Source organism: Malania oleifera, chromosome 4 (assembly GCF_029873635.1).
Source record: "Malania oleifera isolate guangnan ecotype guangnan chromosome 4, ASM2987363v1, whole genome shotgun sequence".
NCBI classification, from domain to species: Eukaryota; Viridiplantae; Streptophyta; class Magnoliopsida; order Santalales; family Ximeniaceae; genus Malania; species Malania oleifera.
This window is the reverse complement of record NC_080420.1, coordinates 107,718,373-107,790,461: the sequence shown is the minus strand read 5'-3', so window position 1 is coordinate 107,790,461 and position 72,089 is coordinate 107,718,373. Positions and strand designations below refer to the sequence as shown.

The window sequence follows — 72,089 nt, the reverse complement described above, 5'->3', positions numbered from 1 at the left end:
TACATAATCAGCTGTGTAAGAATCATATTTTCGTGTACACAAAAATTTGTATTACAAATTTGTTGTATTCCAGGCACAGGCCCGAAGAGGAAGACTAACCTTGTTGAACAGTCCCGGACTGGCTTAGACCCAGTTAGGAAAGTTAGGTGCGCAATCCTGATAGGGCGTGTTGGTTGAGGTCAGCCCCTTGAATTGACCTGATTGTAACCGGTGCCGCTCCACCCGTTAAGTGAGCATTAGTGGAATCCTTGGGCTTGCAAGCTAGAAGTGGGGACGTAAACACAGTTGGCCGAACCCCAATAACATATCGTGTGTCTATTTTTTTTTCCGAACTTTATATTTACCGCACGTGTATGTTATATTGTGAATGTCGCGCATGATTTAATTTTCACACATTTTATTTATCTGCGCATTTGGAATTTTATAGCCAGACCCTAAGTTGTGAATATACTCTTGTTAGATTTTCTAAACCTAGGAATTAATTTTAAAATTCCAATTCACCCTCCCCCCCCCCCCCCTATTGGGAATACACCAAAGCTAACAATATATATAAGGGCCTACAGTTAAAAGGTCTAAGAGATATTTTTGCAAGACAAGTGAGAAATTTTTATATGTTTTACATGTTAACATTCACAATCAAGATTCAATACAAAAGAGAGAGAGAAGCCGCATGCAGGCCAACCTTCATTTTGTATTGCAAAAACCTTAATGCAAAGACAAAATACATAATAATATAAACCTAAACCTAATATATGTACATAGACTATAATGCCCCTAGTGAAATATATATTATCTAACATACCTCCTCAAACTCACAATGGCGCACCAAGAAGCATCAAGAGTTTGCCGAATAGAAACTAGAAACGACTAATAGTGTGGGACTTTGTGAAGAAGTCAGCTAACTGCATGGCAGAGCAAATGAATTGGAGAAAGATAGTACCAAGGCAAAGATGATGATATGTGAGATGACAATCAATTTCAATATGTTTAGTGCATTTATGAAAGACAGAGTTATGAGCAATCTGAATAGCACTAGTGTTGTCACAATACATAGGAGTGGGTTCAGCAAGTAAGACACCCATGTCAGCAAGTAACCAACGCAACCAAACTATTTTATCAGTAGTTGAAGTCATGGCACGATACTCAACCTCAGTAGAGGAACGAGAAACTACAGATTGCTTCTTGCTTTTCCAAGAAATGAGAGAGTCGCTTAGAAAAACACAAAAACCAGTTGTGGACTTATTGTCTATAGGATCTCCAGCCCAATCAGCATTAGAAGAAGCATGAATTTCTAAAGTAGATGTAGAAGGGAGCAATTTACTTTGATACATTGTCTCACGGATATAACGCAAGATACGGAGAATGGAAACCCAATGGATCATAGTGGGAGAGGAGACAAACTGACTGACAATATGAACTGCATATGTAATATCAGGTTGAGTGATGGAGAGATAAACCAAACTGCCAACAATAGTATGGTATAGAGTTGGATCCACCAATGGAACCCCATCAGAAGAAGTATAATAAGCATTGAGTTCAAAAGAAGTGGCAACAGTTCGAGTATCAGTAAGACGGACTCTTTGAATTACATTTCTTGCATATTTAGACTGAGAGAGAAGATAACCTTTAGGAGAATAGGCTACCTTATGCCAAGAAAGTATCGCAGGGGTCCCAAATCTTTCATTTCAAAGTAGTGGTAAAGCTCTGATTTCAACTGTGCAATCCCGTATGTATCACTTCCAGTTAAAATCATATCATCTACATAAAGAAGGAGAACAATACACCCAGCAAAAGTAGAACGAGTAAACAAGGCAGAATCATGATCACTTAAGCGGAAGCCAAAAGAACAAAGCACATCAGAAAACTTCTCAAGCCAAGCCCTCATAGCCTGTTTGAGACCATACAAAGCTTTTCTCAGTCTAAAAACCTCCCCTAGATGATGAGGAATACCAGGGGGTGGAGACATATAAACTTCCTCTTTGAGATCCCCATTTAGGAAGGCATTCTTGATATCTAACTGTGAGAGGTTCCATTCATGAATAGAAGCTACTACAATCAAAGTATGTATAGATGTCATCTTAGAACCTGGTGCAAATGTCTCCTCATAATCAAAACCAACTTGTTGAGTAAACCCTTTTGCAACAAACCGGGCTTTATATCTTTCAACAGAACCATCAAACTTAATTTTGATTTTGTAGACCCAGCGACATCCCACTACCGTTTTACCAGGAGGAAGAGGTACCAACTCCCACGTGCTGGTCTTATCCAGAATAGCAAGTTCTTCATTCATATTCTGTTGCCAAAGAGGGTCAAAAGCTACCTCCTTATAGGAAGCATGCTCACAGTGGGAATGAAGAGAAACTAAAAAAGTAGCAAAACTAGAAGAATAACAAGAATTTGACATAAGAACATATGAATCAAGATGATAAGGGGGCTTACAAAGTCACGTTGGATAACGAGAAAATGCAAGGTCCACATGATCGGAAGATGAAGAGGAGTCCGCCAAGGAGGATGGGGAGATTGTACCTATAGAAGAAAGTGAAGGACAAGTAGAAGAAATGGGAGCAACTGGAGAAGAATCTGAATCAATATCACAAGTCAATGGATCAATATTTACAATGTCAGACTCATTTAAGATGCTAGAAACTTTTGGAATAGAGAAGAAAGGATTATGTTCAAGAAAAGTAACAAGAAGAGAGACATAAAGCTTTTGTATTTCTGAATCATAATTGTAACGACCTCAAAAATTTTAATATAAAATGTAACATAATAAATAGAAAAGTCAACCCGAACTCATGGGTAATGGAGACACCTGTCAATCACAGCGGAAACCTAAGCAGCAGTAAATATAAATCACATTTTCAAAACCATAGAATACATAATACCAGACTTTACTACATCACCAAAATACTGTATTTATATACAACCTCCAAAACATCAAAATAACCCTAGGATTATACAACAAAAATCTCTTGATCCTAGAACAACGCTTACTCTTCTAGTAGGGAAGCTCAACACACTCAACGATGGCCTTGACCCGCCGATCTCTCTGGGTTTCCTGAAAATCATTTAATGTTCGGGGTAAGACACTTTTCAGTAAGGGAAAATAAACTAAATACAACTGTGTGGCAACATGAATATTTATTGCAGTTATGCATACTTAGTACATTTCATATATCTAAAAACATACATCATAACATGGTGGAATAATCATATACTTTTATAATTTCTAATAATTCATACTGATCATGAAACGTCTGTTATAGCTAATAATGCTGAAAACACACCCAAGACGAATAACTAGCTGATGTCATGTATTACCCCCCATGACGGGTTGTGCAGTCCGAAGGCGAGACTCGACAATGGCTGGCCGACCACTGCTGAGTCAAAAATGTCTGTAAGTACTATGGGCCCACCACACCCTGGTTCGAACCATCAAGTGGACGTCTACACTCTACTAAAAGCCAGACTGACTATCCATCTCCCACCCCCTCGTGGGGTGGTTAGCACTAGTCTGATCATAGATATCTGATCTATAAGCTACGGTACCATGCTCCTGAACTGAACTAAACTAACATTCGGGTTTTGATAATATATAATACATGATTATATAGCATCTTTCATAATTTCATAAGTACGGCCTCGCGCCGAAATCATTTCATAAATACGGTCTCGCGCAGAACATTTCATAAATACAGTCTCGCGCCGAACATTTCATAAATAAGGCCTCGTGTTGAATATTTCATAAATACGACCTCGCGCCGAACATTTCATAAATATGGCCTCGTGCCGAACATTTCATATATACACCATTCTGAAAATAAATCAATTATCTTGTATTTTCAACATCATTTGTACTGGATCATTTCATATTCCTGAAAACATACTTCATTCGTAACAAAGTCATATCGTAATATATTTCACGTAAAGTAATATTCATGCCACACATTTGCTGTATAAAATCATACTTCATATTCTAAAATCATAATTTCTAGCATCTCATACATATATACATTTTAGCATAATAGTAGTATTTTTCCAAATGTGCATTTCCTTTGTAATATACATATATAATACATGCTTTCCTGAAAATAAATTTACTCATACATAATATTAATTTTGCATGGAAAATAACTGTTTTAGTTTATTCCCTTACCTGACTACTGAGAAAGCCCTTATAAATCCTGATCTCACACCCATAGGGTTTCCTAATCAATACCCTGAAAATGAAAACTCTCAGTTCTAAACTTCAGTATTTTCACGTGTATGTCATTTCCTATAACTACCGTAAGACCAAATTTGGCATAAAAAACCTTACCTCAACTGAGGGACGATTTCCAACTTGCTTTCACCAATGATCCGCTCTAGCAGATTTGGAGAGAACTTCCCCAGGAGCGTCGTGGTGACTTTAGATCATCGAATCGGCGGAAATCCGGACCGAAATCGAAGAGAGAAGAGAGAGAAATCGTAGGGAGAGAGAGAAAGTGAGACATTTTCTTAATTTTCACGTTTAATTCCGGATTTCTACTATTTATAGGGTCAAATTCGTCGACGAGACACGTCACCTCGTCGATGAGTCCTATAGAAAGTTCATCAATGAACCTGCTCCCTCGTCGACAAATTTCAGACTTCTAGAAATTCTCTCTCAGTATCTTCTTGTCGACGAATCTTGTCTTTGTTGACGAGGCCCTCTTATACCCTCGTTGACGAATCCCCTATGTTCGTTGACGAGGCCCTAATAATTTCCCTTGGTTATTCCTTCCTATTTATTTAAATTACATTATTACTATTCGGGTCGTCACAATAACAACAATATCCTTTTTTTCCATCACCATAACCAAGAAACACACACATAGAAAATCGTGAAGACAACTTAGAACATTCATTATGAGGATGAAGGACAAAGTATGTGCAACAAAATAATCGCAAGTGAAAATACTCTAGAGCCTTTCCGTACAATTTCTCATAAGGAGAGACTCCCAAATTAAGAGCAGTTGGAATTCTGTTAATCAAATATGTGGCAGTAAGAATTACTTCTCCCTACAAAACTTTGGGAACATTACCAGAAAGGGGAAGGGATCGAGCTATCTCAATGATGTGTCTATGTTTTCTTTCAGCTACACCATTTTGCTCAGGAGTGTCCGTGCATGATGATTGATGTATGGTGCCATCAGAGGTGAGTAGGGTGGAACTCTCAATAGAATTATATTCTCCCCCCAAATCACACCTGAAACACTTAATACCAGTTAAATGTTAAGTTTGAACCGAAGCATGAAACATTGTATAGATGCTAATGAAATCAGAACGTTTCTTCATGAGACATCAAAGTAAAACGAGTGTAATCATCAATGAAAGAAACATAATATCGGGACCCTCCCTTTGAGCCAGTGGGAGTTGGTCCCTTGACATCAGAATGAATTAGATCAAAGGGTGAAAGAGACACTGATGCACTTTTATTAAAGGGCAAGATAGAGAATTTTGCAAGTTTACAACCACTACGATAAAAAAGATCATAAGAAGAAAAATTTCCTAAAACACATGTTGAAGCCAAAAATCTTAGTCGAGAACTAGAAATATGTCCACGGCGCGAATGCCATAAATAAAAACTAGAAGAATTTGAACTCAAATGAAAAGAAGACAAATCAATACTAGAACAAGCAAATTCTTTGATTTGAAGCTCTTCTAACACATATAGTTCCCCCTTCCTACGGCCTGTCCCAATCAACTTCTTGGAATATGGATCCTACACAAAACATGTGTTGACTCTATGAGTCTAATCCCATTTTGATTATGACAAAACCAATGTTTCTCACCTGTGCACTGAGCTTCTGGAATAGATCTATCCTTAGCATGCACTGCTGGTAGGAACTCAAGCAATCCATACGGACTATAAAGATCAAGCTTCATTTATGGCATCTAAAGAATCGAAAGAATGAAGACCTATTTTCTATTGTATTTGCATTCTTTTTTAATTGGTCTATAATAATTTATATGGTCTGTAATAATGCATCTGCATGCATGATAGGATTTAATGCTCAACTAGACCATAGGGAATCGAATAACCTCAATCGACCGACGCCGAATTTTTTTGGTGTCCTCATAGACCTTAGAAAGACCTTAGGTCCCTACACAAATGCACAAAATAGTCCCCATATCACATAGATTATTAGGGGAAATAATTGAATTGAAAATTGGACTTAATAAGCAAAATTGTGAGAGGTCGGGCGGCCGAACCCATGGAGTTCAAAACTCCTCGAGCGCTCGAACCGCTGAAAAGTCAGCGTGTTGACTTGGTTTCGGGCGATAAAACCAAAAATGAATGTATCAACCTCGGGCGACCGAACGTCAATCCTGACATTTTCCCAACAACTTGGCAGCTCGAACTCCCACGTTCATTTTACCCTCGGGGGATCGAAAGTTCAAGTTCGAGTTACCGAACTTTACACCGAGCGACCAAATTGCGGACCTTTCAGAAATCGCCTTGGTTTAGCAAACTGAACCTTGATTCAGGCACCCAAACTTCAAAATGAAAATTTTTTCCACTGTGTCTATTCGGGCGACTGAACCGTGGCTCGGGCACCCGAAACTCTTGGGTTGGTTTTTTTTTTTTAACCGAGATAAAAAGGGTTAAAATATTAAACTCATTTACAAATATTTTTAATAATGTCCGTTGAGTCCCCAAAGGTCATAATTTTGCCCTTGCCTATATATATCTTCTCATTTGTAAAATTAAATTTTGATTAGCAAGATCATTAAGGAAAAACTTTCTCAAAATTTTCAAATCCCTTTTAGCTCATACTATTTCCATACACTCTCTATTTTGCTATTCCCTTGAAAGATTAAGTTCCCAAGAGTGTCATTGAGTGTTTTACATTGCTAAAACTCTCATTGTTTGTTGATTAATTATTTTCATTGAGAGTTCTTAGTTAGGATTTTTCCTCGATTTAAACAATAAATCTTTGAGCAGGAATACTCTTATAGCTAGTGAGTCTTTGCATCTTGATTGCAAGACTCATCAAGCTTGTGGATTTTAATTTGCAAAAATATTATTTTACACAAGCTTGCATATTATCTTTGATATTGTTTTTGCCAACTTCAATCCAAAATATCTATTGTTCTTTACACTTAGAATATCCTTGAGATATTTTATTTGGATTGTGTTAAACTCCCTTTGATCATTTGTGTGTTGAATATCTTATCTTGAATCAAAGGTTGAACTCTCACATATACATACAGTCACACATCTTAAAGAGTTTACATATTGAATCTCACATGAGCATTAAATACATATCATCTGTGAGTGTATATTTGTTTGTACTGTATTTTGGTACATATCGGCTTAACTGGGAAGCATAATCACTGTACCCTGTTATTTTCAGAAAAATACTGTTGTACTCCTGGTGTGACCTGAGGGGGTGGTAATCCATTCTGGTAAGGATTGTCTGTAAAGGTTGAGGTCAGTCTTGTGCTAATTGACGTGGTTGTTAAGGTGCCGCTCCACCCGTTAAGTGAGCCTTATAGTGTAATCCTTGTGCAGGTGTGCCAAGGCGAAGACGTAGGCAGGATTGACCGAATCCCAATATCATATTCAGTGTCACTTTTACATTTCATGTGTTATATTTTATTGTGTGCTTGATTTAATTTCCTTACTGAATATACTGCGTATCTAATAGACACGCATTGAGTTGAGAAATACTGAAATTGCATTGTAAGCTTTGAATATTGGTAAATATTTTCTTATCTGCAATTTCATATATACTTAAAATGTCCCTAGGTTGTATAATATTACTGTTAGATTGATTGGCCTAGGAAATAATTTTTAAATACCAATTCACCCCCCTCTTGGGATTGCCCCCAAAGTTAACAATTGGTATCAAAGTCTCGTTACTTAAACTGAACAGTTAATTAGTAAAAATATCATGATGGCTCATTTTGGTGCATCCCCTTCATGTGAGTGAAGATTAGGCACGAACCCTCCAGTATTTAGTGGCGAAAATTTCGCTGAATGGAAATTTAGGATGACCATATTTGTTAAAGCTTTAAATTGGAGGTTCTGGGAGTTTAATGCACAAGGAGATAGTATTCCAGTCAAAATCATTGATGCTGTTGATGTTCCTAAATCTAAATTTGAGTTGAATGATAATGAAAGGAACTTAGTGCAAATAAATTTTGATGCCTTGAACACCTTGCTGCATGCTTTAGATTCTAATGTTCTTTGTGAGGTTATGGCATGTAATAGTGCTAAGGAGATATGAGGGGAACTTGAAAGGAGATATGGAGCAACTACGCAGGAAAAGTTGATTACTCCTTGTGATTCAAGCTTTATGGATCTTGAAGGAGGTAGACCATGCTTCATAGCTCTAATCGACGATGAGGTAAACCCATCTCGTTCTATTTTATTAGATAAATCTAGTAATGATTCATGTGATGAATTGAATGATGCATTTGATACTGAATCATATGACAGTTATGATAGTGAGAGCATGCCAACTTATGAGGAATTGCAAGTTGAATATGTTAGAACTCATTAGTCTCTTGTTAGAACACTTAAACACTACAATGTTTTGAAAAACCAGAATGAGACATCATTGAAAGAACTTGAATCACAAATTCTTGTTAATAAAGAAAAGGATTTGGAAAACAAGAATGCTATGTTGCAAAAAGAGCTTAAAGATGTAAGATCCCAACTTACAATTGAAAATGAAAAGGAACTTCATATCCTTGATCTTGAAAATAAAGCAAACAATATGACTAAAGAATTTATGAAACTTCAGAATGTTTGCAAAGGTCTAGAGAACTTGAAAATTCAAGATCCAGAAAATAAAATAGAAGATCAATCTAAGATTATCTATACATTCACTAGAGGTAAAGAAAATTTTGACAAACTTTTAGGTTCACAAAAAATGACCTTAGACAAAGAAGGTATAGGTTATAATGGGATTGAAAATAAGAAAAGAAAGAACCTATACATGGGGTACTTTGTAAGAGCATCAAAGCACTATGTTAGTACCTCCTCCAGTCCTTATACTCACACCACATGCATCTTATGTAAAAAGAAGGGGCACACAAAATTTGATTGCACGTTTAAAAGGAAAGGTGTAAAATGCAAACAAGTTTGGAGAGTCAAAGTACTACCTTGTCATATCCCATCAAGACTCAAAGATAGAAAAATGGAATGGGTTGTAAAGAAAGGAAACTCATTAGAACTTAAGGAGGAACGAATTCCAACTGGAGTCACATAAATGCTTTTCGTATGTTCTAGGCTTTAGGGGAGTGATGTCTGTTAGCCGATGAAGTGGTCTATTCCTAAAATGTCAAATTTTAACATATTTGTCATGCCCCAAACCCCGAAATGGGACCCAGGGGTGAAAATATAACCTAACATGTCCCTGTATCATACAAATCATCACAGATACAGTACAAATGATGAGGGTCCGACCCCGTGGGGTTTCCAAACGCCCTAAACACTTCCAAACACAATCATATACGCAGTGGAAAAATCATATATACATATGTAGTACCATACCAGAATCTATACAAGAGCAGACACAATGCTCTTTCAAAATGTACAAACGGGTGCCCAACACATCCCAAAATGGCAACCCACCAAAATTACAGTCGTAGCACTTATCCAGCACTAAACGCAGTACACCGGCCACTACGTTCCCTACACCAGGACGCTAATTCTAGTTACTCGAAGGACCTGTAAAAATGTACGTACAATAGGGGTGAGACACCTCGTAGTAAGGAAGAACACAGGTTATATCGGTGTGTGGCATTTGAGTGTTATCATGATGCAACATACACGCAGTTGAATGCAATCCAGTACTAATTTACACAGTGCATACACACACGCATACACATGATCAGCAATCCTAGTGTCATCACACCCTTCGGCCCGAAGCCAATCCTTGACAATCCGGCGTTGGCCCGTAGCTAACCCGCAAAGCACGGCGCCACTGGTACATGGCTAGTCCCCGATTCCCATGGCATCGTACATGCACTAATTGGTGGATCCAGACCCGTCGCCCTGATTAGTCGATATAGGCTCACGCCCTTGGATAAAGAGCCGGACACTCTTGCCTACGTGGTAGACGATAAACACACGCCCTCGGATATGGAGCCGGACACTCTCAGTACCTGGAACAATTTTGGAACCCCATTCCTAATAGCATTTCAACATATTACACACATATGCATGCTCATATAATCAAACAAACCACACCCATTTGGTAATTTAAATCATGGTTTTCCAAACAAATGCAATTTAAACAAGTCAAGGCACGACCATTCAAATGACGCAGTATAAATTAACATATACATAGGTTTTCATCAAAACCAGGGATGCAACCCGTTGCCCCCTTTTCCCAAAACTGTAATAATAAAAAACTCATAGTTTTCTCCGTTATATCCCCCCAAATGAGTAGCCAAAACACACACAGGACCGTGGACCATAGTTCCACCGAGTTCGATTTCAAAAATAACCAATATAAACATAATTCCCCTTACCTTTTCCCCGAATATCAAATCCTGAACTCCAAGGCTCCTAAATAGAGAACCGTGTTCCAAAACCTACAAATCACAATACATAATATGCTCACAAGACCATAACCTACAAAACTACTAGATCAGAAATGAAAACTGAGCCTTACCTCGATTTTACACCGAAAACCCAAAAACTCCGAAACGGAATTCCAATTCGTAGAACTTGTAGAGTCTCCTTCCATGATCCTCGTGGTAACTTCAGATTTCTGATTCCATCAACGATCGGTGAAGAAATCTAGAGAGAGAGAGTAGGGAGAGGTTTAGAGAGAGAGAGAGAGAGAGAGAGAGAGAGAAATCTAAGTTTCTTAGTTGTTAAGCAATGAACTTTCTATTTATAGTACCTTTGACTCGGGGGAATTCTTCAACGAAATGGTGCCTTCGTCGACTATTCTTTCACTGACTTCATCGACGAATCAGTAGCCTCGTCGACGAATCTGGCATCTTTGATTTTTTCGAGACTCCTCAGCTTCTCCTCGTCGACGAGTCTCTAAATTTCGTTGACGAGAAGAACAAAGGCTTCGTCGACGAATTTCTGACTTCGTCGATGAATCTGCCAAATTCCTAATTTGCCCCTCTCTTATTCATTTAACCCATTTATCATGGTTCGGGTTCTTACAATATTCATTCCACCTTTGATATACTAAGATCATTTGAAAATCAAGCCAATTTGCAAATCTAAGTATATAACCAATCTGAACTTAATGCATATATTCTTTGGTTAAAATATGAAATCATTGACTTTAGCTTAATAAAAATCCACTTCCAAATGGACAAAAGTATCCCTGCTTGGTATCAAATTTTTAATGCTTAATTCATGCTTGAATATACAAATCTTAAGTTAAGCATATCTTGTCCATTGCACATATTTGTGTTTTAGGGAATCCATCTCGATATATATTAGTTAAACCTAAACTCATTTTTGAATATAAAAGCCTTAACCTTAGTTTAGTCATCACTCTAGGCTTAAGTATTAATGATCATTAGTCCCTATTCTAACTAGTGCTTACTTAAAGACATCCTACCATAATCAAAATTAGAGGCAACCACTAAGGGATTCTAGTTCCACTAATTAACTAAAATATTCCCTTTTGTACTTAAAATACAAAAATCCTCTAGTTTTGGTCCACCATCCCATCCATAGGAAATCTTTACTAACCACGATCACATTCGATAAAGTTTTCATCCTATTCCATGGTTCATATCCTTACTCAAAATAGTGATCATACTCAAAGGATACTTTTCAATCACCAAAGAGCTACAGTCAAAATTCATATACTTTATAATGCTCTTGGCCAAAATGGTCAAGACATAATCCTTAACTTGCCTATATTAAATAATGTCATGCTTTTCAAAAATACTCTCTCTAACTTAATAAAGATTTAATCTTTAAGAGTATTTATTCTTCTTTCCTTCGTAAGCTCTTAAACATTAAATCAAATCCATTAGAGCTTCATTTCCTTAGTGATTAGTTGAATGTCTAAGTTGGTTGCACTAGCTCTCAATCTAGATGAATGCATAAAATTTAAGTAGACCTATGCACGCACATACAGTTTAAATTGAAAGTCATTCCAACTTGGTGCCTCTCACACGCATTAAGATTCATAAGAGAAGAGGCATTGTAGGCTCATAACTTTAAAAGAAATATTTATTGTAACTTTTTGGTCCTCTAAGCCTATTTATCCAAAGTCAAGCATATATCATTAAAAATCTAGATCTCTTGGCCAAATGATTTGAAAAATAAGAAAAAGACATTAAATGAGTTGAGTGCATAATTGAGGGGGAGCATTTATCTTTCATATCTATATATATTAAAATTCTCTCCATTTTTATTTATGCTTATATGTTTGTATGCTCTTATGAGAACAACTCTGCACTAATCTCATAACTATCCATTGTTAGTTACTGTTCATGTCATATGTTGGATAGTTCATTTCTTTTATGAGTTGTTAATTGAACTATTGGAAAGCATGCTTATGTTGAAAGCCTCCTGCATGGCAGATGCAATGATATAATTTGCATGCAAGTTGTGGATATTAGGTTGTTGCTTACTTTATATAATTTATCTGTTGAAAACAACCCATTATCAAGTATAGGTTTTATGGGAAAATGTCTTATATACAAATGACATGCTGCCGAATTTCGTAAGGATTTTTCCATATAAAACCTCATGTTAAAGATGATTATGATAAAATTAATGTTAAAATATTTTTGAAAGGATGAGTGAAAACTAATTGAAAATTAAATTTCATCCTTTCATAATCATCAGATAGTTAAAAGAGCTAAGCTCCATTCCTAGAGAAAGAGCTTAAAGATCTTATATCCATTACTATCGTTTATTGAAATATTGAGGCTTTTCAGAAAAAACATTGAACATCATGTCCATTGCTTGAAGGTCTATGAATAGATATGGATTGTTCTAGGTTATGAGTATTAGTTCATGTCTTAATATATTTTCTAAGATGCATCTGTGGCCTATAGGGATGACCATACTAATTATAATATAGTTGATAAATCATCAGTGTGGTCAGGTTAAAGGATTTGAAATGAATGGCTTATACTGTAGGCAAAATGAAATGAATCTTGATTTATGTAAGCAACTCGTTTCAATTAAGCCATATCTTCAAATTGTTAGGGGAACAACTTAACTTAAAATTCTCCGACTCTGAAATTCCTTAACAATTCTAACACTTACATTCATGTTCTTAATATATATTGATTTGTGTGCTTTATACTGATCATGAATGTTGTATGTATTTGAATGATAGCATGCACTGTTTTGGAGTATATTGAATATCTTGCATGCATTAATAATGAGATATTCTTATAATCATTCAGGTCTTTGAGTTATTTTTGGGAATTGCTTTATTTTCAAACGGCATGCTGCCGAAAATTAAAAATTTTTCCCAAAATTGAATTTTATATTTGAATATCTTGTGTTTACTTTTCTACCTTAGCCCTTTCTTACTGATGTCAAAAAGGGGGAGAAATGTCTAATGCAAAACTAGGAAAGCTAAATGCATCAAAATACATATCAGAATTGAGCTTTATTGACAATTAAAATTGAATGCAAAATTTGTGTTAGTTGGTCTTCATTTGTCATATGTCTGTAAATCAAATTTAAATTCTATGCATATACTTAGGGGGAGCCTATTGGCCTTACCCACTTTTGCAAATTGTTTTTATCATCATCAAAAAGAGGGAGAATGTTGACTTTATGAGTCTGATTCCGTTTTGATTATGACAAAATCAATGTTTCTCACCTGTGCACTGAGCTTCTTGAACAGGTCTATCCTTAGCATGCACTATTGGTAGGAACTCAAGCAAGTCATATGGACTATGAAGATCAAGCTTCATTTATGGCGTCTGAAGAATCAAAAGAATGAAGACCTATTCTCTATTATATTTGCATTCTTTTTTAATTGGTCTGTAATAATTCATATGGTCTGTGATAATGCATCTACATGCATGATAGGATTTAATGCTCAACAAGACCATAGGGAACCGAATGACCTCGGTTAACCGACGTTGGATTTTTTCGGTGTCCTCGTAGACCTTAGAAAGACCTTAGGTCCCTACACAAATGCACAAAATAGTTCCTATATCACATATATTATCAAGGGAAATAATTGAATTGAAAATTGGACTTAATAGGCAAAATTGTGAGAGGTCAGGCGATCGAACCTAAGGAGTTCAAAACTACTTGGGCACCTGAACCGTTGAAAGTCAGCAAGTTGACTTGATTTCGGGCGACTGAACCAAAAATGAATGTATCACCCTCGGGCGACCGAACGTCAATACTGACTTTTTCCCAACAACTCAGCAGCCCAAACTCCCACGTTCATTTTACCCTCGGGCGACCGAAAGTTCAAGTTCGGGTTACCGACCTTTACACCGAGTGATCGAATCGCAGACCTTTTGGCAATCACCTTAGTTCAGCAAACCAAACCTTGATTTGGGCACCCGAACTTCAAAATGAACTTTTTTCCACTGTGTCTGTTTAAGCGACCCAACCGTGGCTCGGGCACCGAAAACTCTCGGGTTGGTTTTATTTTTTAGCCGAGATAAAAAGGGTTAAACAAGGTTAAAATATTAAACTCATTTAAAATCTTTTTAATAATGCCCATTGAATCCCCAACAGTCATAATTTTGCCCTCGCCTATATATATATCTTCTCATTTGAAAAATTAAATTTTGATTAGCAAGATCATTAAGGAAAAACTCTCTCAAATTTTTCAAATCCCTTTTAGCTCATACTATTTCCATACACTCTCTATTTTGCTATTCTCTTAATAGATCAAGTTCCCAAGAGTGTCATTGAGTGTTTTACATTACTAAAACTCTCCTTGTTTGTTGATTAATTATTTTCATTAAGAGTTCTTAGTTAGGGTTTTCCCCCGATTTAAATAATAAATCTTTGAGCAGGAATACCCTTATAGTTAGTGAGTCTTTGCATCTTGATTACAAGACTCATCAAGCTTGTGGATTTTGATTTGCAAAATTATTGTTTTATCCAAGTTTACATATTATCTTTGATATTGTTTTTACCATCTTCAATTCAAAATATCTATTGTGCTTTATACTTAGAATATCCTTGAGATATTTGATTTGGATTGTGTTAAACTTCCTTTGATCATTTGTGTGTTGAATATCTTATCTTGAATCAAAGGTTGAACTCTCACATATACATACACTCACACATCTTAGAGAGCTTACATATTTCTCACCTGAGCATTAAATCCATATCATCTGTGAGTGCATATTTGTTTGTGCTGTATTTTGGTACATATATGCTTGACTAAGAAGCATAATCACTATACCCTATTATATTGAGAAAAATACTGTTGTATTCCTGGTGCGGCCTAAGGGGGCAGTAATCCAGTTCGGTAAGGATTGTCTATAAAGGTTGAGGTCAACCCTCTGCTAATTGACCTGGTTGTTTAGGTTCCGCTCCACCTGTTAAGTGAGCCTTATAGTGTAATCCTTATACGGGTGTGCTAAGGTGGAGACGTAGGTAGGATTGGCCGAACCCCGATATCATATTCGGTGTCACTTTTACATTTCCTGCATTGTATTCTACTGTGTGCTTGATTTAATTTCCTTACTGAATATACTGCGTATCTAATAGACACAGAATTGCATTGAGTTGAGAAATATTGAAATTGCGTTATATGCTTTGAATATTGGTAAATATTTCATATATGCAATTTCATATATACTTAGACTGCCCTTCGGTTTTGTAATACTACTGCTAGACTGATTGACTTAAGAAGGAATTTTTAAATACCAATTCACTTCCCTATTGGGATTGCACCAAAGCTAACAACATGAGGTTGGAGTAAAAGAAACACAATATCCAGAATCGCATAGTTAACTAATAGAAATCAAATTCAATGAAAGTTGGGGGATACAATAAACATCAGAAAGACACAAACAAGATGAAATGATGGAACCAGTACGTACCAATGGCATTGGGGTACCATTGGCAGCTAAAACAGATGAAGGTGTCAAGGTAGAAGATATTAATATAAAATGAGAGATGTTATTTGAAATATGATGAGAAGCACCCGAATCAAATACCTAAGTAAACGGAGATATACCTGGAGTGGATGAGGAGGACAAATCTATGGAGGGAGAAACAAATATGACATTAGGCCTTGATGTAAAAAGAAGTTTCTGCAATTATTCTGCAATAATAGATAATATACACATGGTAGGAGTGGTTACAATGTGATAATGTTTAGGATTTAAAGTCTGTTGTTGTCCTTTACTTAATAATAATGGACATTGAGCCTTCCAATGACCCTTTTGCTTGCAATAACTACACTCATCAATGCCAACTTTCTGACATCGATGTTAACCATTGGAAGATTGTTTAGATGAGACAGCCAAAATAGACTGAGTAGAAATTGGGAGAAGACCTTTTGTAACTTAAAATGCACTTTCGTTGCAATTAATTTCAAACTAATAAACGAAACAATACTGCACTTACTGATTTCAAACAGCAAACACTTATTGATTTCAAGCAACACGAAGTTGTGAAGGCGATGACGGTGATCGAAGGCCACAAAGGCTTCACGGACTTCCGATTCTCGGAAACCCACTAAAGTTCAGGAGCTCCACGTCTACGAGATCAATGAGCGCGACCGTGGAAGTCCTACTTATCTCCGATTAAGCCAGAAATACGTCGATTCCCTCGACGATCTCGTTCCTTTCAGCAACAAAATCTACAGCGGAGACTTGCAGAAGCGGGTGGGGATCATGGTGGGCTTATGCATGCTGATCCAACACATGCCAGAGAAGAAATGCCAAAAAAAAAAACCCAATTTCAGATCTCTCTACCCGATTCATACGACTCGGTGATTTGAACCGGCGTAGTCCTCTGATTATACCGATACCCTTTACAATTAGAACGTCGGTGGTCTGGCCAGTGCCGAGCATAATGACGGAGGTGGTGAAGGGCTTGGTATAGGAGGCATCGGCGCTGATGATCGTGAGCTTGTGGTTCGTGATGGTAAAGAATAGTTCTTGGTCTTGCCGGAGTCCACCGGGAGGATGACGGTATCTAATTTCAGAAGCGACACCGGGGCTGCTTCAGCTGTGCGTGGACGCCAAGGGTGAAGGTTGAAGGAGACGACTGAGTGGCTGTGACGGCGGCAGTGGCCCAATGACGCACGCAGAAACTACTCGCGACGGTGGCTGCAACTCAATGAAGGAGATTGAGCCTGCTCTGATACCATGTTAACATTCACAATCAAGATTCAATACAAAAGAGAGAGAAGGAAATTGAAAAGAGGGAGAGAGAGAGAAGCCACACATAGGTTGGCCTTCATTCTGTATTACAGAACCTGAATGCAGAGGCAAAATACATAATAATATAAACCTAAACCTAAAATATGTACATGGACTAAAATGCCCCTTGTGAAATATATATTATCTAAAATTACAGCCTTTCAAATGCAGTTTTGAAGTTATAATATTAAATGTTTATTGGTACGAAATTATGATGCATTAAAACTCATTTTTGCCACACACTAATATAATCTTACTTACTAAGTGTCGTCTCACCAAATTATTTTCCCACCTTACAAATAGCTTCGAGGAGTATACTGGAGTCAGGCATAGCAAGCACGTGAGTGGGATTAGAGAAAACAATTTAGAACAAATACTAGTATAGTATCAGCCAAAGATGTTTTTATATATTTTTTAAAGAATGTTAAATTTGTTATTTGAGATATTTTTGAAACACAGTTAAATAGTACTCTAGTATAAAGGTATTTGAGTGTTTATTTACCTCCACTGTTTATATTTATTACGTATTTATAGAAGTTGCACCCTTGACCCCATCAAGTTCGAGGCGTGATAATACGTGTTGCAATTAGAATTCGCAACAACTAATAACGATGCAGAGTATGAAGCACTATTGGCAGGGTTGCGAATCTCTATGTCTCTTTTAAAGTTAGAAAGCTCCAGGTTTTGAGTGACTCCCAACTGGTGGTTGAACAAGTGAAAGGTGATTTCAAAGCTAGAGAACCAAAAATAAAAAGTTATCTAGTAAAAGTTTTAGAATATATCAAAAAAAATTATGAATTCAAAATTGAGCACATTCCCTGGATAGAAAATGCCAAAGCTAACGCACTGGAAAAACTGGATTTAACCTCGAAGCCAGTTTGGGAGAATGCGGTCTATGTGGAATGCATAGGGAGACCAACCTATAAGGAAATACCATAAGCACAATAGAAAAAGAAGAAGATTGGAGGACAACTCTGGTGAAATATCTTCAAAATGGTTGTGGTAGGCTCGCCAAGACTTGAGTCCCTAACGACCAAAAATAATATTTGTAAAACCTGACTAATCTCAAGTTCAGTAGAAAGTGGGGGAAGTCGAGTGTTGATCCTTAGGGACTTAAAGCGCAGTTATTTAACCACTTCTAGATTAGTTTATTATAGCCTTGTGTAAAAGAAAGGTAAAAAGATGGTATTTTGCACAATGTGTTCTATCAACAACTTGAAAGCATGTAAATGAAAGCATGTAAATTTAACTTGACTCTAATCTTACAAAGCAGTGCTTAATCATGAATAAGACCTAGGATGTCGTGTGTGTAATCTAAGTTCAATGAGTTTACCACATTAAACTAACTGGAACCCAGCTAAACAGTCCAAGGAGTCATTCGATGGCATAGAGTAGTAAGGGTACACCAACCATCCGAAGCACAGTCAAGAACCGGAGTATACTCTATCACAACGATCACGAGAACCTTTGTGGGAGATTGTAGCCCAATACGTGTACTTGACTGAAGCTGTAGAAGTGTTATCCTGTCTACCAGGTATTCATCACAATCAAGCTATAAAGGAAAGCAGTTAAAGGAAAGCAGATAAATGAAAGCAGTAAAGAGAAAGCATGTGAAAGATCACACCATTGTATTCAAATCGTCTATCACTAACGACTGGAGGTACAAATGAATGGTCGTGTAATATGCACGAAGAGCACATAAATGTCATCGGTTGTCATAGGCTGTTGAACACTTCATGCAAAGACTGAAAACAGGAATCGAAATCTAATATACTCCTACTCTAACTTGGCTCTCAATGACGTCTTAGGTCTCTTACTAACCTAAGAGAGGCCAAAGGGGAACCCAGAGCCCATGTTTGTAGCGAATATTTATAGGCTCTAGGGTTTACAAAGTTTGTTTCATAGTTTAGGAAAGTATGCAGCATATCTCGCGTAGAAGATCGTCGTCGACGACCAAGTCGCTCCCATGCTCCTCTTGTGTGCGCCCCAGTCAAGTCTCGCGGGTAATCAGGAATTCGAATCTTCAATGTCTTCGACTAAGTCGCACGTTAGGGTCTTGCTGGTCTAGTTGATGGTCGAGACTTGCAGGATCTCGATCTTCAAGAAATCTCATGAACTCAACGTAGTCACCCCTCAAGGTCTTTTGGTCGACCACTTGGTCGATGCTCTCGGTATTCTTGGCTCAGAAGAGTTCAGCATCTCGCTTTAGTCGCCCTTGAGGGTTACATGGTTGATCACTTGGTCGATCCTTGCAACATTTCGATCTCAATCTGAACTTCAGAGTCTGCAATGGAAGACTAGGTCGCCCCTGGTGTTGCTAGTTGCACCACTTGGTCGAGCAATCCTTCTTTTCCTTTGATCATATCGAGCTTCAGGAGTTTGACTGAGCATCTAATTTGAGCTTTGCATGTACCCAACTTCTCCTTTAGCTTCTCGTAGGCCTAACTCCTCGGTTTTATAACCTGTTTTTTCCTGAAAAGACCAATAAATTTTGCATAACTCCGAATAATGATAACACTAGGTAAATACATAATAAAACAAGGATAAACAAGGGTAAATGAGGGTCTGAAATCATGCATTTTAGGGAGTCATCAGGTTGTTTACTTGATGATAGGAGAGAGTCATTGGAACTATGGAGGAAGGTGACAAGGTATGCAATAATAGGCAAAGAATTATATCGACGATCTCTAATGCTGCCCTATTTACGATGCTTGGGCATTAAGGAAGCATAGTATATACTGAGAGAGATCCATGAAGGGGTTTGTGGCAACCATCTAGCTGAAGAGTGTGAGAAGTAAAAGGAGATCAGATGGCGGCTCGCAATTACTATGTGATGGTTCTAAAAGGAAAAAAATAAGGGCTGGAGGACCTAACTATAGACAATCTGAAGGTGAAGGGAGAGTACTCCCAGATCAACACACTAGATGATGAGTTAATTAGCATTCGAATAAAAGACGACCAAGAAAAGTGCATCCAGATCGAAAACCAACTGCCAGATTTGCTGAAGACAACCCTAGTAAGATTATTGGGTGAATATGCTGATATCATCATCTGGTCTGCTGATGATATGCTGGGGATTGATCCTGCGGTCATTCTTAATCACTTCTTTTCTACTGTTACAATCCCAAGTCTTCCACAAGTTTCTAACTTACGCATTGAAGTGATCCCTGGAATACACCTTGGATCCTCCAAATCATTCTCATTTGATTATTTTCAAGTGGTCGCGGTCAAAAGACGATTCACAAAAGTCATTCAATTTTTGGCAGCAACAATATATATATAATATGTGTGAATTAACACACAATATGCAAATATACAAATACAATAATATGCATATATAGTTCAATATTTATGAATTAGCACCCAAAATTAAACCTTCATATTTTTAAAATATTATAATATAATGATTTTATTAAAATTATGGAAACACAAAAAAATTAAAAATAAAATTACAAATTCACAGAGAAAATCTAGAACTAAAATTTTTAATTTATTTTAAAATTAAAATTTCAATTGAAAATTTCTCTTTTATACAATTTATGCTTTTATTATGCACATATAATTTAGAAATTTATGTTGTTTAAAAAACACAGTCTCAAAAGAGATTCCTATGAAAACACAATAATTCTTGCTAATAAATATAATAACAAAGTAAAGATTGTGATTCTTGATTTTTAAGTTAAATACATTACTTATTATAAAATTATGATTCTTTTTTAGTTATTAATAATAGTGAAATTTTACAATAGAAATTAATGAAATAGTTTCTGATTTACTATGATGTATTATTGTTAATAATAAAAAAAAGACTGATAAATAAGGATCACAAAATTTGAATAATAAATACAATAAAACAAAGATTTCGAGAGTTGAACATGCAGACAAAATTTCAGCCACTAAAAACAAACTTCTTTTTTTTTTTTTATAATTTTTTTTCATTGTAGTTGAGTAAAAATCAATACAGCAGGACTTCAATATTAAAAATTTGCGTATACAAATTTTTAATAAAACAATTAAAATTATAAAATAAAATTGAACTTAAAAGCACTCTTAATTTCTAGAAACTTGAAAGTTTAATAAAATAACCAAAATTTATTTTAAGCATTCATCTACAATAGGAATGCTCTTTTAGTACTAAAAATGAGTTAAAATTTTAATTATTATGTAAAATAATAGTTAATCTTTATTTTCATTCTAATGTCTTTTAATTTGTATTGTTTTGTACTTTTAATGATTCTAATCAGGTTTACTAGTTACTTAAACATGAGTGATGATGTGTTCAGCCGAAATCTTTTTTTTTTTTTTTTTTTAATATTTTCAATTTCACTTCCGTATTTTTTTTTCCCATATTTTGGATTTCAATTTTAGACTTTGAATTAAAATATATAAGCTCAGATAATATGTAATACAAAATTATATAAAATTCCCTCCAAATCTCAATTTATATATTAAAATTGATGCTTCCAAACACTACTATATTCACATTGTCGTCGTCCAAAAACTTAGCCAGCTTTATGAATTGCTTGTGTCCAGAACATCCAACAGCATTCAAATGGAGGCGATCTGGCATTTCAATTTTATTTTTTTTTTGCTCTTTTTTTTTTCCCCCTGTTGACAGCATTAAAAATATAAAAGGCAAGGACAATAAAACAAGGTAAAAAGCTAGGAAGTGTGTAATCGAGCTTCTCAGCAATTAAACAACCGGCAGAAGTCCCAGTGCAGGCTGCAGCATAAGAGGACTAATACAAGCAATGGTTGTATTAGTCAAAGAGCCTTCAGAAAAAGAAAAATGAAAGACGGGAGAACGCAAGAGGGAAGGATCATCAAAATTCAAATTGCATAATGAAATGTCTAGGTAATCACAAATGGGAATATTTTTATTTCCAAAAAATTAATTTTTTAGTATTTGCTACATACCATAAACACAAACCCACCTACCTAACTTTTTTTTTTCTAAAGAAAAAAAAAAAATCTACAAAGCTTTCGACATCATATACCTAATTTGGCTCAAGAAATTTCCAATACTCCACTTTTTTTTCTGAGTGAACCCCACAATATACTGATGCATCCCGACATGAGCTAACAACTTCAGTGTCCAGCGAATCCTCGAATGTAAAGTCCTGCAACTCATCTACACAGTTCAAAATTTATATGACCTCCTGTCCGACTAGAACAACTGCAAAGTGCAAGCTTCTCGGCAAACTTCAAAGATGCCATCGCCTCGGCAACTTAGTGATTTTCCAGATTTACAAAGGGCACAATAAATAGCTTTATCATGAGAAGCACCCAGAATAATAAATTGTTTCCAATTACTTTACACAAGCATGAGATGATCACCACAACTATAGGCCTCAAGACACTCGAACCCTGCAAATATCTTGAAACTCAGGTCATTGCTATCAACATAAAACTAATATTACATTGGAATGTGTAAAGATATCTTGCTCTAAAAACACAAGTGATTTTGTAAATAGGCAACATCAAATCAGCAAACTTCCAATTCAATCTGAAACAGCAGTGTTTGGAAAAAAAATATTGAATTTTGAAACCTTCACTTTGTTACCCTCTTTAACAAACATAAAACACCCATGATCCAATCCTGACAAGCGAAGACCTATATATTGCCGCGATATGAACATCAATTTCTAGCTTACCCAACACTACGAACAACATAAAAATAAAATGTAGATTCCTGGTTGAATAATATTATATGAAACCATCCTGTTTTTTATCTTCCTTGAAAAAATATAAAACATTCTTTGTAATCTAGAAATCAATGTACTCGTTTCAGAGAATTAACCATGATTCTCCATTGAAAGGAATTTCAAAAAGCTCCTCAAAATCAAACACAACTAAGCCAGGCCAACAAAGGTTGCGTATCAGTTTAAGTTGCACTCACCTCATCCAGACATCACCTGCTTTGCACCACTCTGTAATTGAGGATCAGGTCCTCAGGTTTCTTCCACACATAAGCCCGGACTGTGGCTAAGCTCATGTCAGGAGATAAGACCTGGAAAATGAAAATAAATGAAGTTCCAAAACCTCATGTCAACAAATAAGTTCTGCAAGAGAAAGACCTAGTGAAAAGAACAGCGAGAGAACAGAAGGATATTAACTAAAATCTCCAATCAAACTGCCCCTACCCCCGCAGTTGGGGGGGGGGGGGGGGGGGAAGAAGAGAAGAAGGAAACACACACACACACACGCACACAAATGAAAAAATAAATTGAATCATAAATAAACACTGACTGGTTTTCCAAAGGAAGCCCTGTTTTAAAAGCTTATCACTGGACAGAACAACTAAAAACCTATGTTGTGACAGGTCCCCCTCAAGTCACCTCAATTCAGTGATCTAGCATCTTTCTAAAAATAGAAAAATTAACGAACTCAAGTAAACTCATTGTGTGAAAGACCCTTGATATATAAAAGGCCAAACTTTTGAAAACTGATGCAGTTTCCAATCTGTCTTTTCCACATATAATTCCCCAAAAAAATTATTTTTTTCCATACACTAATAATTAATATAAAATTTTCAAATGGGGGCAAACAAATTGACAAATCTATACATAAGAGCACCAAACATGTTTTCCTTATTTTTTGCACACGCTCCTCCCAAAAATTACTGAAAACTCCTGCCCATAAAACTGCAAAACACATGCATTGATTGTGCTGCAGCTAGAGAACAAATAAATACCCATTATTCTGTTACAGTGCTATATTTAAGGAAGAAAAAGAAACTTTATTAAGAAAATAAAGTGTACAAGGAGGATAAACTAAATGCTAAATGCTGTATAACCTACACATAAATATAACATATTTTCTTGCTTAAGTATCCAACTAAATCTTTAGATGTCTAGTCCCAATAACTCAAGTTCCAGACCCATGAGGTGGCAAGTTTTCCGAAATTCTACTTGAAGTTTTCCCAAAGAGGACACCAAACTACCAGAGTAGGTTTCAGAGTTCAGGTCGACACCATTATATACAACGATGATGACGACGACGACAAGCCTAAAGTCCCACTAGGTGGGGTCGGCTACATGAATTCTTTTCTGCCAATTTACCTGATCAAGCGCGTTTTTTTTTTTTTCTTTTTTTTCTATTAGATTAAGGGCTATCAAATCCTTCCTCACTACCTCATTCCAAGTTATTTTAGGCCTACCCTACCCTTTTTCACGCCAGACACAATAACTAACTCACTCCTTACAAGTTTTCCACTAATCCTACATTTCAAATGCCCATACCATCTAAGCCGCCCCTCCCTTATCTTATTTTCAACCGGTGCACCTTAAAGCATAGCTGGCCTTATAGCCGTCATATAAAATTCTCCTTTTAATTACAAGGATATTCTACAATCACACAATACCCCCGAGGCACTTTTCCATTTTACCCAACGTGTTTTAATTCTATGTACTACATCTTCAATTTTCCCTTTAGCTTGCATAATAGATCCAAGATATCTAAATCTATCAGTGTTATTAATCTCTTAATTATCAAGTTTAATCTTCTCTCTATTGCTACTCCTTACATTATTGAAATTACATTTCAAACATTCTATCTTATTACTACTTATCCTGAACCTTTTAGGCTCTAATGTGGCTATCTAAAGTTTTAGCTTGGACTCCACTCCTATCATCAATCAACATGATATCAACTGCAAACAACATACACAACGGGATCTCATTTTTTATATTCTTAGCTAGTTCATCAATTACTAAAGGAAAAAGATAAGGACTCAAAATAGAACCATAACGTACACCTATTATGATTGGAAAATCTCTAGATTCACCTCCTACAGTCCTAATTCTAGTCACTACCCTATCATAGATATCTTTAATGACCTCCGTATATCTACTACAAACTCCCTTCTTTTCTAAGACCCACCAAAAAGTTTCCTAAGGTACTTTATCATAAGCTTTCTCTAGATCGATAAAAACAATATGCAAGTCCCTCTTCTTTTCTCTAAATTTTTCCATAAAACTTCTTAAAAGATTATAATAATTAATAATTAATTTTTATAATAAAATCATTTTGATAATCATGTTATATGTACTTGATTATACTCTATATACTATATTTTATCACATTTTGTTATTAATATTTTGTTTTTAATTATATTTTTACATTTTATCTTATATTTTATAATTATTATATTATTATTATGTAATTTATTAACTGTAAATAAAATATCATATATTCTAATATTCTCTATTATTTAATATAAATAATAACAAAATAAAACAATAACCATAACATTATATTTTATTACACAATAGTATTATATTCTTTTATTATATTATAAAATTTTACTGCTATATATTTGTAACCAATGATATTAATAATTAATGTTTTATCTTATTTTAAGATTATAATAACAATATAATAAATCAACATACCACAATTATATCATAGTATTTTATAATTTAATACTATTCTATTATTGTTTATATGTTCTAATATTATTATATATAACATAAATATTAACAATAATTGTTATAATATTTTATATTAAAAAAATTATTACATATTTATATTTAATGATATCATAACATTAGCATTATTTTAAAATTTATAAAATACCTACATTTATTATATAATAATATATATATATTCTTTTGTATATTATATAATTACTAAATATTATCATTTTATTTTATTTAACATTATTTTAAGATTATAAATAATAATTGAATAAATCAGCCATCAGACCACACTTATATCATAGTATTTTATTATTTAATACTATATTATTTTTATATGTTATAATATCAAATATTATTATATTAATAATAACGGTGATAGTATTTTATATTAAAATAAATTGCATATTTATATTTAATGATATCATAATATAATATTATTTTTTAAATTTATAAGATATATTATAATATATTCACGCCCGAGTATATTTATAACAAAATAGTATATTCTTTGTATATCATATCATTATTAAGTTCTATTATTATATATTTAAAACTGATGACAATAATAGGTAATGTTTTATTTTATTTTATTTTAAGATTACAAATAACAATAGGATAAATCAGCCATCATACCACATCTATATCATAGTATTTTATTATTTAATACTATTCTAATATTTTGCATGTTATAATATTATAATATATAATATTAAATATTAATAATAATGGTTATAATATTTATATTAACATATATTATATATTTATATTCAATGATACCGCAATGTTAATATTACTTTTAAATTTATGGATATATATTTTATTATATTATATAAAATATCATATCATAATATGTAAACGCACGTCCATATGTATATATGTGTGTATATGGATTATAATAAGCTGGATAATAAATCTTGTGTTTTCAGGAATCAGAAGTTGATTCCGGTGTAAGAGACAATAATAAAAAAAATAGGCAAAAAGAGGAATCCCACTCCTGCATGGAATAGGAACCGAACACTTAGAACTGGAATAAGTCGTTGCAATTCCGATTCCTATAATTAATTCCCAATTACCAAACACCACCCAGATTCTGGTGGAAATGGCGAAGAACAAAGTTGGGGATGCTGTGCTGTTTTGGATGAGAGAGAGAGAGAGAGAGAGAGAGAGAGAGAAGGGCTTTCAAATAAAATGAAACACTCATGGAATGGCTTCAGGAGAATATTGCTGATTTCTTCATCAAAATTTTTATCTTATATACACCCAGCATACATGGGTTGCTACCCTTTTGGGGTTCCTAGAATAGGAGTTCTTACTGCTCAAATTGAGAGAGGGATTAAGAGGATAGATGGTTCTAAACATTATAAATACACATTCACTTGCCTGATTATTGCACAGGATCTCTATTGAAGGCTTAATCTTTTGCCAAGTCTTCAAACCAGACCGAAAAGATCCATCTCCTCCCACTGCTGAGTGCTGTAGCTGCCCTCCGGCCAGTCCAGGAGCAAACGTCCCATCAGAACTAGCGCTATCCAATGGCTTGTCAAGGACCATCTTTTCTATGACATAGTTGACAACCTAGAGAACATATTAGAGCCAATTTACCATGAGCATCCAACCAACCACCAAACTGATTCATAATCATGAAAAATGCTTACATATATGCAACACACGAAATTCATAGTAGTATACAAAGCTTCTTTTGCTCGAAATAAATTACTGAAAATTTTATATTTGCACATCCAAAAAAAATAAACCAACACCTGTCAGAGAGGGAGAGTGTGGCAGGGGTGTGTGTGTAAAACATACAAGGATATGGCTGACATCTCTCTTAAACCAAAAAGAAAATAAGAACAAGAAATACTCAACCAGAAGCTGAGCTAAAATCCTTATGGCTTCAAACCCAATGACTGCAGCGGTTGGAGGAATAATCAGAAACTGTTTTTGGGCCACTGCTATAAAAGGCATGGAGCTGAGTTCTGGGTACTGAAACAGGGTTGGAATCAGCTTGCATCCTTGGGTATACACAAATTGAGGTTGAATCAGAGGGTAAATTAGAATTGTCAAAGGTATGGGTCATGATGCCACATAAAACACGCTTGGTAGATGGGAATAGAATGGAATTGAATTTTATCACTTAATTTCATATTACTCTCAATTCAAATTTTCATTCCACTCCATTCCACAAACCAAACATAACACATTAAAATTTACCCACAGAATTCTGGAATACTAACATTAGGTACGCAATATCACTTTCAAGAATTTTGTGAGGCAATTCTTACCCTCAGTGTGAGGGTAAGAATTTATAGCCACTGAGAGCACATAATTCAATCTTGTTCTTGAGGGAAACGGGGCGAATCACTCGAAAGTAACTCAAAAAAGGACAAGACGGAGGATCTCGCTATATCTGGGCCAGGAAGTCATCTGGTTTCTAAATGCATGGTATGAACTCAGGTTGGAGAGGGCTCAAGAGACACGGTTCCTGAAGTTGAGGGCTAACAGTCAAGCCTGGTGGTTTGCATTGAAATGAAAAACCATGGGAGGATGATGATAATATCTGAGTTTGGGAACAAGATCAATCATTCTCCCACAAGGATAAGGAGCAAAAGGATGGTTGAAGATTTTTATTAATACCAGAAAGAGTTGTATAATTTGCTTGTTCAAAAAGAATTTGCTGGGCAGAGATGAGAGAATTAAGTTCAAGCTTGCAATCATGGTGGAGAGTAGCAGTGCTCAGAAGATTACAGTTCAGGTATCACAGGAGGAGAATCAACATCATGTGTCTCCAAGCAGATACAATTTGACGGGTGCATCAGTTACTTCACAGTTGGGAATGAAAAGACAGTGGGAGGAGCATAAGCATGCAGTAAAGGTAAGGCTCTGCAGCATTGCAGTGGAGATGACAACGAGGCATGGAACCACAGCCACAAATTTCAGAAATCTTGCCAAAATTTCAGTTCAACTTTGGGAATGGAGTAAAAATTTCACATTTCGGGAGGGTTTGAAATGAAATCACAGCTCAGTTTCCATTTTGCATAATTTCAGAAATTTACAAAATTTTGGTTCAAATCCCTGAATTTTTGGAGAAATAGGGTTAAATGTGAGAAATACAAAAGAAAACTGGGTAAAGGGAGAGAGGAAACTGAGGTTTTTCATTTTGTTTCTAAATTATTCTTAATCATCATTCTTAATATTTCATAAAGTTTTTCTGGGCGGTGGGGGGAGGGTGGGGCCACTAAATAAAAAGAAGCCTTATTGAAACTAGCAAGGAAAACATATACAATAAAGGAGAATAAGAGGTCCTCACTCATGAAAACATTTCCCAAAGTTTCATCCATAATTTCCATAATTTATAATAATTTCCCAATGTTTCTTTGAATTGAAATAGAAATTTCTATCATCTCAATTCAGTTTTCCAGCCTCTGGAAAATTTTAAAAACCATAACTAGGCAATGATAAAAGAGCGCCTGGAGGAAGGAAGAAAAGGCTTTGATCCATAAAGGGACTGATTGGGATGAACCAATGAGCAGTGAGCTGAATCTAGAGGCAAAGACTCGGTAATTGCTGGTGATCAGATGGCTTCTCAGGTAGGTAATGAGGGTGGCAAACTGCAAGGCATAGAAATTTCAGAGAGGAGCATGAAGGAAGAAGCAGAGAGTGGGTGAACATGATATGGTGATGATGCCAGGGAGTTGTGCAGATGAGGTGCCAGTGTGCAGCCCGAGTGAAATAGAGTCCCCCAAAAGGCCAAAAGTGAAAGGTTTCAAGTGCAGGACTCAGTTTGCATGCTTCCTTAGGTGAATATTCAGTAAACTGGAGAGAATAGCCCTGGAGGTTTTTCAAGAGCAAGCAAATGGTCTCTTTAAAGAATTGAAAAGAAGGAACACTTGAAAAAAAGCACATGAGAGAAAAGGGAACAACTGGAAGCATTCACAACACAGCCAGACTAGGAATTGAAAAGTTCGGAATTTTCTGTTAATTATCATGAAGTAGGGCTATGGGAAGTCCACACAAGGGGACAGAGTAAGGGATCTTAGTAAATGCCAATGAAGCTCCTACAAGTCATTTTTTGGAATGTATGTGGTTTGAAAGATATTACAAGCAGGTATGTGGTCAAGACATTTTTGAGAAAATGAGAAGAGGATATAATCTGTACCTTAAACAGTAGAAATTGTGGATGATTGATAGTATAGAAGGGGGGGAGTATCTGGGTTTCTAGGAGGGGAAGCTGGATCAACTTTCCAGCAAGGAACTGCTAGATGTGTAGTGGTGTCGTGGAAAGAGGATGTACTGGAAGTGATTCTACAGTTGGGTGGAGGATTTTTCAGTAAATTGTGTTGTTAAGACTGGGAGGTATGAGTTCTTATGGATTTTCTCTGGTGTTTAAGGACCAAGGAGTGGCCAGCCAAGGACTTGTAGTGGCGGAAATCATGCAGAGCGAGACAGATGGATAATCTGTGGATGCTGGGAGGTGACAGGAACATGGCGCTTTCTTTCCAAGATAGAAGAGGAGGCAATTTGTAGAATGCCTGAACGTGGAAGTTTTGGGAGTCCTTGTGAATGCTCTGATTGATCTTCCTCTTCTTGGAATGCAATTTACTTGGTCATCCTTATCCATAATGACAGATTCTTGGTCTCAGTTGGCTCCGAAACTCCTGCCTAGGAGAATATAAGACCATCATTCCATTTTTATGGATGTGGGTGGAATATAACTGATTATTGCAATTGCTCAGATACCCTTTTTCAGTTTAGCTCTTAGGGTCCATTTCTTAGCGCAAGATCCCTCTTACTAACTGGAATTAAAGAATTAATAGTCTGTTCCACCCAAAATGAAAATGGGTTAGGGTAATGAACTTAGAATCTAGAATCTGATGATCAACTCGATTCCATGATTCTAAGTTCATTTCATACTGGACCAGACCAGAATAGGGTTATATGCATTCTCATTATGAGAAGGGATCATTCAGTCGGTTTGAGAAGGCTTGGCAATAAAGAGGAGGCTTGCTATTAAAGCCTGTAACTATTTCAACAAAGCTTTTGGGGGGAAGTGGAAAGGGTGTTTCATGGTGCAGGATACGGGCTGGATATGAAGTTTTGGAAGAACTAAAGAAGGTAATGAAGCTTACATTGTGAGGCTGCACAAATGGATTTGAACGAGGTAAGAGTAATTTTCAATGGAATAAGTAGACTTTGTTATAGGAAATGAGTTGTCAGTGGCTTTTTGACATGATAGTAGATTCTCTCTTTTACGCATGAGTATCATCCAAATTATAGTCTCACCTACAGATGCAAAGAACTCATTTGAAGGGAATTGCAATGCACTTTAATATGCTTACAAAGCTGCAAACAAGTGGGCAGATTTGAAGCTAATTATAGCTAAGATCGATATTTAGACTCCTCAGGGCTAGAGAGACCTTTCAAAGAGATGAGAATGCAAATTTTATTTGATGTTATTGGTGGTGTATTTCTTCCATAGTTTTCTGTTTGGGTGTATGCACTTTGCAAAAATAAAATAAAATAAAAAGGAGAAGAAAAGGAGGAAGAAGAAAACTGCTTTGCAAAATCAACTTACTTTATGTATCCTCAATATTCGAGGTGCACTGAGTTTCCCCTGCGTGAGGATCTGAACAGCTGATCCTTCACATGGATGTAGATAAAAGCTGCACCTGAGGAAGTTAAACCAAATTTTGGTGTAAAAATAGATTGAACAAGATAACAGATTTTCTTGAACATTGCATAGCAACCTCACTGGAGACGTATTGTTTCATTTGCACAAATTCAACAAAGCAAAGAAGATAACAGGAAAGAACGCGAGGGGTAGAATTGAAAAAAGAACAAATGAGGAGCCCACAATTTCTTAATAGAGAAACAAAGTTAAACTTATCATGAAGTGCTTCTGATAGCTTCACCTAAACAATCTACTCAGTCCAGTTTCCATTACAAGAAAAGGAATCCATGTAACAAAATTAATGCAACTCTTTCAAACAAACAAGATCCAATTGACTTATAAAGAGTTCCTTGCTCAGACAGTTCTTCACATTTGAAACGTCAAACAAAAATAAGGGCCATAATTAGGGGAAAAAAGCACTAAAGACAGATAATTACTTGGTATTCTCTCGAGAAGGTAAGCGATTATTCAGCAAACAATCTAGACACCACCAAGGGATGTCTTTCTCATCCTCAGTACCATCTAAATCACTGATTTTCTTTCTCCACAGACCACCATGGGAACCTTCTGTAATAATAGATGGTGGGGAGACTGTTGAAAACTCAAATGGAGGATACACCACGGAATCATTTTCAGCATTACCATCTACCTCAATTCTTGAATGCGTCAGACTTCTGGCAGAAATATTGTTTCCAGGCAGTACTTCCCCATTGGCAGAGGCTAGGGATCCAAACCTCTGCCTTCTTTTGGTTAACCAATAAGCAAAAAGACCTTTTAGCGTTTCTCGTGCTAAATTAACCTGCACATTTAGATGAAATCAATATAATAAACAAATTTCATTCTAACAGAAAAGGGAAGAAACATGTTTGAGATGCAAGCATTGACATGCTGAATTTCTTATTATGATAGGAATACATATATATATATATATAGCAAAATATATAAGAGGATGTCTCCAAGGGGAGACACCCACATATAAATATTGTTAATCTTGGTTCAAACAAATATCATCTAAAAACTGAACAAAGAATTGAAGGCTCTCACAGAAAGTGTCCTTTATCCAAAATTCAAAGCATAAATTGATCTTCATATTATCCAAAGAAGACTCCATGAAAATATAAACAGGGAACCATACAAACTTATCCCTTTTCCTGCATTTTGATCCTCCTCATCCATGTGTCAATTTCTTAGACCACCACCTCAGCCATCACAAACTTGATTCCCTAGGTCACAAAATCAAGCTTCATAAGGTCCTCACCAATGGAGAACTAGATGATTAACCATCTCTCCTCTCTTTGCACCCATATCCACACCCACACACAAATACACACACACACACACACACAAACCATACTTGTCCAAAAACCTCTTTTCATCAGATTGTCAATAGTAAGAATTCAACCTGAAGCTGCCTCCCAAGATCCCAAGATAAAGAAGCAACCTTTTGAGGGTTTCCTGCTTTAACAAATTTCATTCCAAGGAAAATTGACAAACCCAGCCTCTCCTCACTCCAATAGCAAACTAAAATAGTAGGATTTTTAACAGAGAAATAACTTGACATTGATAAAGCCATCTTACTCTGTACTTCCCCCCCCCCCCCCCCCCCCCCAACCTCCTTTAACGTCACTGCTTTGAGGAACATATTAAACTGAGGCACTGCCCATTCTAAATCATTCAGAATTCTTGTAGACCTCAAATCCCACCTGGCCTCTTTTCTCTCCTGCAGCCACTCACTCACATTATACAAAGGGTTGGTGACCAGCCTAAAAAGCCCTGGAAACTGATCTATCAAAGCAGATCGAACACATCATACATCCTGCCAGAACAGACAGGACCTCATCCCCAACTTTGAATGCAATTTTAGAGTAGGATTCTGACCAACTCCTCCAGAAGCTTTTCCACAGCCCCACTCCGAGAAGTTTCCAGTCGTCTTTCCATCCAGACATCATGGCTTCCACCAAACATACACTTAATTGTCAATTTCTAAAGATTGTTTATCTCATTCATAAACTTCCACAACTATTTACTATTCCAAGATCTGAAATCCAACACCCAAGACCAACCTTTCTCAGGAGGTAGTTTAACTAAACCCCTTCTCACCAGGCGAAGCTTATGAGTAACCTCATCAATTCCCCAAATACACCTTCTTTGAAAAGTTTCAAGCCTTCTTTTAACTAAAGCTGAGATGGGAAAGATGACAAAACATATATAAATAGGAAATTTAGAATCTGTACTTCTCATAAAAGTCAGCTGAGTATCTTGAATCTTGAATCGCCCAGATTCTGAGATGATCTTTCGGAAGGTGAGTACTCATAGGAACTATCTTGAGTTTGTTATTCACAGGGACTAACTATTTAAGGGCAGTAGGCTATTCACTCTCACACTTCATTTAGAGACTTCATAGTCTGAGAGTGCATGCAAGCCGTTTGCCAAGTGGTTTGGGCAGATACAAGACCCTTGCCCTAATTGAGGATAGGTTTATTGATCTTGCCTTGAGTAGATATGTTGCTAGGATAGTTTCCCATTGTTGCACTCATCAATTAGCAAAAACTAGGGGAAAAAATTATGGACTTTATACATCTCTTCCTTTGCTATGCACACCATTGAAAGATTCAAGCATGTATTTTGTCCTATGGTTGCATAAAACAGCCCAATTACAAGGGGAAAGTTTCACTTTTTGGGTGATTGACAGATTCTCTATACTCAATACGGCAAACAAGACTTACGATTCTTCACAGTTGCTAAGCTATTTTTTAGCAAATTTATAATACTACATGGCATGTGCAATTGCAACTATATAGTGTATACCGATAAAATTTACTGGTCACTTTGGAAGACACCTTGGAAGTTCTGCAGTGCTAACTTGACGTCATCTTCAACTTTCCACTCCTAAAGCAATGTCAAACTGAGTTCTTTAATTGTAGTTGGGGTGATATTCTTAGGTGTATTTTAGGAGTGAAACAAGGCAACTGGCACCTAGAGTTGCCTATGGGTAAGAGTCTATTGGAGTGGATTTTTGGATACAAACTCATTGTTCTTGTTGACCTTGTTCCTCTACAACCTGATGTCCCATAATTCTGAGCCTAGTAAGGGTGAGTTCCAAACACCACTTCCCCCCTTTCTCTCTTCCCTTCTGAATGAATTTCTCCTTTCTAAGTAAAAGTAAGGTATGATGCATTTGGTAAACTTCTTTTTCAGCCATTTAAAGGCTATGGAGGTGAGTTCAAGGGACTTTTAAAACCTACTGATTTAAAATGTTGAAAGGCGAAAAGTTAGCCTTAAAAAAAAAGAAAAAAAAAATTACTCTATTCCATTGGTGTCCTTGGTCCTTTTCAAATATTACAAAATTAATCACATAATACGTTCCCTGAAAATACGTACTATCTACTTTGGCCATTTTAAACATTTTAAGGCACCCTATAGGTTCGGTGAAACATTCACAATCAGCTTTTTCTTACTAAGAGCTCCTTCTCCACAAGGAGGCTAAACAATATTTAAAACAACGTAGATCAACTCTACTTCATCAATTCCATTTTAAAAGTTCCCTTTCAAAAACTCATTCTCAACTGAAGCAACAATAAAATCAAGTAAAATCTATGCAATAACAATATGCATTCCCTACCTTGTCATCCTCAGGTTTCCCAACAATGTTAAGATCAGCAGAATACATCTCCGCAGAAAAGCATTGTGGGGTATCCAAATGGACAGATAAGTTTCCAAGTCTTGTATCCACAGTAAACCAAGCAGGAATGCTCACCTGCATATGTAAAGAAAATCAAAATGAAAAATCCACAAAACTTTGGAATACAATTACAAGTGATAAAAATAGTCTCGCAACCCTACCATTTCAAATAATTCCTCCTTCTTCTCTTCAAAGGAAACCTAAAAGAATTGAATCAAGAGCATGAAAAATAACTGTAAGAGCTAAATAAATACATACATTTACAACTCTCTCTCTCTATATATATATATATCATATATCATGTAGGATATTATTTGCAAATTGTAGGTTTAATAGTTCCCCAATCAAGCAAGATGAATACATCTAATATAAGATTACACCCATGAGCCAAATTTCACACGCACACACACACACACTGATGCGACCTTTCCATAGTCCTCAACCACAACACCCCTTGTGATCTCCCATAACTTTACCGAGCCAGCAGCATCCTGCTAAGAAAAAAGAACAAGATATCAATATATGATATGAAATTTCTTACAATATAATTATGAAGTTCACAAAAAGTAACACTTCGAACCAGATATAAGAACTGCATTAGTAAAACTAAAATATTATAATATCAGATAGCAATTACCTTAGTCAGTACATGCCTCCTATTATTTAAAATTTCATGATGCATTATGCCCGGTGTTCCAGGAATGGTTAACGTTGGTTCTTTATAAACAGGAACCTATAATATAAATCAAGCTGTCAGTACCCTGAAAGACACTAAACAGCACTTATCTAAAAAAAAAATAGATAAGGATACAGAGAGGAAACCACACATGCGTAATAATAAAGTCAGTTAAGAATAAGTGAAACAATCACAATTCCCAATGCCTCCAATGCCTCTGTTAAGGTTTGTTTCACAGAGAAGCATTCGAGGGGCAGAAGCCTCAGGCATAAATATATATTCAGCAAGCATGCAATGAAATGTACACAACCAACATTTATTTGCATCATTACGCCTCCCAAACACTCGAAAGTTATCAACAGAAAAATTTTCCAAAGAACTAGGGCATACCCAGCACTCCAAACAGGCAAAAAACCTTGTTCCTTAGTGACCGCCCACAGAATAATGAAGAAAGACATAAGCAAGTATCATCACACCACTTGCATAACACATTGCACGCGCATCAGAATGCACAGCCTTATAAGGCCTTCTGATCTGGAATGCAAATTGTTGGCATGAACTCTATTAAGAACCCTTTCAATTATCAAATTTATTAATTTCTTGTCCATGGATTTGATGGTTGCTAAAGGTTCATCCAAGGCATACTCAAGCACAAACACTTACTCATAGGGTTTCAGGAACACACATTTAGCACCCAAGCACTAGGCACCAAAAGAAAGGAAAGAAGGGGCTTTGAAAAAAAAAGCAAGTCTGGTGTTTTCAGAAAAATCAGCCGCTTATGTCCTGTGTCCAGCACAACCTACTTACGTGTGAAAATCATTCAAGTAATTTCTTAAGATTTACATGCAAATAAGGAGATATTGGCAATTTGAATTTTCAATAAAAAATAAAATCCTATAGAATGAAACGTCAATCTCAGTTTCAAGAACAAAAATGAAAATTTTCACCTCAATTTGGCCTTTTCAATTTCAAGTTGGAAGAAATTTCCTCAAAAACAAGGCTTTATGAGAACTAATTCAGCTTAAAAATTAGAAACCAAAATGCTGGAATAAATAAATAAATATATATATATATATATATATATATATTCTCTGAGAACTTTCACAAGGCATTGATCAAATTATGGTCAAACATACAACATTTTGCAACATCGACAAATAATAGACAAGGAAATTTTGTTTCTTAATCCAACTGAATTTATATTTAAAGAATGCTTCCAATGCTTCTACAAAAATGAAATTAAAGCAACACAAACAAAGAAATTTTATTTCAAGTGTGCAAACATGAAATTAAACTGTTATAAATCACTTAATCATTCCAAATTATTGTCTGTTGACTCAATGGATTGTGCCAAACATAGCAGCACTCATGGTCCTTTATATTACCAATATTTTGTCTGTAATCTAAATATTAATCTCAATACATTTTTCCCCTATGATTACATACCATGTTCTTTGCATACAAAGATAAAACTATAAATATTCTATCTTGCATAAGAGAAAATTTTATTGAAAAAATAAGAACGCAAATACAAGGCAAGGAGGACAAAATGACCTCCAAAAACAACACAAAAAATGCAAATGATACAAACAAACAAATGTAGAGCAGTCCTAAAATCTATTTAAAAGTCAGAGAGAGACAAAACCCCCCAGGAAAAAACAAAAAGAAACATAAAAGAGCCCATAGAGACTCCAAAAACACCACTCTATCCCATAATAAGCTAGGAGAGCTAGATCAACCTGTGATGGTTCTTGCATTCCCCCTTGAGCCAAAGGGTCCAAAGGATAGCAAAAACCACACAACGCCATAATGCTCTTCCATTTCTGCTCTTCCCCAAACCCCAAAATCTCACAAGTGGGACTCCCCCCCCCCCCCCTGGGTTCCTTTTTTCAGCCAGTCTTGGACACCACCCAAGCTTCAAAAAGAGTGTTCCAAAGAAAGTTTGCCTACCAACAATGGAGGAAAATGTGTGTGCTTGTTTTGTTGGGCTCACGAAACAAGGAGCATATATCAATACTTGGGACTGAGAGACTTATAGGGTCTAAAACATCATGCGTGTTAACCCTCTTAAAGAGTTATGGTCCAGATGAAAGCCTGAATCTTGAAGGGGACCTTGGCCTTACAAAGGCTGCGGATCCAAGGGAAAGTCAAGAGGTAGAGGAAGAAGGATTTGGACGAAAAGAGATCAGAGAGACCAACCTCCCACCCCTATCAAATGGAATAATATAATATAGTCAATAAACAATATCAAGAGCACATCGACCTCTCTTTCATTGAGACTCCTAAAGGAGCAACCATCCCCCCCCCCCCCCCCCCCAAAAAAAAAAAAAAAACAAATAATAAAAAGAAATAGTGTACAGGTGCACTGCAGGTGGAATGAAGCTCAAACAAATGAGGAGACACTATCAGCTCCAACAAACTCTCGCACACCCAAGCATCCTTCGGCTTCCAAAACCAAATCTTGTTACCATTACACACTCTAAAACAGGTGAGAGGAAATAAAAGACAAGAAAACCAGGAGACAAACTCTAAGAGAAACAACATCGTTTCCTTTAGTTTCCAATCATTCAGATGAAGCCCATGCTAACTTCTTATCACCTTGTGCCAGAGGGGTTAACTTCTACAGGGAACTCCACAACCATTTACCAATTAAAAAATGTTTTTGCAAACTACATTACCCAGCCTTGGTGCCCCATCATATTTCGGACACCAACAACCTCTTAGCTAACAAGGTGATCCCCACTACCAAGCAAGTAAAATCTTGGATCAGGCTCTCAAAATTCCTAGCGGCACTCAAGGGCACTTGAAAAAGGGATAAGAAATAAATTGTAATGGTGGAAAGAGAGGCATTAATGAGGTTGATCGAACCTCTAACAATAAGTACTCCTTCCAGCCTCCTACCCACCCCTCTCAATGACCATGTCCCAAAAAGCCGAACAACTAGGCTTGCCCTTAAGGGGAAGATCAATATAGGAAAGCAGCTAGTCCAAGGAAACACACTCTGCGAAACACTTAGAGCGACCCTACCCTGAAATTAAGGGTCTGTTTAGTATCGTTGTTGTTTTCTGTTTATGTTTCTCCACAGTGAAAAAACAGATTATAAACACACATTTGTTTCTGCTGTCAGTTTTCTGTTTCTATTGCCAGTTTTCAACTGTTTGCCAAAAAACTGAAAATCATATTTTATGGCTTTTAGTTGTTTTGGCAGCCTATTGCCAAAAATTTTAATATCCAGAAATAGCTTTTATGGATTAAATTATTCATTTTATACACTTATAAATTAAAATCAAGATTGAATAAAGAATGCAAAAGATTAATGTAACTAATAACATCACCCAATGAAGGTTACAAACAAAACAGGAATAATAAATTACCAGGGTAGATCCTTCCAAGGAAACCCTTGCCCTTGAAAAGGACAGGTTTCCAGCCAAGAATGAACCGCCTCTTTGAAAAACCTTTTGAGGATTACGCCCTTCTGCTGGCCATCTATGCACAGAAGAATCTGTTGTCGCAACCCATACACTATCATCATGCAATGCTAATTGCAAAATGGGGTGTTCCTTGGTGCAAAGCAAAAGACTCTCTCTTGTTGCCAAGTCTGTCAAGTATAACTGAGTGTACAAAAAGTAATAAGCTAAAAAAAAAAAAAAAGTATTTGCAAAAAGCAAAAGAAGTCAAGAAAATCAAAATAAAATATGGCTATGTTTGGGAGCATGGATTTAAGGCCTTGGAGTTGGAAAAAACTCCACACTAATTCATTTTTTGTTCAAAATCTACACAAATTGTAATCCAAGCTCCTAAACATAGCATAAGGGAATATTTATGCTCATAAAAATTCAATATGAAAATTGGACTCACAGAAAGGTCCCTCCCACCACTATAAACGTGACTAAAAGTAGGAGTGCTTGCAAGTGCCCAAACAGAATCCGTATGAACAGCATAAGAATGCACACATCTTTGCTGACCAAGATCCCATAATCTGTGCCATCATGCACAAATTGATCAATTACATGGAACACTGAAAATGATTGAATAGCAATATTACCTTGAATCTTTAATTTCTAATTTGAACCTCCGCATTCAATTTTTAGTCTCTATCCAGGATTCTCATAAAAGTCAATGTAGATTTCTTATCCATAACAGGATAACAGAAAAAAGATCAAACTATCAAAACCTAAATGCAGCAACTATAAAAATTCCTACAAGAGTTACAAGCTAATCCATGTTGTACAACATGAATGTTCGAAAATGTTATTTTGGGAAAGAATACACACACACAATTAAAACTAAGAACTATGGACAAGGCTGCTCCATGCAACAAATCCTAAAATAGTAAGACATGACAAAGCAGGGAAGCAGCAAAAGAACTCACACGTTATAACAACAATAAAACCAATCCTTAGGTCCCACTAGGTGGGGTCAACTATATAAATCCTTTTCCGCCAATTTATGCGATCATGATCCATTTCTTTTGACAAATTTAGGGCTATTAAATCCTTCCTATCTCATTCCAAGTTATTTAAGGTCTACCCCCCTACCCTTTCTAGTTCCCCCCACACTAACTAACTCACTCTTTCTCACTAGTGCACTATATGAGCTACATTGCAAGTGCCCAAACCATCTGAATCGTCCCTCCCTTATCTTATCTTCTATATGAGTTGCACCTAACTTACAGCGAATATGTTCATTCCTTAATTTATCTTTCAATGTTATACCACTCGTACATTTAAGCATTCTCATCTTAACAACTTTTAATTTTTGGATATTCTATTTCTTCGTCGCCCAACATTCTGATCCATATAGCATAATTGGTCTTATAGTCGTCCTATAAAACTTCTCTTTTAAGTTTAAGGGTATTCTACGATCACAAAGCACACTTGAAGCATTTCTTCATTTTACCCAACCTCTTTCACTCTATGCATTACACCATCTTCAATTTCTCCTTCAACTTGCATAATAGATCCAAGGTAACGAAATTTACATGTGCTATTTATTTCTTCATCATCAAGTTTAACTTTGTTTACAATATTCCTCCTACCATTAATTGAAATTACATTTCATATATTTTTTTCTTATTTCTACTTATCCTAAAGTCTCTAGATTCCAAAGCTTCTCTCCATGATCCTAACTTAGCCTCTACTCCGCCCATAGTTCATCAATCAATACAATATCATCTGCAAACAACTTACACCATGGAACCTTATTTTGAATGCTCTGAGTTAGTTGATCCATCACTAAAGCAAAAAGATAAGGGCTCAAAGCAAATCCTTGATGTCATTACTCCATCGTACATATCCTTAATGACATCAATATACGTACCACATACACCTTTTTTTTCTAAAACCCACCATAGATCTTCCCTAAGTACACTACCGCATGCTTTCTCTAAGTCAATAAATACCATATGCAAGTCCCTCTTCCTTTCCCTAAACTTTTCCATTAATGTTTTAGCTTCTGTGGTAGATCTACTAGACATAAAAATCAAATAGATCTTCTGAGACATTTGTTTCTAACCTTAATCTTTGTTCAACTACCCTTTCCCATAAGTTTCATCGTATGATTCATAAGTTTAATTCCACGATAGTTATTACAATTTTGAATCTCTCTTTTATTTTTGTATATAGGTGTTAAAGTGCTTTTCATCCATTCATCAGGCATTTTCTTAGTTTTTATAATTGTATTAAATAAATTAGTTAACCATATAACTCCGTTATCACCTAAGCATTTCCAAATTTCAATTGGGATGTTATCTGGCCCTAAAGCTTTTCCATTTTTCATCTTTTCTAGTGCAAACTTAATTTCGTTAACCCTAATTTTGCGAATAAATCTCATATTTTTAGTATTTTCCTCATTTGTCAATTCTAAGTTGAAGCCTTTTATTTGGTTTTCATTAAACAACTTACTAAAGTAACTTCGTAATCTATATTTTATGTCTTCTTCCTTAACTAACACAATATCATCCTCATTTTTATACATTTTACATTTCTTAAGTCTTTACTCTTTCTTTCTCTAACTTTAGCAAGTTTAAATATATCTCTTTTCCCTTCTTTTGAATTTAATATATTATACAAACTATTAAATGATCTATATTTAGCTTCACTAACGGCCATGGTTTTAAATTGTGGTAACATAACGTAACGGCAATGGGTGTAAAAGGAAGCGGGAGAAGCGGATGTTACATAACGGGAAGCCGATGTAACGGTCGTAAATTTTTTTCAAGCACGCACAACCTTGTGCATATTAGTGTACTTGCATGTTTTAAGCTTTTAACCCTTCTTAGAAAGATTTTTAGTATATTTTGGATCCTTTAGTTCGACTACGTAATATGGTAAGGGCAACAAGTTTACATTTGTTTTAAACCATCATTGATAGAAAAATTACATGTGTGTGCATGTTTATACTTCTCATTGTTCTTATATGTGATAAATTCTTATGTGTGCTAAATTAATTAATAAAACAAAATACATTATACACTCCATTAATCTATTACACGCATAAGACATACGAATAATACAAACATAAAATAACTAGAAAAGAAAGAAGGTTGAAGTTGAAAAAATATAGAACATAAATATCAAATTACAAGTATTATCAAAATAAAATATTTTCCTAACAAATTAGCATTTTTAAATTGCTAATTAATGCATCTCTTGAGAGTATTTAAAGAAATAGTAAATTTTGCATCATTGTCATCCTTGCTATAATTTTTTCGCCCTCTCGCCACATGGTATATTGAGAATGATTTATGAAAGAGAGGGAAAAAGTGAGAAGAAAAGCAAAAACATAAAATAATTTTTTTGGCGTAACAGTCTTGTAGTGGTTACATAACGGCCATAGCGGCCTTTACGTAATGATCGTGGACTGTAATGGCCTCTACAACCTTGATTGTTCTTCCCACCAATTTCGCGGGGTGTAACGGTATCGGTAACCCAAAAAAATGTTACATAACGGCCGTGACCATTATTTAAAACCATGCTAACTACCTTTTTTGTATCTTTTCTCGTCTCTTTATACTTTTCAAAGTTATCCATGTTTCAACATTTTTGCCACATTTTATACCAAATTCTTTTTATCTTTACAACTTTTTGGGCATCTTTATCCGACCACCAACTTTCTTTGCTATTCGAGAATCTTCCCCTTGATTCACCTAAAATCTCTTTTGCTACCTTTTTAGTATAGATAGTTAATCTAACCCAAAGAGTATTTGTATCTATCCCATTCTCTGTAGTCCAATCCCCATCTTTGATCATTTTATCTTTAAATTTGATTATATTTTCTCCATTTAGGTTCCATCACCTAGTTCTCCATTTGTGTGGTTAGGCCTTTACTTGGAATAACTTTACAATCATTGCAAGATAAACTATCTACACTCCTAGTTAAAAAAAAAATATTTGACTTCCATTTTGTCCACTTTTAAAGGTTATTAAGTGTTCTTCTCTCTTCTTAAAGCAAGTATTCATTGTAATAAAATCATATGACATAGCAAAGTATTCACATGCTATACATAATAAAAATAATGCTCATTTAAAAAGCATAAGTTGTTAATTGGGGGCTCCGAGAATGGTTTTAAATTTTTAAACAAAGCCCATTGGGCTTCAAGACTAGAGAACACCCAGCCCCCAATACCTTGTGCAGAAATTTTAATTTTGATTAGAAAAAAGGAGGCAGTGAGGAACAAACAATAGACCTTTCGGTCAAAGAGGCTCTAACACCATGTAAAAGAACCGACTCACAAACAAGCTCACAGTGTTGAGTGGGGCTCCAATGGGGCTTCAAGAACAGATTAATATCTACCACAATTATAATGCCGCAGATATTAGAATAAACACCCCCACATTAAATAAATATATGTACCCAAGGAATTTGTCAAGACACCAAATGCAGATAATCCCATAACAGAAAAAGTCATTGAGCAAACCAAAGTAGAATTTTGAAATCTTAATTTAAAAATAAATAAATAAGAAAGAAAGGTAACAAATAAGAACAAATTTTAGGGTCTTGGACCTACCACAGAGAAGTAACTTCCCACGAAAAAAACTGGAGAATTTTCCAAGTAAACAAACACATATTCTATCATACAGAAAAACTCGCTTTGCTAACCAAAAACAGATTCCAACTCTTATTTTTAACAAAAAACAAAAGAAAAAGGGAAAGAAAGACAACAAATATGAACAAATACTAGGCTAACCCATACCCTCTTTATCACCTGTGTGTGCATGCACGCGTGTGATTTGTTGAATCCTCAACTGAATGAAGTGGAAGAAGCTCAGCACACTTACTAAAAAGGTTTCTATTGAAACCATTTACATTGCAAAAACTTAAAAGAAAAACAAAGATCAAATAACAAGCTCCCCAAGTAAGGTGAATGACAGCGCATAACAGGTGCAATCTACAGGTCTCTCAGGGTGGAGAGATGAGGGCCATTTAATGGTAACAGCCAGATTTGTTGGTAAAGATTTAAATTTGGCCAACACATACAACCATATGAAGAACCATAATTAAGCCTACAAAAGGGCGACAAACTGAGGATTGCAAACTGAGGAAACAGCAACCACTACTTCATTCTCACTTCAGAAATTTCTTCTAATTTTCTTTTGCAGACATGCAAATAGTTTTCTTCAGGCTTTGCTCTGTCACGAAACCCAGTCTCAGTTTAGTCTCAGCCAATTTTTCCACATGAATCCCAAATTTAATATATCTTGCAAATGTAACACAACACAACAGCCCAGAAAGGCACAAAAGATTATAAAAGCAATACCTCCCGAACCTTATCTTACACAGAAAAATAGCACAATACTGTCCAAAAGACCATATGCATGATCACCACACAAATTTTGTAGGTGTCCCCATAATGCTTTAAGGCATAGATATACAGAGTCTCACAAACCCCAATTGCCTAGGATTCGCTTGACCAACCAGCATAGGCCAACACAAATCCTTGCAGTTGACATTGCCAACTGCCAGGATTTGATTACCAAAAGTTGCCGCTAAGCAACAAACACCGCACATGAACCATCTGATGATTGCTGCAAATATGAAGCAACAACATCTGTATACTCCCACATAGATTTCCTAAACAATGGGACAAGTACACATTCCAAACAAGCAATCGCCAATAACTGTCATGCCCCAGTCAAACTGAGGCCATTTGCCCACGGATACGTCTCTCCTACAGAACAAAGGCATCAGAACACTTCCAAAACATGCAGGCAAACCTGCTGCGATGCACTTAGGCTGGAGCTCACAGCACAGACATGCCAGTTGCCACATCACTAGTCTTAGGAACACAGAACAGAACCACGCCCGGCCCATGGCCTGCTTGAGCAAGTGACATGCTGCCCATGTCAAGGCTTGATCCTTCCATTGGCATCCAAACAGTATCTGAGAATTCAAGCAGCCCTCATGATCACAAGCACTTGCCCACCACATGCTACCATCCAAAGCACACAGCAAGTTAATCACCAAACTCCACAAATGACAGAATGTGACAAAGGAATCAAGGATAGCCAATGACACCAACCCAAACCTCCCCAATGGCCTTGGCATATGGCAAGGCATGCCTTGGCCATGCCAACCAATCAAAGGATTGACAGCTATCCAGCACACTAGTACAAACCATATACCCCAACTCCCACCCCCCCTCCTTTTCCTCCACACCAAACAAAAACAAAAAGGTACACACTTGCAGGGAATTTAACCTTATGACATGGGCAGAAGTAGTGTACAATAAATTTTTAACATTAGTAAAGAACACATATATTCACTACTTTACACTAGCGTCACATTTCAAATCCTTCACAGTTGACACTATATAAAAAGCTACGAAGCAGTCATTGACAATGCCCAAATCATTACATGTGGTTATGCATGTAACTAACAATATCAGGGTAAATCAATCTACGTGTCTATACCCATGCCCATATCCCTAGGTGTACTCCATCATGGGGTACGGTGGCAACAGTGATAGCAAAAACTAGTCATCAATAATTTCCCGTGCTCAATACCACCAAAGAGCATTAAAAAAAAAATTCCCTGTTAACCATCAATGAAACATCTTTCAGTTCCAAATTCCATTGCAAAATCATCATTTCTTGCACCAAAATATATTTGGCAATCAGATAGGGGCTTAAATCCAAACAACATCACAAGCTTTTCCAAAGATGGACAATTTCAGAAAATGAAGCCTTAATGAAATCTTACACAAACTTATAATGCCTTCACAACCATCCCATTGAAGCCTGGTGGTCCATAGTCCATAGCCTTTGGCCCCCATAGATATCCATGAGGCATTGATTCCTTCCGAAAGGCTGATCACTTAAGAAACAATGCAGCATTCAACAACAATCACTAAAAGTGAATGAATGGCCACCACTGCTTCCCATTAACAAGCTGATCCCAAGCAATAATGGATTTTCTATACAAGCTCATGCTAAAGTAGTAATCACACCCATCTCACAATTCCAGTAATCCATTTCCATTAAGGCACAAAAGCAGAACAACCAATTGGAATATATGTCAACTATTTCACATTCTCAAACACAAGTAATAACTGTTCACCCACTTAAATGTGTATCCATCATGCAATATGTCAAATAATCTCTAGTTTCTTCATATCTACCATGCAATATGTCACACGCAATACATTTTCTCTCTCATTCTTTGCTTTTTTTCTTGGAGAATGTATAATGGGAAAACAGGATCCAATTTCACAAATTATGGAAAAGAATAAAATTAAGCACCAATTGCAAGTCTAAATATTACAGTTTTTTTATGAAGAGAGGGAAGAGGAGGGGAAAACAAAAAGAAAAGAAAAGAAAAGAAAAAGAAAAGTGATGCAATATTACCTGATCATAGAATCAGAAGATCCTGATAGGCAAAACCTGCAAGTGCAAGAGTAGGCAATCAAAATCCAAATAATGACTAACAGGATACAAAATGATTGTCAATTAAAAAATAAAATAAAATAAAATAAAAACTGCATTAGAGTACCACCACACCCAATCACTTCCATGGCAGAATAGCCCTTTCATCTCAATAACAGGAAAGCATTCTGCTCCAAGCATGGAGAGATGAAGCTCGAAATTAAGGTTTGTTTAAAATCCTTGAAAGAAAGCCAATTTGTGGTTTTCTTATGTTTATGAGGAAAAAACAGTCATAGGGATAGAGAATGCCGTTGTAAAAATAATAATAATAATAATAATAATAATAATAATAAATTAAAATATATTGGGAATGTTGGGACAAGCAGAAAGGAAAGAGAATTATGGAGCTGTGCAGTTTTTGCTATTCTGTGGACCCCTTGGATTGAGAGGAAATTGAGAACCCTCAAGAATTGCACAACCTCTCCTCATTTGTTATCGGATATAGTAGTGTTTTTTACCTCTTTTTAGGACCATTCATTCGGGTTTTTTAAGGGATTTTTGCTGTCCGGCTCACAAAGGATTAGGCAGGAGCTCTGTTCTAATTGCTTGTGTCTTTTCTCTTTTATTTTAGGACATCTTCTTATCGGTTCTTTGTACCTTGTAAACTGTTAATAAATTCCATCTTTATCACCCGAAAAAAAAAATGGTCAGGATGTAACACAACTGTTGTAGATCAACTAAACATTGGTTCATATTGACGCAAGTCTCGCTGTAACAACCAAATATTTACAACTTTTACAACACTATCTACTTAATTATGTTTTTTAGTTGCATTTGTGGTTTTAAAACCCACATTGGTTCATATTGATCCAATCCATTCACAAGTGAATTGATTAAGTTAGCTCCTCGATTCTCCTATGTGATAACTTGTTTTGAGGTTGAATCAATTTGAATGTGAACTATATGATTCTAACAACTATGGAAATACCTATACTCACAAATCAGAACAAATTAACGCAAGTATCACTGTAACAACCAAATATTTACAACTTTTACAACACTATCTACTTAATTATATTATATAGTTGCATTTGTGGTTTTAAAACCCAGACAAGATTGGCAGGTCTGACTCAGTTTGACAGGAACCGGTCATCAATCTGCTTACCACCAAAAAACTGGACTTGAGTCCGGAGTTGACACAGCTGACCCAGCCTGAACCAGCATGAACTGACCTGGACCAGAGTCACTGGCAGGTCAACCAGCCTCTACCCAAAAAATTTTGTGGTGTTTATGGCTGCCAGCGGCACTAGAACACAGGACCCCATTCACAAATAAGCAGAGAAGTTAACGCTTAACAAGTGGCTGTTTCATATATACAATGTAAACAGTAACCATCTACATACGTAAATTTTACGTTAGAGATCATAATCTTGTCTTTCTGCCTTTTAATATTTGTTCGACTGCTACTACTACTAATAATAAAAACAACTAGCTCTAGGACATATACATGGATAACATGGGGGTAAAGGAACTTCTGATTGAATCATACTCTTATCTGCCTTTTAACATTTGTTTTGACTCATAAATAATAATAATAAGGGCAAAAGACACTCACCTTCTCCTGAGGTTCGGCAAAAAGACAGGGACCTCCCCTGAGGTTTCAAAAATTTCATTGACCTCCCTTGAGGTTTAAAGAATGACACAAGCCTCCCTTGTGGTTTGCTAAAAATACACAAATCTCCCTTCAAAAGACTTGTCTTTTTGCAAAATACAAAAGGATGTTTGTATCCTTTTGGCAAACCTCAGAGGAGGTCCCTGGAATTTTTAAAATCTCAGAGGAGGTCCCTAAGATTTCTGAAATCTCAGGGGAGGTCGGTGTCTTTTTATCGAACCTCAGAGGAGGCCAATGACTTTTACCCTAATAATAATAATAATAATAATAAGCTACAAGAATATTTTAGAAAAATAGAGAAGGCACAATTTTCGTCTAAATTATATCAAGAATTATTTTTTAATTGTAATTAGCTAATAGACGATTATGACCAACTAGGAATCCGACAGGTCCAGTCCTCTCACCAAGTTCACTAGTCCAGGTTTTAAAATCATGGTTACATTGTAAGTAATTTAAACTAAACTTGCGATATCAAATTTTTTTCACATGACAATTAAAATAAGGTCATAATATCAAAATTCTCACAACATATTTTAAGAGTCCATATTTTTCCCCTCCATGAAATCATGGTCCTATGATTTTAAAAAAATCAAAAATAAAAGCAGAGACAGGAAGTGCCGTCAAATGTGATGAAAAGATATCTGATTACCAAATAAGTCCCCAGAATGAAAATTTTATGATTTTTTTCTTAATAACTAATACTTTGTATTAATTCCATAGCAATAGGTCTGTACATAGGAATTATTTATATAAAAAAAAACAAAAAACAAAAACACACAAAAGATGTTCGCAATAGAATTAGAGACATGCTCGCTCTATTTTACTGCTCAAAGTACTTAATTCAACTAATCTAGATATATTATAAAATGTCACCACAGCTGCCAAGAGCATAAAATAAATAAACATTCATGGCCACAGTTGAAAGAAATATTTAGATTGAAAGTTCAAGCAAACTCATTGTAGGCAGCAATGACATCTCAAAATCCTCTTTGCTTCCATTTTATAGGCTTACAGCCTCCCAAATATCAACATGTCATCGCGAAGATCCTAGATTTTCACAATGGAGTTCAAAATAAGCTGATAAACAAAATACAAAAACTTTCCCATCCCTTGTCCTCAGAGCTCTCCCACCAGCTATTCCTTGCAATTTCAGCTCTTTGAATTCAAAGTCATATTTTTAAAATGTGCATTTCTAAGTGTTAGAAAGCCATGACCCAGCAATGCAAAGATTTTCTTGATTTTCCTCATCTCTGTCATTTTTTTGCAACTTGTTTTCCCTACTACTGTACTGCAAACCTCAGATACACTTTACTGAACACAACACAATTCCTATATGCAAAGTGGTGAGCAGCTTAATAATAGAAAATGAACTTTTTACAATTTCCAGGCCATGTGGCCAGCACATTCCTATCTATTCATACTAGTATTCATTATTATTCAAGTAAAGACACTTATATTCCTTCAGTTTCCCAACAGGCTCTAGATACACTTCCAGTCCAAGACTATTTCAATTTTCTTCAAGAAACATAAATGTACTATACTTCAAACTTCAAATCTATATGCCACTAACCCATCTTCCTGTCCAACTCTCATTGGACAGTTTATGGTGTTGCGCTTCCCACCACCAAAGCTTGCATTAAACTCAAGCTTCTAATATCATCTATAGCTTAAATTTCATTCACATGCCACACAAGCATGCAAAACAATAATAAGTTAAGCCTCAACAGCATAGAATGGATTCATGGGACAATCCAATAAATTGAGACTCCCACCAACCAACCTGCCAGTAGAATCCAGAAGCAGAGCCCTAATATTATCTGTATGCCCCCTTAGCTTCATAGTCTTCAAACCACTTCTTGGGTCCCAAACACGTACAACCTACAGAATACACACCATTGTAATAAAAATAGAACTCCCTCATGATATCAAGCCCCAAGCATTTCAATATCATTAAAAAATCAAAAATATGCATTCAGAACACACAAGCACAAATACAGCATTAATTGAGTCACCCCTTTGTTTGAAAATATGCATTTCGTGGGTGGGTGTGTGTGTGTGTGTGTGTGTGTGTGTGTGTGTGTGTGTTGTGGAAGGGAGGGGGTGGGGAAGGGGGGACAGCATTCAGTAGCAAATTCAGAAGATAAAAACCCTGACCCTTGGTATCAGTTTACCTTCTCAGTTCCACCAGAAACAAGGAGGGTTCCACTGTCATTCATGGCCAATGCATAGACTGATTCCTTATGGCCTTTGGCAGCAATGGGAGCATATCCATGAGACTGAGTTGAGTGCAGAGAAATGCTGTTGCTGGAGCTGATAGTGCGCAAACTTGTAATGGGTAGCGAATTTCCAGAAACACTAATACCATTAGAACAATCATCCTCCATTGCATCACTTGATTTTGAGATTGGAGCAAGAGCAGCTTCAATATCCCATATGAAAACCTCCGCACCAAGGCCAGCAGAAGCAACAATATTGCTCTAAAATGCATGACACTATAAATGGATCAGAAAATGATGGCTAGAATATGCAGAATGAAAGTGCCAATTTGCAAAATAAAATCAAACATGAAGCAAAAAGAGAAGAATTGAATTGTCAGAATTCTTCCATCAATACAATCAATTAAAGGCTTGTTTCATATTGCAATTGCAGTTGACAGTTGCCATTGCTGTCGCTGTTGAAATTGACAGTTCCCGTTGCAATTGCAGCTGCTCTTGTTGTCGCAGTTCAAGGTTGTGGTAGAAAAAATCTAACTTCTTGGAGCTTTTGCCAAAAGCTGCTTTTTTTTTTTGGGAGGGTATTTTAGTAGCTTCTGGCAACTGCCAAAAGTTACAGCTACCAAACACCTAAAGTACAATTTAGCACACATGCAAAATGCTAAGGATTACCAAATGCTTGTACTGCCAAAGTGCTGACTACAACCTCCAAAAGCACTCAAAACACCAAACTAAACACACTACATAAAAATTTTGAAATAGAAATTACATTTTTCCCTGCTGCAGCGAGGCAAGTAACATAGTCAGAGTGTTGGCGGAGTGTCCTGGTACAAATTCCATCAGACAAGCAATTCCATGTCTGGTGTATCTCAATAACAAAGCAGAATAAAAATTAATAATTAATAAGATTAGATATAATACATTGCAAAACTAAACATTTTCATGAAGTCTGACAAACCTTGAGAGTAGTGTCTGATGAACAAGAAACAAGGGTATTATCACCAGCAAGGACAACATCATTGACCTGTACACCCCAAAAAATCAATTCTAAATTCACTTGCAATATATGCATGCAGCAAATTGGGAAGAAACATTCTTAAAAAAAAAACATAAAAATCTTATATAATTAAGCCAATACAGCTCTTAGCATCAGTACTAAAAAGCTTGATGGATTCAATCAAAAAGGTATTATGGAGAACACCATTCAAGCTTTGATGGGCTATCCCACAAGATTCATCCAAGTAAAAAGAATCCCAACCAAAAAGAAATGCATTATTTCATCAGCAACCGACGATTAAAAACAATGACAATAAAGCAGTATATACTAGGATAGTGGCTAAAATAATATAGATCCCTCTTTATGCATTTAAAGATCTTTTTCTTTTTTCCCTTTTTTTTTTTGGTCAGAAATACACTAAAAGAATTTCATCACAAAAAGCAAGGATAAGCAATCCTTCCACAGCCACAGTTCTACAACATTAGCCATCTCCTGGCCAAAAAACTCAGCCCCTCCATTCACCAACAGCAGCACAGATGAAACTATCTAACAAGAGAACATTGTTAACCAACCTATAATAGAATGAGCAAGGCCCAGAATATCCCCGCTAGAATAACAGCATTGACCAACAGATAAAAATAACAGTGCCCCTCAAACATCCAACACCTGTAGTCCATGCAATAAACTTCCCAAAGAACCTATATCAACATCTCAGTTTAACTGTCAAAAAGTCAAAGAATTGTTCCTGGCTCCTGCCACAGTCAAAATAGTCCACCAATCCAAGTTTGCCCAGATTTCCAGGGCAATTTCCATCAAGACAGCATTATTTGATCAAAAACAGGCAGCTTAGAAAAGCAGTGGACAACTTTGATGTTATCTCATACAATGGCATTCCATGATCCCATCCATCATAATCATCGACGAAGGCACAGCTCAAGTTTGCCCAGATTTCCAGGGCAATTTCCATTAAGACAGCATTATTTGATCAAAAACAGGCAGCTTAGAAAAGCAGTGTACAACTTTGACGTTATCTCATATAATGGCATTCCATGATCCCATTCATCATAATCATCGACAAAGGCACAGCTTACAAACATTAAAAACACCCAAAAAGCAGAAATTTGTGTCCAAATAAATATTCTCCAAAGAAGAGGAATATTCCGCTATTCGCTCAAGACCAATCACTCGACAGTCACTCCGTAATCCCAAATATATATGTTTCTCTGTGTGTGTGTGTGTGTGTGTGTGTGTGTGTGTGTGTATCCACACATTTATTGGGATAGTTTTGGGGTTTTGGCAGTAGCGGACCAAGATGCAACCCAGCAAGTCCAAGCCATAGAAACAGAGTTTCCAGAAAGAACAAGCAGAAAGGGAAATTAAACATTGAAATCATAACTCCTAGAGTACATAGTACAAACATAAATGAAAAAAATAGTTTATAAGGCTCCCTAAAACGGAGCACCTAAGTGGTGTTGAACTTCTTGTGGCCCATGGACCAAGCCAAAGTTTGGACAAAAAAGGGACTTTGGTCATCCAAATAAATCCTTTTTTTCAAGATAAAAGAAGATATCTTATTAAGAAATAAGGAATATGGTAAAGTAAGACAAATATCATCCTAAGTAAAAAGAAAAACAAAAAGAAAGTCTTAAAATAAGAAAGTCCCCGGTCCTTGCACATATCAACAAGACGCACTCCAAAAAACAAACAAAAGGCATTGAACCACAGGAAGTCAAAAACCACAAAAAAAAAAACTTCAAAAAAATTTAAGGGGAAAAAAAACAGACACAAAAAAACACTAAACACCCTCACATTGAAGGTTCAAGAATTTTGATCAAACGAAATACACCAGGCCATAGCGAAGTAGCTCACATCTCCAAAGAATCTTCCCTCCTTCCCCCAACGGAAGCCCCTAAACTTCTGAAGAAAGAACATCCAAAAAAGAAATGGCACACTTACTGCTCCTCAAAAGCACCAAATAGCCTAATCAATGAAGCAAATATGCATTTGAGTCACATCTCTGGAAACAGAGAGCACACGCATCAAGAGGCAAAGATTTATAAGGTCTTCTAAAATGAAGTAAAAGCAAATCATTGTATTAATCCAGTTAATATTATAAGACCGAGGTGATTTTGGAAGGGTTCTTCGAATTTCAAATGAGAGAATACAAAAAGAAACTGAGCACCCTTGGCATCACACGTAAGATTATCAAAAAATATACATTTTTACACGAAAACTCTGCATATGTATCCAAAGTAAGACCCTACCATCTTTTCCAGAAGGCAGATTAAAAGAATCCAATACCCTTAACTGAGCAAGAGCAGTTGTTATTTTCAATTAAAATTCCTTTGAACTGAAAGTTCCGGGAGATCATACCCACCATCAGACGAAAAGAAAAGAGAAATAGGAGCATTATGGCAACTGCATTGGAGGTTAAAGAAAGTGAATATAACACAGTGCATCCTGGATCCACACTCCTACCATAAACCAACTTTCCCCAGCACCAAAAAATTCAAGCCTCACCCCAAAAAAATAAAAAATAAATAAAAATGGAAAGCCTAAGAAATAAAGGACAGTCGCAGCCATAACAGATATTATTTAACCGCCAGTACTTTATACATTCCTGAATTCATTATTAGCCTTATGAACTTGCTAGAAGCATGCAATTCACATGGGTCCACATCCCTCTGCTTGAAATCACCTTTGCAATCAGGCCCTTTATGAATCAAACCATTTTACCTTCTTCCAGCGCCCTTTCATCCTCACCCCATCCCATTCTAAAAATTTTCCAAACAGGCTCGCCTTTCCAGTCAAACATGAGGCCAAATCACTCAGCCCACCCACATTCCTTTGAAAGACCCAAATGATACGTGCTTTCCCTTGTTGGATAACCCCAAAGCCACTGCTTGAATTCAAGCTATAATGTCTCCAGCTGTGCCCCAATTCCTGTGTCTTTCCTAGCTGCACTTGCATACAAACACGTCTAGTGGCATGCCTTGTTGTACTCCCAACTGCAAGCTTGAAGCTTATTCTTCGACATCATGAAATATAGCCTCTCAGCCCTCTCCAATTTCCTATGAATCGAAAGGTAGGTCGGACCAAAAAATGCTATTCACAACTAGAATCCAACCAAGATCTTAAATTTCAATTTTGACTCAAATTTCAAAGCACCAAAAGTATGGAAATTTCGATTTCAATGTCAATTTCGATTTTGATTTGAAAAAATAATGGAAATCAGTAACAAATCATGGAATAAAATATTTTATAAAACTTTAGAACTGATAAATAGATGTAATAACATAAGTTTTAGGACTAATATATTACAAGTTAAATGCATCTATGTTGTGTATGAGGTGAAAAAGTTGTAATATAATTTGTTATAAGGTAATGTGCATTAAAAATATTCAGTTAATACAAATAAATTCCTAAATCATTTAAATATTATTTATTATAAAAATAATGATAATTTAGACATGAATGCTTAGATAAAAAATGTTATTGTAAGTTTATTTTTTCATATAATTTCAAAATCCCTTGTAATAATCTTTTTGTTTCAATAAAAAAAATAAAATAAATTAAGAAATAAAATTCACTTCACTCCTAAATCCCTCATTTGAATTCCAAGGAAATTTCATTCTACAGTTAAAATTTCAACAAGTTTCGCTTAAATTTCGAGATTCTAATAAATTTTGAGTGATTTGTTGAAATTTTGACAGAAATTATGCAAAACGGAAGTTGGCTGCCATTTCGTTTTCGAGGGTGACGGAAATCGGAAATTTCAATGGAAATTTCGACAATTTCTTGGAAATAATAGACCATGAATATAACCGACTCCTTCTAAATAAACCACACAATGTCCAAATGAGAATGAAAGTTAGAGAAGAAAGTATCGCATCATCTCCACCGAAACTATCTTTAGATATTCTAATATTTCCCGTAACTCACCATCCAACCTTCTAACAAAGTTCATCCTTCCCCTCCAACCTGCCATTTTAAGTGAAAAGTATTGCAATCCACTCTCTTAATCAACATTTCCTAGCAATGGTTTTAATTCATCTTTGAAAAAAATATCCCTAAACTATCTCTGCAATTTACTTCTTTAATCCCTATATTTTTACAAATATAGAACAAATTTTCCACAAAATTAATCAATGAAACTAATATCTTTCTAAAGTCTGACATTGCCTCCCACAAGTTACCGAGGCCTTATTATTCTTGAACACTGTTTTTAGATGAATAGGATTACTTCATCTTTGAAAAGGATATCCATAAACTCCTCTGTAATTAGTTCTTTAATCGATATGATCCTACAAATATATAAACCAATTTTCCACAAATTGATCAATCAAACTACTATTTTTCAAAAATCTTGACCTTTGCCTCCCTTAAGTTACCAAGATTTAGCGTCCTTCAACCCTCTACTCAAGCCAAACATTTTCGAACTGTCTTTAAAAGTATGGAAAGCAAGATGTGTTTTCACAGAATGAAAAGAATTGGACTACATTAAATCAGATTAAACTCAAAAGTAACTTATCAACCATCAGGCAATTTTAAGAAAAATTATATTGTGTGAAATTTGGAAAGGCTTATTCAGTTATTCCTGCTGAATGGTGGAAAGGAACCAATTGAGCTAACTAAAAACCAAATGGTCCTGGAAAAAACACAAGTTGACAGAGGCATAGGTGAAGTGTTAACTGTTAACCAAATTCTCAACGGGTATGGTAAAAGATCATGATAAGCAGGTATTACAGTTAAAATTAGAGAGAGAGAAAGAAAGACAGAGCGAGGGAGAGAGAGAGAGAGAGAGATCAAAGTTAAGATACCCAATCAACATGTGACTCAAATGTCGCAGAACAAGTAGCAACATCTTCAGCTAGCCCCCATCTCTTCAGTGTGCCATCACGGCTTCCAGTGAAGAGATAATCACACCCTTCATGTGCCAATGACTTTAATACTTCCAAACAGTTTACACCCGCACAATGCTGCAAATAGAGGGCACAGAAGGATTTATAGTTAGCTCAACAATTATAAAGTCACTAAAAGAAAAATATAGTAGAATATACCAAATAGAACAATAAAAAATAAATCTATCATAGAAAATGAGATCCAAAATTCCTATTTGCTTTTGAGAAAATAAATATAACAGGTACATGAAGAAAGACAAGTATAATTTGTACTAAGCAGGTGCACATGTTACATATATAATTACACACACATATTAGGCATAATTAAGTGCTCAAATGAACATATTAAAATAGATAAATAACTACCAGATAATAACATTCTTATCTATTTTTAAACAACTATTCCATCCACATATAGAGTGAATTCAAACCTTTCAAAATATAAAACACAGGGCCCACAATTACAGCATTTATAGCATGCATATAGTATTAAATGACCTATAACAAGTTTATTATGATTCAAACCAGACCACACACCAATAAACAAAAAACAAAAAAAAACGAAGAAGATACAAAACCAGAATCAACCAAGATGAATGGTTAACATGTTTAGTGCAGAAGGGAATTTAAAAGTTGAAATCGCAGAAAACTCAGGAGTCCAACGCTGCCAAATGTAACTACAAAAAAAAAATACAGAGTCTAAAAGGTAAAAACATGAGATAATCAGTATGTTCTTGAAGCTGGTTAAAAAATAGGACTTCTCAACATCATGCTTAGGAGTGCAGAGAGTTGCTATCCAATTTTGAGAAGATCATGTAAATCATCATTCCACAAATATAAAAGTACATATACGGGTGAATCCAAAGAGGCATTCGTAATATGGATATTAGAAAAAATACATTTGAAGCCTGTCTTGTGCATGACAAACATACAAATATGTTTTCACCACATGATTGGACCAGGAATACACGAGTTTTTTTTATTTCTTAGCAAGAAAAAATATTTTTTAAAAAGAAAAAAGAAAAAGAAAACAACATTTCCACACCAGAAAACAGAAATAATGGACACGAATGAACACCCTAAAGATATTAAAATAGGAAATTTCTCAACATATTAACAACTGTGCACACAAGACACATACAGCAATTACCACTGCTTATGACTTCAAGACATTAAAGTTATAGTAAATATTTTTTTTTCTAGAAACAAGATCAATAATAAAATTGATAAAAAGGAAAAGCAAAACAAGTAAAAATCACCTCACCGTTCTATCATCAGCATCATTCAAAACATATGTCAACCTCTTCTCCTTTCGAGGGCGAGCTGAATTGGATGTATTCCCCGCACTGCCCACACGGTGCATTGCAGAAAGCCTGACATAAATATTAAAAAAAGGAAAGAATATTATTATAAGACTTAAAATTGAGTCGCCTGATCTCTTTATTGAAGAGCTGAACTCACTGCTGTAAAGTGTTTGCAGCTGAGCTCAACAAATTCATTTAGACATCAGAAATTTTAAAATCAAATTAACTATATCAAAAACAATAACCACAAACTTCCGTCCCAAAACCTACTAATTTCACTTTGAGATGCATGTCGAGTATCCCTCACGAAGGCTTTGAGCCAAAGATTGAAATGAAATCAAGATTTACTACTAATGACAACTTTCCATGGCTTACAAGACTCATGTCAAGATCTCTGCCACCAATTTGTAGGCATCATATCAATACAAATGGTTGCACAACTTTTGCTCACAACATTCAACTCCATAGTCCGTACATACATTGTGACACATCCAGATATTAAAACCGCATGCATCTATAAACCACAATTTAGTTTGTATCAAAAGCACATAGCCTGCATGTGGTTTAAACATTAGCTTGCACTGCAATAATTATTTTAGAAATTTGTCCTATCTCCTATCTAAACTCTAAAATGATGTACACGAACATTATAATTATGCCCTTAATCAGTCAATATACTGGATTTTTCTGAATAATATCTTATTTCAATAAAAATGAACATTTATTATTACAAAATTATGTATATAACTATTACTTAAGGGAGGAGAGGACAGCCTTGCATTTTTTTTTTTTTCCCCCTTCATTCTCTCCAACATACCCTTCTTTTTTCACAAGTTCAAAATTAAAATAAATGTTCAAAAATGGATAAATTATTAAACTAATGTTTTTTAAAAACTATCCAACCCATAACTTTCCTATAACTTCCCTAAGAAGTACAACAAGGAGGCCAAGGCATCCTCCAGAGGGAAACAAAAAAGAATAGACTACAGAAGAAAAAAAAACAAAAAATACAACAAGAAACTCAAGCCAACAAAGCCGTCCAAACCTACTTGAAATTTGACAAATAGATACCATTAAAACAACCAGACAAATAATCTAATGTGTATGTATGGAAAATAATTCTGTCCAGAAGCAAATGAAAGTCATAAAGCTACCCCCAAAAGAATAGACCATATATCCTAAAACACTGCACAGACCACACAAAACCACATTTACTATCTGAAAAAATCTCCAAAGAGCTTGAACTTGGCCAACACTCACCAAAATGCCAAATAATTTATTCAATAGCCTCCAAGGCATCAAACAAAGCAAGAATGGATGAGAATAAGACTTGCCACTACTAAAGCACATCACACACACTTTGAGACATAAAGCCTCATACGGCCTAATCTGTAGTAGATTATTAACTCTATTGACGATCACCAGCAAAACAAAAGCCTTAACAATGGAGAGAACAGTGGCTTTTCAAATACAATTAACAAGAGGAAATGAAGTAGAGGGATGAATCAGGTGTGAATAAAAATATTTAAACAAAAACGCTTCAGAACCATACAAGGCCTCAATCTTGGAATCCCTTTTGGAAAAAGTCGAAAAAAAATCCAACAATAAGAGTAACAAAAGAGTCTCATAGCCTTCCTATTTCCCTATAATTCAGGTTTTTGAGAAATTGAAAGTCCCAATAGACACAATCCCCATAAAGAACCAAGAAAGAAGAAATAGATGCATTATGGCAAATGGTAAGGCTATTAAAAAAAAAAACCCTTAAAAAAAGGGAGAAAAGGTTGCTCTCCTGCCAGTTAATCCTCCCAAAATCAAAACCCCCCAGAAACACACCTAATGTTATACTTCGTAAATGATGAGAACAGATGAAATCTGAAAACTTGAAATTACAGGACCTTCTATGGGAAACACTACTGCCAACAGCATCACAACCATTCTCCTAGGAACCAATTTTCCTCTTGATTACCTTATGCTGGAGATAACTATCTGCTAAAGGAAAACACCATATCCAATTCCTCATTAGAACAATGTTCCATTTATCCAAAAGAGGGAGGGGGGGGGGGGAGACAGAATAAAGTTCTTAGCCACCAAATTACCAAGATTAACCCCCAAATGAGCCTTAGACCTACAAACCACATCCCAAGCCAATAAATGATCCCACATCTCACCAACCCCTGACCAAAGGAAATTCTTCACATGCACCAACTTAATAGCTACTCCAACCAGAATCTTAAATAATAAATAAATGAACGGAACCTAAATAATAAAAAAATAAAAAGGTATCTTAGGGTGTACAAAAATTACCGAAAAAACGAAAACCAGACCGAAACCAAACCATTTTAACATTCTGATTCGGCTTTTCAGTTTCGGTTTTAATTTTATAAAAACAGATTTTTCGGTTTCGCTATGCTATATGGATCAGAATGTTGGGCGACGAAGAAACATAATATCCAAAAAGTAAAAGTTGCCGAGATGAGGATGCTTAGATGGATGAGTGGTATAACATTGAAAGATAAATTAAGGAATGAACATATTCGTGGTAAGTTAGGTGTAGCTCCTATAGAAAATAAGATAAGGGAAGGACGACTCAGATGGTATGGACACTTGCAACGTAGGCCTTATAGTGCACCTGTGAGGAAGAGTGACTTAGTTACTGTGGGGGGCAGTAGAAGGGGTAGGGGTAGACCTAAAATAACTTGGGAGGAGATAGTGAGTAAGGATTTAATATCTTTGAATCTATCAAAAGAAATGGTCCATGATCGCATAAATTGGCAGAAAAGGATTCATATAGCCGACCCCACTTAGTGGGACTAAGGCTTGGTTTTGTTGTTTGTTGTAGATTTTTCGGTTTCGATTTGATAAGCATACCGAACCGAAAAACCAATTACTTATATTTATATTTTATAAATCTTTAAAGTATTATTATAAATTTTTCAGATGACATATATAATAATTATAATTGTCAATAAAATAATATAATCATACAATAATTGCATACATTAAATAATTAAGTGGACAGTGATTATTTCACCCATTGGGAAGATTTATACAGACGGGGAGGGTCATTGATTTTACTCCTTTCCAATGTGGGACAAGGTAAAAGTGAACAAGGATTGCATTGCTTTGAACTGTGAGTAGAGGCTGTTGTGAAGTGGGAATAACTTGTCCCACATTGACTAAGGGAAGAGGGGAAAGCCCCTTCCTTCCATTATATATACTCAGCGCACTGCCCAACCTCATCCTGTAATTAAATCCAATAGAAAATGGGCCTTGGCTGAGTACATACAGCTGGCCTTCTTTGAAGCCCTTTCTTAATGAGCTTAGAGTATTGGTGAAGCCATTTATTAATGGGCTTAAGAGTATTGGGCCTGTGTGTAGGCGCCATGTCTTAAACTTAGCTTTCCGTTAGGATGGTCTCTTTTTGTAATTAAAATAAATTAAAAAACCGATTAAAAACCGAACTGAACCGGTAGTAGTCGGTTGTGGTTTCTTTAAACCGTCGCTTTCGGTGTGGTTTTGGTTTATAAAAATTAAAAACCGATGAATTCAGTTTGGTTTTCAGTTTTAGACAAAAATGAACCGAATAAACCGATTACACCCCTAAAGGAATCAAAGAAATAGAGGCATAGAGCAAAAGTAATACAGCCACCCAAAAAAGGAGAGCTTCCTTCCAACAATCTAAGACTCTAAAGCACTTAGAAACTTTAGAAGCCACGGAAACTCATTATCAACAACATATTACCACCTAAGTGAACACCTAGACAAGTCATAGGCCGCTCCATAACCCCACCAAAAAAATTAAAAAAAAATACAAATACAAATAATGCCAAAAACGCAAATGCATATTGACGAATTAGCCAAATACATAATCCAACACTGCCTAAAGTGCACAAACACATTATATAATCCTCCCTTCTCCAGAAAATGAGTACACAAACCTTCACATACCTCAGCATATAGGATTAATCCAAAGCTACAACCGAATAGTTACAACTACCCTCTAGTAGAACACAAAACCCAATGAAAGGACTACCACTATTGTTCTATTCCATAGTTACTAGAAAACACTAACACTCTAGGGAACCACATATTGGGTTAATTCTGAAACGTGGTACATTTTCATTCTAGAATGCTAAACCTACTGATCCAACATTTTTAATCCAATATTTTTCTCATAACATTTTTTATTAGCTAAAAAGCAGGAAATCATCACATTTTAATACTATTTTCTTTCATTATTAATCTATTTCACAACAAAAAATATTTCTAGATTTAGGAACACCTCAACATCCACTCCAAAACATACAAGTGCCATCACACTTTTTCCACCAATACATTTATTTAAGTATACTCCTAACTTTCCACATTTTAGAGCATGTGTCATATAGCAATCCCATGTGGAATAGGATAGTTCCACTTTCTATTCTAGGTAACATTGTTCTATCTATTTCTTAAAGGGGTTCTACTGCAATGAGCTTTAATTCAAAAACAGAGACCATAAAGGGTTTTCATGCCTCAATTGAGGGCAATTTTGTATTTTCACAAAAACAAAACTTATACTTTTGGATTAATATTGTGCACTCGTGCTTCTAAAGAGGTTGCATAGAAAACAAATAAACTGCAGCATTCTAGAATGTCAGATTATTAAGTTTGGCTGATTATGCAATTATATTCTTCACTTTTTTGGGAAGCAAATGAGGTTGTATGTGTTTTTGGCTACATTTTACATCCTTTCTTGTATTCAAAATGGAAATAGTTAAGAACAAATTTAGTTATTCAGTAAACCAAGGATTCACAGGGATAATATTGAACCTTATAAAAGCTAACTAGGAATCAGTTCAGAAATAAAAATTCAAAAACCAGACACCCCATACCCAATATGCTTGCCCAAGTTCATACTTCATACGCTAAAATGATGTGCTAGAAGTATTACATAAATTTGTGTCCATACTTCATACAGAAATAAAGATGCTTTAAAAAATAAAGGCCTGGCTCCAAAAAATTATTCCCCTCACATGCTCACTAACCATACTCCCAAAATATCCAAGAACTCTAGTAATTGTTAATATTAGCTATCATATCATGCTTTACTAAATATATCAGTCTTTGCACAATCCCAAAAGTCCAGCCATCATTAAACTAGTCATGGTTAAGATTTGATGTCACTTTTTTGGGGATTTTATAACCCACACATTCCATATTCTGCATGCTTTTTTCATTTAATGTTCCTAGATGGTATTTACTCCATAATCTATGCAGCACGTTCTATGGCACTTGAGACTATGATATTGTTGTTGTTTGTTGTTCTGAAAACTTGGACCAGCAATTGTAACTAGGTCTTAAATTTCCATGAAATTGTTGAAATTTCCATCAAAATTTCTGCTTTCCTCCACCCTTGAAATCGAAATGGCAATCAATTTCCATTTTACAAAATTTCCATTGAAATCTCCACAAATCACCTGAAATTTATTGAAATCTTGAAATTACAGCAAAATTTGTTGAAATTTAAACTATAAAGGAAATTTCCACGCAATTCAAATTTGAGACTCAAAACCCAAATTGAAATTTCTCTCTTAATTTATCTTCTTTTCTAACAAACTAACAATTATTACAATTTACAAGAATAATATGAATCACCTTTATATTTTTGAAATTAAATGAAAATTTATACTTAAATATTAGCTACAAAAAATTGGTTGACCATGTATGTTTAGATTATCTGTATTTATACAATAAATATACTTAACCAGTTCATGAAATTTATTTATATTGACTGAACATGTTTAATATCAATATTATATTATAGTTATTGCACCTTATACACCACATACCTGCCCTTGATGTATTTTATTTTTAGTATTTTATTTTTAGTATTTTAGTTCTATTTCTTGCATTATTATGCCTATTAATAGTTTCTAAATTTTAGTAAAAGAATGTTTTGGTTAGAAGGATTCTTAATCTCCTTCATGCACATTCTTTCTTTTCTAATGAAATCATCTTCTTTTGTCGTCAAAAGGAAAAGTTTCATAAAATTTCCATGCTTTACAGCTATTTCCATCATTTCTTAAAATCGAAATCAAAATTGACATTGAAATTTCTATGTACTTTTGAAGCCTCAAAATTTTAGTCGACGTACAAATTTAAGACCTTAATTTGTAGAATGTAAGATAACAGAAATGGGTTGATATGGTTAAAGCAACTGCATAAGAGAGAGTGATTTAGTTGCAAACACATTCAAAGTCATATGTGAGGACTTGGACTGGGGTAACAAGAAAATTTTGGCAACACATCAACTTTCTGAGAGGATATTGCCTCAAAACATGTAGATGACAGAAATGGATTCATATAGACAACCTCATGGGACTTAAAGCTAGGTTGTTGCTTCTTGTCGTAATCTATGCATCACTAACATTCTCAAAACATGGAATTCCCCTATCTAGCATGGTATACTTGCTTCCCAATTCATGCCTTCATTTTATTGCTTATGTTTTCCAGTACCCACTTGATATTGGTCAAAAATCATTTTCAGTCTCCACTTGCATAGTTAAATTTTAATGAGCAGGAGAAGGAGAATCATTTCAAAACGCATTAGACTCCTAAGACTAATAGATTTGGAAGTTTGAACCCAACTAAACTCCATCAAGAGTACTGATTATTGTGAAACGTCACAATATGAGAGTACAAATAAAAGAAGGAAAGCAGTAAAATAACCAATCTCTGCTCCAGCTTCATGTTCAATCACCCTCGGCATGAAAGTGCAACAATAATATATGGAAACCAATTTCTACTGCTTATTGCACATGATTCCACGGACAGAAAAAAAAAATTAAAAACAGAAAATCATTTTCCATTCAAAAAAGAGTTTATTCGTAAAAAATCTAATTGTATTCTCTACTCTCAACACCTATCAAACTCCATAGACACCATCGTCAAACCCATCACACCATGCTGCAGTCGTATTTAGATCCAAAGAGCACGTGTCATTTCTTCCAAGTGACAACAATAGCGCAATTCAGATCGAGCACGGAGAAAACCAAACAAAGATAAAATCGGCAATCGGAAGCACCATACCTTTGCCTTGTCCGATCGAATTAGAAGCTCGGGAAAACCCAAAATTTTCGTCGATAATCGAGAAAAAACTCACGACGACATTGTGGGGAAGCAGGAGTTCAGAAATCTCGCGGTGAATGGTTGGAGGAGAAGGAGCGATGTGTGGGATTTGATCGTGATCGAGGAGGAAGAACGGGTTTAGGGTTTGATAAAGGAGAAAATGGGGACGAAGCGGAGAAGGGAGGGTTTCGACTGGGGACTGCCGAGGGGCATGATTTCAGGTGTCAATCTATACAAGCGGTGGGCACGTGGACGTGTGTTTTTTGCCTTAAACTAACTGAGAAAGACCGAGAAATTTCAAGGGGCATGAAAACAAGATAATCTCTATCTATTCTGAGTTATAGACTATACTAAAAGTGAATTTATTAGTTGGGTAAAGTTTTTCTTGATTTCTACCTTTTTTTCTCTTTATATTTATATATTCACGCTTTATTTGAGGACTTCCTATCAAATAATCTTCTAAATTTTTCTTCTTTTTTATTAATATTATCTATTAGAGTGTTAAATAAGTTCTTCTGAATTTTTCTTCTTTTTTATTAATATTATCTATTAGAGTGTTAAATAAGTTCGAACTTATTTAACTTCTTGTAAACGAGTGATTGAAATGTATGGTTACGTCATATAATTAATTATTAGATTGCAAAAGAGTACGTGCTGGTAAATTATTAGTTCAAATGTATCATAATTTGTAGTGACCCGAAGAATAATAGTATTTTAATAATAAAGAGGGAGGAAAATGGAAACAAGAGCAGAAGGAGGCAGTAGTGACATCGCACTTAGAAAGTAATAATAATTTCAAGAAATTTTCAGGCCTCGTCAACGAGAAGATACCGAGAGAAGAATTTGGGCTATTCTGAATTTCGTCGACAAAGGGCAAGGTTCGTCGACGAAATTACTTAAGGACTCGTCGACAAGATGACGTGGCTCGTCAACGAATCTCGCAGTATAAATAACCCTAAACTGATTTTAATCGCAGAAATTCGGCCGCAAACCCTCTTCTCTCTCTCCTACGGCCCTTCCCCCTTCTCTCTTCGATTTTGGCCCCGTTAGTCACCGGATCGATGATCTGAGGCCACCACGGCACTCCGGTGGAATTTTCTGCAAGTCTGTCAGAGCGAATCGTCGGTGGAACGAAATTGAAATTCATCCCAAATCCAAGGTAAGGTCTTTTATTTAGTTTTTGGCCTTCTGTCAGTTGTAGGAAATGATGTAGGCCAAGAAATATTGATATTCTGTTCTGAAAAATGTGATTTTCAGAGTGTTGAGTGGAGAACTCTGTGGGTGTAGGACCCGTTACAGTATGGGGATTTTAGTGGAAATCAGGTAAGGGAAATATGCTATGCTAGGTAATTTTACTATATTTCAATATAAACCATACGTTTTTATCAGATGATTATTCACGATAGAAATTTATACAGTTATCATTTATGTATAATATGTTTAAAATTTTTGTGTGGTTTGAGAATATGGGTATAGTAAAGAAACATGTTTTATAGTATTTTCAGGATATGATTTACAGAATATACAGTCAGTGGTTATGTTTTATAGTAATTACAGAATACCATGATTATACAGTTTACAGTACCATGATTATACAGTTTATAGTATCATGATTATACAGTTTACAGTACCATGATTATACAGTTTTCAATACCATGATTATACAGTTTTTAATACCATGATTTACAGATTTCAGTTCAGTTCAGAAATACAGATGATACAGTTACAGTTTATTACAGTGTCATGGTTAATACAATTATTACGGAATCATTGTAAAACAGTTAGTTGTATATAGAAATATATTATATAGTATTAGACCCTATTGGACCATACAGCAGAGCACGGTACCGTAGCTACATACAGTTTACAGAGTGCAACCACCTATTCAGATAATACGTGGTAGTAAGTCGATCGTATAGTGCCCTGACGTGGAAAGGCTCCCCATCAGATATGGGTTGAGGAGGGCAGATCAGACCGAGGGAGTATAGTGATCTACCCTGGTCGGCCAGCTAGGATAGATCCCGCCTACGGGCCACATAACCCTGTCATGAGGGGTTAAATCATGACACACAGTTATCCACAGGGAAGTTTTCAATTATTATTATGTATTTACAGATTTACAGAGACAGAGAATATACTTATGTACATTAGAAGTATTTTAAATAGTAACCTAAAATATTGATATGTTAAGCAACATGGAAATTGTGGTGGTTTCTATTACTTATACAGTTTTTACAGATCCAGTTATACATTTTTATAGAGACATATTTTCAAAATATTGTAATTTATTTGCCACACACTAGCAATAACATATTTCGTTTTACTAAGCGTTGGCTCATCCCAATTACTTTAACATTTTTCTGGTGATCCAGGTAGGCGAGCAGATCAGGCTCGCAGATAGAAGGGCCTCAGTGTTGCCCTAATATTAGAGTGAGTATTTTTAGGAGTATTTTTATATAGTCCTAGCCAATTAAGGATATTTCTGGGGAACAATTATATATGTATATTTTTGGGAAACAATTTAGCACTCTGATATTGTATATAATTACGTATGGTTATGTTTATTTGATTTCTGCTTCTTGTTACTTAAGTTGATGATTGGTTTTAATCCAGTTTGGTATCAGAGCATTTTAAATGTTATAGTATATATATATATATGTAGACATCCTATTTTTGCCCTAACCAAATAGAACAAGGGGTTCCCTTTTTATTATTATTAGTATTTTTATTATTACTTTCTTATAATTATTTTTATTATTTATTATTATTGTTATTATTAATTTACTATAATTATTTTGGTTATTACTATTGCCACTATTATTTTTACTATTACCTTATTATTATTATTATTATTATTATTATTATTATTATTATTATTATTTTCTTCAAAATTGATACTTTATTATTATTATTATTATTATTATTTTCCTATATTATTAGTATATTTATTATCATTATTATTATTATTATTATTCATTTTTATTATCATTACTAGTACTTTTATTTTAATTTTACTTTACTATAATTATTTTTATTTTTCATTTATTTTATTATTATTATTATTATTATTATTGTCTTACTATCATTATTCTTATTATTATTATTATTATACCTATTATTATTATCATTATAAAAAATAAAAATAAAAAAACAAAAAAGGAAATTCTTACTAGGGTTTTTGGGGGGAGACTTTAAAAAGGCTTGGGGAGCACACGGCTAGACACACAGGGCGCTGCGCACAGCACAGCCGGAGAAGCCAAAAGAAAAAAAACAAAAATCCGGCCGGATCTCTCACCCTTCAACCTCCCTTCCTCCTCATCTCTCCATTCTCTCATTACATCCAACAGCCGCCAGGCCTTCCCCCCAACCATCACCCATACACCAGCAGACCCGGCGCACGGCTGCAGCAAACACCAACCACCCGAGGCTCCCTCCATAACAGAACAGAGCCCCGAGCTCCTCTACTGCACAGAGCACCGAGGCCAGCCTTGCCAGCCTCTTCTCCAGCAAGGCCAAGCAGCAACCACGAGCAGCCATCTCCAGTAGGAGTCCTCTGCACCAAGCCGAGGATCCATCAGCCCAGCAAACCAAGCCGAGGAGCAGCTCCTGGTTCCCTGCCAGCCCTCTGCGCAGCTGCTTCCAGCATCTTCTCTGCAACCTCGGCTGCAGAACCCCTTCCGGCAGACCATTGGAACCCAAACGGCGACCCACCAACTCTCTGCCCCATCGCCCGCGGTCCACCACCAGAGCAACAATCAGACCACTCTCCACACACCCAGCCGTGAGTACTCACCACTCACGACACTCCCGCACCTGCACACATACTTTTACACACACTAACTCCCACACCAATACACACAGGGAACGCGCACACACACTTTTACACACGGACAACACACACACACACTTACACACACACACTAAAACACACACTCTCTAAAGGTGTGATGTTTTTTTTTGTATGTTTTCCTCCTTGTTATTATTTTTTATTTATTGATCTTGTATATTTATATTGGTCATATTGTATCATTTAATATTTTACCATTTGCAAATAGGTTCCTATTTATTCGTTTGTATATTTATTTAGGGCATTTTTATTGTTAATATTTCATCATTGTTGTATATGCATTTTTTTTATTGCTTGTATATTGTTTAGGGTGATTTAGTATTTTATTATGGTTATTTATTTGTTTATTGGTTAGGGTGGTTTAAGGTTGTTTAATATTTTTGTTCGTACGTTTATTTAAGACGGTTTAATATCGTTGTGTATATTGTTATTCCTTCATTTTTTTTATTGTTTGTATATTAATTTAGGACATTTAATCTTGTTGTATTTTTTTTTTTTTACCATTGTTACATGTTCATTGTTATTGTCTGGGGCATTTTTAATATTATGGTATATTTCATCATATCTATTTTTATTATTTGTATATGTATTTAGGGGGTTTATATGACAATGCATTTATTTTTATTTGTATATTTATTTAGGATGTCCATATTAATGTTTAATCGTTTAATGCTTTATCCTTATTATGTATTTGTGTTTATATTGTATATTATTGCATACTTAAAATTATTGCATTACTGTTATATATTTTTAACATTGTATATCATATTCTGATTTATTGTATTATCATTGTTGTTATGCATATTAATGTTAGGGTTGATTTTGTTACCATAATTCCATTAATTGTTTTCCATATTTATTATTGTATATTTACATGTTAATTTTTAGGGCGATTTGTCTCCATTATTATTTTTGCATTTACATTAATTTTAGGGTTGACTTATTTTCCATATATATTAATGTATATTTACAGATTAATCTTAGGGCTACTTGATTTCCATAATTTGATGAGTAGATTGTTTCCTTAGTTTTAGTAATATTATTTCTATATGTATTTAGTATGTCATTGATTGTGTGTTCATATTAAGGTAAGTGTCTTTTAGTTAAAATATGCATATTATCTTTGTTACTATTGTAATATTATCATTATTATTACTATTACTATTATTATTATTATTATTGTATTACTTCTATTATCATTATTATTACTATTATTATTATTATTATTATCATTTTTAGTATTGTTATCAATATGGCATTAATTATTATCACTATTATTAATATTATTATTATTGATTAATATTATCATTATTATCACTATTAATATTATTATTACTATTGTTAATATTTTTTGTTATTTGGTCTTATATGTATTAAAATATTTATTTTTATTAAAATATTTTCTTGATTTTTAATCCCTATGATTTTAATGCGGGGGGTATGAGCCTTCAAGTTTCACGTACCTTAAGTTCTGAGGGAATATATATGTATATATTTATTTATTTATTTATTTTTCATATGTATTTATAAATTCATAAAAAGGAGTAATTTAAAGACTTATTAAATTAACTTAGGGATAATTTCAAATTAATTAGGTACCATTCGTAAGAACGGGCGCGTAGGGGGTGCTCGTACCTTCCCCTTGCATAACCGAACTCTCGAGCCTAACTCTAGTAATGTAGACCTATTTTACTCCTAACGGGGTAGTCATCACGTGTTCTAACCACACTAAAGGTTAGTGGCGACTCCGACATTCCATGGTTTTCCATGAAAATATTAAAATGACTTTTATTTCGCCGCCCGGGGCACACGCGCTCCCGGGACGTCGCGACAATATATATATATAACTAGTTAAATAGCAGGTCGTTACATAATTGTTCTCCAAGAGTTGCCAAATATTCATTTATATAATTGTTTTGTCTAACCATGGGTTGAATATGTTATTGCATTGCAGGTTGAGCTAGATCTAAATTGTCAGTAAGTCCTTGTATTTCATTGTCTTTATGTTGTAAATAAATTCTTTCTTTTGGAGGATGGTTTCTTATAACAAAATCATTATTTGTTTTGCAAACTCTATCAGCTGTGTCAGTAGCAAAACAATTCTTTTTGTATTTTTCCCTATCTTTATACATTTGAAAAATGAAATATTCCCTTTCATTCTGTTCATATCTTTAGATCATCTTTGTTTGTAATTTTTTTTTTTTTTGGTAAATCTTTTAAAGAGCTTTTCTCTTAAGTCTTTTTTCATTTCTGATATAAAATATTTGTTTTTTTTGTTTATAACGAATTCTTTGTCTAGAACATTATTCTCCTAGATTTGGGATTGTGTTGAGGAGAGGTTTTGTTTAGATTATGTTCAAAAATTAAATGGGTAGGAATAGTATAGCTAAAATAAGAAATAAGAAAATAAGAATTAACACCAAGATTTACGTGGAAAAGCCTAATCAAATTAAGGAAAAATCACGAGTAATGCTAGAAGGAATCCACTATAAATAAGGGATAATACAACTTCTCTCTAATTACAAGAAGAGAACAATGATACCTCTTTCTTGAATTATGAGTATACAAATCTCTCTAATTACAATAGGAGAAATTACAAAAAAGTAGAGATGTTTTTGGGTTATTGTCCTTGAACCGCAAGCATGCCCTTTTATAGGCATTCAGACATAATGCTAAATTAAGGAAATACGGATCTGCACTGAGGATGTGAGACGGATGGCAGCAAATTATAGTCATCACATAGGCCAAGCATAGGCATGGACAGCTGCAGGTCGTGGGTTGCACTAGCACGGTATGTGAGCTACATGGGCCGTGATGAATACATGACATGGTTGCATATGAGTATGCAGAAAATAATGGACATGGGTTGTATGGGCAGCAACCTGTAGCCTGCTTTACAATTACTTCATGCAGATCTTCACATGGGCAGCCTGTTCCACTCTGCTGCTCCATAAAAAATGGCTTTACTTTTCACATTCTCCCACTTAAAGCCATTCTCAAACATTTTTTCATCCTTTCTAGTCTTGTTAGTTTCATGCCACTTATGCTTTTGTTAGGCCATAAGAGAATCTGCACCATATGAATTTGTCAACGTTGATTGATTTTGTCATGACATCTGTTAGGTTGTCTTTGGTGTGAATCTTTTGCATGTCCATACTTCCTTCCTCCATAACTTCTTGAACAAAGTGATATTATACTCTGACGTGTTTTGTCCTGAAATGAAAAGCTGGATTCCTTGTAATATGCAAGGCACTCTGACTGTCACAATATAAAAGAATCCTCTCTTACATGTGCTTGAGTTCTTCCATTAACCTTTTAATCCAGATTTCCTCCTTGCAAACCTGAGTAGCTGTCATGTATTCGGTTTCAATTGTTAACAATGTCACAACAATCTGCAACTTTG

The 72,089-nt window shown here is 35.3% G+C and overlaps 1 protein-coding gene and 1 long non-coding RNA gene across 2 annotated transcripts; both read right to left on the bottom strand.

The window, feature by feature from the left end:
• Nucleotides 1-9,468: 9,468 nt before the first annotated feature.
• LOC131153261 (uncharacterized) lies at nt 9,469-17,392 on the bottom strand. The gene is made up of 4 exons (XR_009136202.1): nt 16,535-17,392; nt 10,653-10,780; nt 10,510-10,572; nt 9,469-9,703 (listed from the first exon to the last, which is right to left on the bottom strand). It is a non-coding gene; the product is annotated as an uncharacterized LOC131153261 (long non-coding RNA).
• A 4,798-nt stretch (nt 17,393-22,190) lies between these two features.
• On the bottom strand, nt 22,191-64,807 carry LOC131154029 (uncharacterized). The gene is made up of 19 exons (XM_058106492.1): nt 64,801-64,807; nt 57,690-57,798; nt 56,345-56,503; nt 51,486-51,551; nt 51,297-51,386; nt 50,486-50,791; nt 50,095-50,192; nt 46,625-46,660; nt 39,639-39,759; nt 39,155-39,391; nt 35,742-35,837; nt 35,530-35,595; nt 35,266-35,304; nt 35,045-35,179; nt 31,860-32,221; nt 31,327-31,420; nt 27,135-27,329; nt 23,234-23,344; nt 22,191-22,701 (listed from the first exon to the last, which is right to left on the bottom strand). Exons 2-18 carry the CDS (start codon nt 57,786-57,788, stop codon nt 23,246-23,248), a joined length of 2,298 nt encoding a protein of 765 aa, XP_057962475.1. The 5' UTR covers nt 57,789-57,798; nt 64,801-64,807; the 3' UTR covers nt 22,191-22,701; nt 23,234-23,245.
• Between the last annotated feature and the right edge of the window lie 7,282 nt (nt 64,808-72,089).

Excerpts from the sequence above, each read along its gene's own strand:
- LOC131154029 (XM_058106492.1), bottom strand. The coding sequence starts at position 57,788 with ATGCACCGTGTGGGCAGTGCGGGGAATACATCCAATTCAGCTCGCCCT. Across the intron at positions 56,504-57,689 it reads ATGATGCTGATGATAGAACG|CATTGTGCGGGTGTAAACTG; the intron begins GTGAGGTGATTT and ends CTCTATTTGCAG. Across the intron at positions 35,305-35,529 it reads TGGTTGAGGACTATGGAAAG|GTTTCCTTTGAAGAGAAGAA; the intron begins GTCGCATCAGTG and ends CAATTCTTTTAG.